Source organism: Oncorhynchus gorbuscha, linkage group LG18 (genome assembly GCF_021184085.1).
Source record: "Oncorhynchus gorbuscha isolate QuinsamMale2020 ecotype Even-year linkage group LG18, OgorEven_v1.0, whole genome shotgun sequence".
NCBI lineage: Eukaryota > Metazoa > Chordata > Actinopteri > Salmoniformes > Salmonidae > Oncorhynchus > Oncorhynchus gorbuscha.
In genome coordinates, this window is record NC_060190.1 from 33558261 (window position 1) to 33611174 (window position 52914).

A 52914-nucleotide genomic window follows, 5' to 3' on the forward strand; every position below is an offset into this window, starting at 1 on the left:
TAGAAGAGTGGAGGCCATCTTTACAAGGATAAGGGTGGGACACAGACAGTTGAATAAGACATTAAATGTGATAGGAAATCATCCAACAGAAAGGTTGATTACTACCAGGAAAGAGACAGTGCATGTGCTGATACAGGAATTGAGTTGAAAGAGCATACTGAGTAGGACACTAGATACAGTCTCAAATAGTGTATATTTTTAAGAAAAACGGGCCTGGCATGTACTGTATGATTTACTTCCACCCTGTCTGTGGCCCACACTCCAGTGCAATAGGTGGCGGTAATGCTGCACCATAACGTTGGATGCCTAGTGCCAAAAAACTAAACAACAGTAGAAAAGTGCGCATGAACGGTTGTGTAGTTGTCTGACGACACGAACCTCTACCGTTTGGCAGTTAGCTGAATTCTGGCTAAATAGCTACATTTCTTGGACGCAAGTTACAACCTCGCTCCCAAAATGGCAAGTGCATTGTATATTATGTGAATACCTTGACATTCGTGTCATTTACATGCTTTTTATAGTTCATATCTTATAACGCTAAGTATTTAGCTAGCTATATAGGCTACATGATGCTGGGCGTTGCCATAGCTAGTTAGCTTGGCTTCGACGCTGGTGGCAAAAAAATGATTTTCGTAGAATAGCAGAAGGCAAATGCCGCGTTCAAAACAACTATGAACTTGTGCAAAATTAACTCCGAAATGGGAGAAGGTTTTGAACGGTCAACAATTTCGGAATTCCAAGTCGGAAACTCGTATTTTTCAATAGCTCCGACTTTTTTTTATTTGAAAACTGACGTCGTGATTTGGCCTCTCTTCAAATTCACAATCTGACAACGCTCTGAATCTTATATCATTCAGAGCGCACTCTGGCACGACAGCTTGAATTTACAAACACACTCATAATATTCCCTCATCTCAATACCTTTGTTGCTGTAGAGGGCTTGTTACATAGCTGCAGTGTTTGTCACCTCCGTAGGCTGGACATATGACATTAACTACATTTTTTTCTAATAAGTTGTTCATTGCATCCGTCATGGAGCCCAGTTCCATTTATATTACCATGTCTCAGCTGCCTGCCGTAGTTTTGAAGTAATCGCGAAAAGCTGGTGGTTCCTTTTAAAACACGGGTCTTCAATATTCCTAGGTAAGACGTTTTAGGTTGTAGTTATTATAGGACTGTTTCTCTCTCTACCATTTGTATTTCATATCTTTGACTATTGGATGTTTTTAATGGGTACTTTAGTATTGCCAGCCTAATCTCGGGAGTTGATATGCTTGAAGTCATAAACAGTTCAATGCTTGAAGCACAGCGAAGAGCTGCTGGCAAATTCAGGAAAGTGGTTTTTGAATGAATGCTTACGAGCCTGCTGCTGCCTAGAGCAGTCTGACTGAGCGGTGCTATCAAATCATAGACCTAATTATTATATAATAACACAGAAATACGAGCCTTAGGTCAATTAATATAGTCCGGAAACTATCATTTCGAAAACAAAACGTTTTATTCTTTCAGTGAAATACGGAACCGTTCCGTATGTTATCTAACAGGTGGCAACCCTAATTCTAAATATTGCTGTTCCATTGCACAACCTTTAAATGTTATGTCATAATTATGTAAAATTCTAGAAAATTAGTTCGCAACGAGCCAGGCGGCCCAAACTGTTTCATATACCCTGACTCTGTGTGCAAGATAAGTGACACAATTTCCCTAGTGAAAATAAATTAATGTTAGCAGACAATATTAACTAAATATGCAGGTTTAAAAATATATACTTGTGTATTGATTTTAAGAAAGGCTTTGATGTTTATGATTAGGTACACTGGTGCAACGACAGTGCTTTTTTTCCGTGAATGCGCTTGTTAAATCACCTGTTTGGCGAAGTAGGCTGTGATTCAATGATAAATTAAAAGGCACCGGAATCAATTGTATGCAACGCAGGACAAGCTAGATAAACTAGTAATATCATCGACCATGTATAGTTAAGATTGTTTTTTTATAAGATAAGTTTAATGCTAGCTAGCACCTTACCTTGGCTGCACTCGCATAACAGGTAGTCAGCCTGCCAAGCAGTCTCCTCGTGGAGTGCAATGTAATCGGCCATAATCGGTGTCCAAAAATGCCGATTACCAATTGTTCTGAACTTGAAATTGGGCCTAATTAATCGGTCGACCTCTAATTTATGTAGTCAAGCTACCCCATGCAAGTGTCTGCAAAACACATGACCCTATGTATGTATGTATGTATGTATGTATGTATGTATGTATGTATGTATGTATGTATGTATGTATGTATGTATGTATGTATGTATGTGTGTGTGTGTGAGGGGAGACAACTGGGTGAAAAGGTTGCCTCAGTCTGTCACAATTGAGTGAGGACAATAGGGTCCAGAATGACAGGAAGTTACTCCAATCAATCAAATGTATTTATAAAGCACTTTTTACTCCAGACATACTTCCTCAAAAGTTGAGCAAGTGCCTTTGACTGTCGGCCCAGATGATGTAAAAAGCTACATGGAGAGAGAGAGAGAGAGAGAGAGAGAGAGAGAGAGAGAGAGAGAGCGGAGAGGGATGACTCAAGTGTTGGGGCGGCAGGGTAGTCTAGTGGTTAGCAGTGGACTAGTAACCGGAAGGTTGCAAGTTCAAACCCCCGAGCTGACAAGGTACAAATCTGTCGTTCTGCCCCTGAACAGGCAGTTAACCCACTGTTCTTAGGCCCTCATTGACAATAAGAATTTGTTCTTAACTGACTTGCCTAGTTAAATAAAGGTAAAAAAAGTAGCGAAGTAAACTATAAAAATGGACATTAAACACGCCGTATCACATTTAACAAACCAAACATTCAAATGCTGTTATAGAAGGTAAAGTCAAAACCCAAACTGGTCCACGCATCAATACTGGTATTAGAGGTCAACCGATTAATCGGCATGGCCAATTAATTAGGTCTGTTTTCATAACAATTGTTCATCTGTGTTTTTGGACGCCGATTACATTGCACTCCACGAGGAGACTGTGTGGTAGGCTAACCACCTGTTACGCGAGTGCAGCAAGGAGCCAATGTAAGTTTAATGCTAGTTAGCAACTATCTTAACATAATCACTAGTTAACTACACATGGTTGATATTAATAGTTTAACTAGCTTGTCCTGCGTTGAATATAATCAATGCGGTGCCTGTTAATTTATCATCGAATCACAGCCTACGCGTGATGATTTAACAAGCGCATTAGTGAAAAAAGCACTGTCGTTGCACCAATGTACCTAACCATAAACATCAATGCCTTCCTTAAAATCAATACACAAGTATATATTTTTTTAAACCTGCATATTTAGTTTAAAAAAAATCATGTTAGCAGGCAATATTAACCAGGGAAATTGTGTCACTTCTCTTGCATTCTGTGCAAGCAGAGTCAGGGTATATGCAGCAGTTTGGACCAGCTGGCTCGTTGCAAACTGTGTGAAGACCATTTCTTTCTAACAAAGACCGTAATTAATTTGCCATTAATTGTAACAGCAATATTTAGATTTAGGGATGCCATCTGTTCTATAAAATACGGAACAGTTCCGTATTTCACTGAAAGAATAAATGTTTTGTTTCCGGATTTGACCATATTATGTATGTCCTAACAGGCTGACTACACCGCTTGCGTCGCATGCACGAGCGTTGCAAAATGAATTTAGAAATCAAGTCCTGCCTCTCCCATCTCCTCATTGATTTATAGAAGCAGGTACCCATGTGCCATCTCATTGGTTATACCCACGTGAGTGACTGAAAGACGAACGATGTCAGTGGCGGTAATGCCCCTAATTTATGAAAGTTGCCAATCACAATATAAAGTCGAGAAGAAAAGGCCTGGAAGGAAGAGGGATGACTAGAAACGATTTGGTTGACCGTTTTCATGTGTGGATTAATTGGCGGAGTAGAGGACCTTGTGCATTTCAGGTAAAATAACAACTCAATGTTTATATCCCAGGAAAAATTATCTAGCGACAGCAAGCTAGCTAAATAGGATAAATTAGCTAGCAAGTGCAAGCTAGCTAGCTAAATTGCCATAAGTGTTTAATGCTTTTTGACCTGTCCCCAAATGAATATAATTGGTTCAGAGTTTGTTTTGATATTTTAACCTGCTTGTCATGATCGCATTTGGTGTTGGGGGGACAAAATAAATGTATGCATGATGGCGCACGCACGCACACAGCTGGTTTGGGTTCTGTGTAAGGCTCGTATTTCTCTGTGTTTATTATATTATAATTGTCTGTGATAGAGCAGTCTGAGCGGTGGTAGGCAGCAGCAGGCTCGTAAGCATTCATTCAAACAGCACTTTCTTGTGTTTGCCAGCAGCTCTTCGCAATGCTTGAAGCACAGTGCTGTTTATGACTTCAAGCCTATCAACTCCTGAGATTAGGCTGGTAATACTATAGTGCCTATAAGAACATCCAATAGTCAAAGGTAAATTAAATACAAATGGTATAGAGAGAAATAGTCCTATAATTCCTAAAACTTATTAACTGGGAATATTGAAGATGTTAATAAAAGGAACCACCAGCTTTCATATGTTCTGAGCAAGGAACTTAAACGTAAACTTTTTTACATGGCACATATGGTACTTTTACTTCTCCAACGCAGTGTTTTTGCATTATTTAAACCAAATTGAACATTCATTTCATTATTCGAGACTAAATTGATTTTATTTATGTATTCTATTAAGTTAAAATAAGTGTTAATTTAGTATTGTTGTAATTGTCATTATTACAAATATATAATATATCGGTATCTGCTTTTTTTTGGTCCTTTTTTGGTCCTGTATCGGCGTTGAAAAATCATAATCGGTCGACCTCTAGTATGTGTGTATTAAATCCTGTAATATTCATCTGTATGCCGACGATACGGTTATATATGCCATTGCAAGGACTGTTGACCAAGCTATGTTAGCTGCAATCTGATTTTGTTACATTACAGAAAGGCCTTGTTGAATTAAAACGTAAATATGTTCTCTAATTCACGGCAAAATGTCTGATGGGCTACATATTCACTCATTGAATGGTTCTCGGGTCGAGTATACACCTATACATATCTGGGCATTTTGATTGATAAATAATGTTTAAAAACATACTGATCTACTTAAAAAGCAAAGATTTAAAATGGGCTTATGTTTTTATTTTTTTATTATTGATCTTGCCTCCACGAACAGCAGGAATCAGATTGCACAGTCAACTTTTCCTGCCAGTTCTTGGCCATTGTGACACAATTTAGCTGAATGCAGCAGCCACTACTCTTAAACCTTTGGATGCCTTCTACCATTGGGTCCTTTGCTTTATTGTAGGTGACAGTTTTAATACTCATCACTGCATCCTGTATAAGAAGGTTGGCTGGACCTTACTAAAGTCCCGTAGATCACTTCATAGGACAATTATAAGCACCCAACAAATGTGTTATTATTATTGTTGAAAGGAAATTTTGCAGGCCGCTGGCTAGCCAAGTTAGCTAACAACATTCTGGTTTGGTTCGATTTCATGAAGGGAAATCATTTTAACTTAGCTAACTAACCCTACAAACAGTAGATTAACTGCTTAGCAACCACTCCAGTCTAATAATTTGTCACTTTGAAGTTGTTGTTCTGCTAACATTAGCCAACTAGTCACTGGCTAGCTAGCTACTGTTTTTTTATTTTTTAAATTCTCTTCCTTCCTGTCTTGTTGCAATATTGATGATACTGCTTTTAACTTAAGGGAAGTGTGATTTTTAAATTCTATTTAAAATAACTGCTGTCTTTTAGGCTGAAGTAGAGGAAACCCTCAAGCGAATTCAGGGTCAAAAAGGGGTGCAAGGAATCATCATTGTCAATGCTGAAGGTAAGCCTAATGCAATGATTACCATAGTTTAAACTGGTTTGCTATTCCATTAACAATATCCTTTATTATGGTAAATCATGGCACAATTAAGTTTCTTTCAAATGTATTTAAGTCCGCAATGATCTCCCACAGACTCAATGCACAATGGTTCCCTCTGCATTCCCCTCTGACATTCTCCAGGCATCCCTATCAAGACCACCCTTGACAACTCCAGCACAGTGCAGTATGCTGGACTCATTCACCAGTTAGTGATGAAGGCACGTAGCACAGTTAGGGACATTGACCCCCAGAATGACCTCACCTTCCTCAGGGTCCGCTCCAAGAAGAATGAGATTATGATTGCTCCAGGTAACTTACAATGATTGTCACATATAGCATGGCTTTTGCACATCGGTGTCCCCTGTAGATGCATTACCCCCACATTTAGCTTGGATGTTGAATTTTGTCAAATGCAATGTTGCAGTAGTAGTAATTTGTTGTAGAGGACACTGACACTATATACATGATTAGAATCTGTAGAAAGTTAAGATTAGGGTTTTCAAATCAACTTTTATTTGTCACGTGCACAGGACACAGCAGGTGTAAACATTTACATTTAAGTCATTTAGCAGACGCTCTTATCTAGAGCGACTTACAAATTGGTGCATTCACCTTATGACATCCAGTGGAACAGCCACTTTACAATAGTGCATCTAAATATTTTAAGGGGGGGGGAGAAGGATTACTTTATCCTATCCTAGCTATTCCTTAAAGAGGTGGGGTTTCAGGTGTCTCCGGAAGGTGGTGATTGACTCTGCTGTCCTGGCGTCGTGAGGGAGTTTGTTCCACCATTGGGGAGCCAGAGCAGCGAACAGTTTTGACTGGGCTGAGCGGGAACTGTACTTCCTCAGTGGTAGGGAGGCGAGCAGGCCAGAGGTGGATGAACGCAGTGCCCTTATTTGGGTGTAGGGCCTGATCAGAGCCTGGAGGTACTGAGGTGCCGTTCCCCCTCACAGCTCCGTAGGCAAGCACCATGGTCTTGTAGCGGATGCGAGCTTCAACTGGAAGCCAGTGGAGAGAGCGGAGGAGCGGGGTGACGTGAGAGAACTTGGGAAGGTTGAACACCAGACTGGCTGCAGCGTTCTGGATGAGTTGTAGGGGTTTAATGGCACAGGCAGGGAGCCCAGCCAACAGCGAGTTGCAGTAATCCAGACGGGAGATGACAAGTGCCTGGATTAGGACCTGCGCCGCTTCCTGTGTGAGGCAGGGTCGTACTCTGCGGATGTTGTAGAGCATGAACCTACAGGAACGGGCCACCGCCTTGATGTTAGTTGAGAACGACAGGGTGTTGTCCAGGATCACGCCAAGGTTCTTAGCGCTCTGGGAGGAGGACACAATGGAGTTGTCAACCGTGATGGCGAGATCATGGAACGGGCAGTCCTTCCCCGGGAGGAAGAGCAGCTCCGTCTTGCCGAAGTTCAGCTTGAGGTGGTGATCCGTCATCCACACTGATATGTCTGCCAGACATGCAGAGATGCGATTCGCCACCTGGTCATCAGAAGGGGGAAAGGACAAGATTAATTGTGTGTCGTCTGCATAGCAATGATAGGAGAGACCATGTGAGGTTATGACAGAGCCAAGTGACTTGGTGTATAGCGAGAATAGGAGAGGGCCTAGAACAGAGCCCTGGGGGACACCAGTGGTGAGAGCGCGTGGTGAGGAGACAGATTCTCGCCACGCCACCTGGTAGGAGCGACCTGTCAGGTAGGACGCAATCCAAGCGTGGGCCGCGCCGGAGATGCCCAACTCGGAGAGGGTGGAGAGGAGAATCTGATGGTTCACAGTATCGAAGGCAGCCGATAGGTCTAGAAGGATGAGAGCAGAGGAGAGAGAGTTAGCTTTAGCGGTGCGGAGCGCCTCCGTGATACAGAGAAGAGCAGTCTCAGTTGAATGACTACTAGTCTTGAAACCTGACTGATTTGGATCAAGAAGGTCATTCTGAGAGAGATAGCGGGAGAGCTGACCAAGGACGGCACGTTCAAGAGTTTTGGAGAGAAAAGAAAGAAGGGATACTGGTCTGTAGTTATTGACATCGGAGGGATCGAGTGTAGGTTTTTTCAGAAGGGGTGCAACTCTCGCTCTCTTGAAGACGGAAGGGACGTAGCCAGCGGTCAGGGATAAGTTGATGAGCGAGGTGAGGTAAGGGAGAAGGTCTCCGGAAATGGTCTGGAGAAGAGAGGAGGGGATAGGGTCGAGCGGGCAGGTTGTTGGGCGGCCAGCCGTCACAAGACGCGAGATTTCATCTGGAGAGAGAGGGGAGAAAGAGGTCAGAGCACAGGGTAGGGCAGTGTGAGCAGAACCAGCGGTGTCGTTTGACTTAGCAAACGAGGATCGGATGTCGTCGACCTTCTTTTCAAAATGGTTGACGAAGTCATCTGCAGAGAGGGAGGAGGGGGGGGGGAGGATTCAGGAGGGAGGAGAAGGTGGCAAAGAGCTTCCTAGGGTTAGAGGCAGATGCTTGGAATTTAGTGGTAGAAAGTGGCTTTAGCAGCAGAGACAGAGGAGGAAAATGTAGAGAGGAGGGAGTGAAAGGATGCCAGGTCCGCAGGGAGGCGAGTTTTCCTACATTTCCGCTCGGCTGCCCGGAGCCCTGTTCTGTGAGCTCGCAATGAGTCGTCAAGCCACGGAGCGGGAGGGGAGGACCGAGCCGGCCTGGAAGATAGGAGACATAGAGAGTCAAAGGATGCAGAAAGGGAGGAGAGGAGAGGAGGGTTGAGGAGGCAGAATCAGGAGATAGGTTGGAGAAGGTTTGAGCAGAGGGAAGAGATGATAGGATGGAAGAGGAGAGAGTAGCGGGGGAGAGAGAGCGAAGGTTGGGACGGCGCGATACTATCAGAGTAGGGGAAGTGTTGGATGAGAGTGAGAGTGAAAAGGATACAAGGTAGTGGTCGGCGACTTGGAGGGGAGTTGCAATGAGGTTAGTGTACAGTACAGTGAAATTCTTACTTGCAAGCTCTTCCACAACAGTGCAGTGTCAATATCAAAATTGGAAAAAAGGGTTGATTATAAAATAATAATTAAAGATTTTTCTGAATTACAGATTATATAGGGAAATCAGTCAATTGAAATATATGGGAATACAGATAGTATGTTGGTCACAGAATACAGTAACTACAGTAACAGAATACAGTAACTTTAAAGGTAGTTGCATGGATCAGAACCAGTAAGTGTCTGGTGTGACCACCATTTGCCTCATGCAGTGCGACACCTCTCCTTCGCAAGGAGTTGATCAAACATTTGATTGTGGCCTGTGGAATGTTGTCCCACTCAACGGCTGTGCGAAGTTGCTGCATATCTGTATTCTCAGTCATGTGAAATCCATAGATTAGGGCCTTATTTATTTAAATTGACTTATTTACTTATGAACTTTAAGTCAGTAAAATCTTTGAAATTGTTGCATATTGCGTTTTCTATTTTTGTTCAGTGTATATTTGTTTAGAATAATACTCCTTTTGCTTTCCCCTACAGATAAAGACTATTTCCTCATTGTCATTCAGAACCCTTCAGACTGAGAGGATCACCTACACCATCTCTTTGCTGTATTAGTTTTTTCTATTTAATGGCCAAATGTTTATTCTATTGTTTTAGCAAGATGATAAGTTGTACAATAAGCTTTTGGGAGCTTGATTCATATCATCATGGGTGGGTTGATATATGTATGTTCATGTTTGATCATCATTGCAATTCAATCTCCCCTGTCTGAAACACTCTTTATTGGCACATAACCTTATTGAAGGATCGTTGACTAATTTTGGGGCGAAGTCCTTAAACCATTTGAAACTTTCACTTATTTATTTTTTGAATCCAATAGCTTTTAACAATATTCTTTGTAAACATTGAGCATCTGCTTCATCATTTCATGTTGGTACCTTGTAAGGATAAGATCTATACAATAAACATGTATCATACAAAAGAGCCTAAACTCTGTGACATTTCAAATGTTTTTTCAGCAAAAATGTACAGCTGAATAAATCAATGCAGTGTCCACTTATATCCTGAGCTCTTGTAACGGATGTGAAACGGCTAGCTTAGTTAGCGGTGCGCGCTAGCTAGCGTTTCAATCGGTTACGTCACTTGCTCTGAGACCTTGAAGTAGTAGTTCCCCACGGCTTTTGTGGAGCGATAGGTAACGATGGGTGACTGTTGTTGATGTGTGCAGAAGGTCCCTGGTTCGCGCCCGGGTATGGGCGAGGGGACGGTTTAAAATTATACTGTTACACTCTCACCCCCTCCCTTCCACAAAGATGTACTTTTCATCACCCAGGATTTCTTCGTTCTCCTCCGTGCATATCACAGGACTTCTTATCAGTCTAGAGGCCTTGAATTATTGGGAGTACACATTCCTGCAGGCCACTAAATAATTGTATTTCTCATACACTAAGAACTTCCGCAATGCATAATTAAATGCAAAAATCAACCAATCAGCGCATATTATGCGAGAGCTCGCAATTTTGACTAATCGAATAAAAGGGTCCAATCGAAAGCGGGTTCGTAATTTTGACCAATTACTGCACTGTTACCGTGGAAAATGGCCCAATCTAACCTCACGTCAAGAAAGTGTTTCCCCCCTGCCCTGTCAGTGTATTCACGTGCGAAGATGGGTGATAGTTTATGGCTGGACAGGCAGTACAATGAACAGAAATCACTCATTCAACAAAAATGACGGCTAACGACTGCGAAACAATTTCCAAATGTTTTTCGAAACTAGAGAAAGTCGACAATCAACTGTCCCTTCGAATCAGCAAATCATATGAAAGTGTCTGAACAGTTCCCACAGCAACGGAAAATCACGATGACTGAAGTGGTAGCAGGGTGGACTGGCAAGCGCTGAAAGAATCAAGGTGAGTGGCGTTTTACTCAAACTTTTACTCGGCTAACCTTGGCCTTAGAGCAGAGTGCCGACCACCCTACTAACTATGGAGAGCGCTGCTCAAAGCACTGAGTGCAACTTTGCCTTTTAAACTCTAAAACTTAATACGGATCACGAAAGCACAGGATTTTTTTTTAAAGAAATGGAATAGTACATAACCACAATACTCAAAGACCCTTTCAGATTTTGGGGGGGGGAGAGCTGCATCTCGTGTTGATAGCAAGCCCCAAGCCTGATGGAGAGGTCTTGAGTGGATTATGACAGTTTTTTGTTAAGGAAAATAAACAACATTGGGCACTTTTAGATGTTTCTAAAAAAAATTTTTTGTATTCTGTTTAAAATCGTCTTAACTGAGAACATTACTTTTGATTGCTTTATGAAATTAACGGGGGGGAAGCATTTTTGGCCGCAGAAATAACAAAAAATGTCGAAATCCAGGAGGGACTGCTGATGGGATATAATGATGTAATTTACAATCAGGCCTATACAAGTAAAAGCTAGTGCTGAGCGAGTAGGGATTTTTTAGGTCGTTTCGGTTAAAAAAAAAAAAAAAAGTATCTCTCTCTAGTCACCCCCAAAACCAATTCTTTCTTTGACCGCCTCTCCTTCCAGTTCTCTGTTGCCAATGACTGGAACGAACTACAAAAATCTCTGAAACTGGAAACACTTATCTCCCTCACTAGCTTTAAGCACCAACTGTCAGAGCAGCTCACAGATTACTGCACCTGTACATAGCCCACCTATAATTTAGCCCAAACATCTACCTCTTTCCCAACTGTATTTAATTAATTAAATAATTTTGCTCCTTTGCACCCCATTATTTTTCTCTACTTTGCACATTCTTCCATTGCAAAACTACCATTCCAGTGTTTTACTTGCTATATTGTATTTATTTTGCAACCATGGCCTTTTTTGCCTTTACCTCATTTGCTCACATTGTATATAGACTTGTTTATACTGTATTATTGACTGTAATGTTTGTTTTACTACATGTGTAACTCTGTGTCGTTGTATCTGTCGAACTGCTTTGCTTTATCTTGGCCAGGTCGCAATTGTAAACTTGCCTACCTGGTTAAATAAAGGTGAAATAAAAAAATAAATCTCATCTCTAGTCGGGCTGTAGCAGCCACCAGACAATGTTATCTCTGTGCTCCCCATACGGTCTTGTCATCCTGTGTTGATGCCATTCTATGTTGTCTTTTATGTAGTGTCGTGGTGTCTCGTCGTGATGTTTTTTGTTGTTGTCCTATGTTACATTTTTTCCACCATTTTTAATCCCTTTTGTGTTTTGGTAGGCCGTCATTGTAAATAAGAATTTGTTCTTAACTGACTTGCCTAGTTAAATAAAGGTACAAAAATATATATATTCTATTTAGCTAGCCTGGGTAAGCATGCTGCAGAGCTGTCAGTAAATCATTTGACTAGTTCTTCAAGGGAGATAGGGCATAATTACACGAATTTGCCATATTCATCTCATGTGTTGTGTACATTCCTCGCCTATGCCGTCAGTGTGTATCTAGCCTAAAATGTAGCAGGTGTAAAAGCACAGACAAGGGGAATCCCAAACACGTCACGGGGGCTGTGAACCTGAAGATACTTCGAGCCTACACGTTTTGTGCTCTTGTAGCAAGCAGTAACTCCCTATTGCTGACCTATACTCATAACTGGGCAAATTTGCTAACTAGCAAAGAATATCACATGGCAAATTTGAGAAAAAGGCTACCTAAATTCTATCAGCATATTGTAGTACTCGTGCTGGCAAAACGCTGGATCACTGCTACTCTGCGACGCATACAAGGTCCTCCCCCGCCCTCCCTTTGGCAAATCCAACCATGACTCAATTTTACCCCTCCCTTCCTATAGGCAGAAACTCAAACAGGATGTACCCGTGACAAGGACATTTCAACGCTGATCTGACCTGTCGGAATCCATGCTTCAACATTGTTTTGATCATGAGGATAGACTATTCCGAGGCTACCCGGAACATATATTCATTTTATACGCCGATTCGGTGACTGAGTTTATGGAAGTGCATAGAATATGTTGTACCCACTGACTATTAAAACCTATCCTAACCAGAAACCATGGATAGATGGCGGCATTTGCGCAACACTGAAAGCTCAAACCAACGCATTTAACCATGTAAAGTTGACTGGGAATATGGCAGAATACAAAGTGTAGTTATTCCCTCCAAGGCAATCAAACGAGCGAAATGTTAGTATAGAGCGCAGTTCAACGGCTCAGACAGACCCTGCCACATATCTACAATCACCGACTACAAAAAGAAAACCAGCCACATCACACACCATCTTGCTTCCAGACAAACACACCCACTTGGGAGCCAAATGAGAGAAGCTTTTTGTGCGTATGAAACATGAGACCAGCACTTTAGGTGTTGAGTTTTATATTTTTGTTCAGTGTGTCTGCTTTATGCTTGCTTCAGAATACAAACCCTGCAACACCTCCAGTTGGTTAAATTTAAAAGATGGGTCATATTCAGGCACTGGATGTACTACCTGAACATTGTTAATTTTCAGTTAAAATGTTTTACTATTGTGCCCTAATGAATGCAAATATGGTGTAGTGACCAGCCCTGACCCCCCCCTGTATACCCATACAGGCACAGCTCAACCTCACGCAGGCCACCTTCCTCCTGGTCAACCAGCACAGCATGGTGAGTGTCTCCACACTCAGAGATCTACGTGCAGGAGTGCGACGAGGATGGCTTTCTCTACTGGTCTACGCCTCAGACCTTCGGCTGCTAGGGAGAGAGGGAAGTCTCGGCAGAGGAAGGGGTGAGCAAGAGGGAGGTGAGGTAGGTCTTGCCCCTCTCCATGGATGGTTTGAGTTCCACTTAAGGGTAATCAAACAGACACCATAACTGCATCTTTTCATGACACTAGTAAACAGGAATGCATGTGCAACATCACCCTTCCCCTTCTAATTAAAACTTAAGTTTGTCTTAAATTAAGGTTAGCGGTGTGGTGGCTGTGCCAGCTAGTGACCACTGCAGAGCTGCATCCAGTAAGAGTTCTTAGCAGACTTGCCTAATTAAAGGTTAATAGAAATCAATAAGGACAAACTAAATATTTAATTTTTACTCACATAGTTACTGCCTAAAACAATAGTGATCTTGAGTGTTCCTCTATTGATACAGCTTATGGACATTTAATTAAATTGCACTGTTGGCAAACTACACAAGGAATGTTACCATAGGCTAATCGAGCAATGGCTGTTTAGGTTCTTCCCTCTATTGTAAAAGTACTGTTTTAAACCAAAATAATTGAAAGCTTATTCAGTAGTGTGTCACCTTTTGAATCACAAGTCTGGGGTAGCTGACTGGTTCCATGGGCAAGATGAACATCCTTAACAGCCAGCATCAGTCGGCCATGACTGAGAGTCCCATAGGGTGGCGCAAATAAGACTTGCCTAGTTAAATTGTAATAGATAGCTTGTTTCCACTCCTAAATACTAGCCAAGCACAAATGTATACAAGATGAAGCGTTGTATTTAACAATGACTGTCTCCATATGCCTTTGGTAAATTGACTTTTGACTTGACACAATAGATAACGTGAAGTTTATTTAAATGTTAATTGTTTGAAACTGTGGGTAAAATCATAAATTGTGTATAAATTCAAGCAGCATCCCTACAAATAAACCTTTTGCTAATAGATTCCTTGAGCCATGAATGCAATTTGGTTTACAGGTGTCACGTAAATACAAAGTAGGTATGAACAATTTGATGATTAGAAACAGATTGTGACAAATGCAACGTGTTAAAGGGTAATCCATTTATTGTACATTCCAAAAATCCCCACATCAACAGTTTGCCATGCGTGGCTTTACTGTAATGTACATATCCTGCTTTACATATGAAACATTAAAACTAACATGGTCACTGTTTACAGTAAACTCTTGATTTAATATTGCCAGAACATAAGTAGATTTAAGGAATTATGAAGTCTAGCATTGATATACCATACAAAATTCCAATAAACATTGAAGGTTTAACCATATCGGGAGAAATGTCCAGCTTCTTGCATTCTGCAGCAGTTTGTACCTCCTTTCAAGGTAGAATGGCATCTTATGCAAGGCTGGAAAATAAAATGAAATATTATAAAATGGGCCCACAGTATTGTATGTCAAAGGCTCCAGTAAATCTCCATGAACATCTTAATGTGTTGAAAAACTAACTATAAATACAGTAATGTTGAGCAAAATAGCTTCAGACTTTTCTGCGCATTCAAAAAAATAACCCCAAAAGAAAGGCTTTACAAAGGTGATTTGCTATGTCATTGGCCGTAACTTCTGTAGGACAGGGGTTTGTTCCCACAGGGGTTCCCAAACTTTAGGCTCAAGACCATGTGAAAAAAGTGATGTAATAAACTGCCAATGTTTATTCAATTTGGGTCTATTAGTCTTTCATATAATCACTCAACAGTATTTCATAGGGTTGGGCAGTTTCCAGATTTTTATACCGTCCTCCCATTTATGGGATTACCAGTTTAGTATACAAGGGGGCGCCAAAATGTGAAGACCACTGGGCACCTTACCAGAATGCTAATAAAATTAGCACAAGTAAAAGCAAATTTCCAGTGAGGCTGCTAGTTAAATATACTAATGGGCACAAATGAAAATAAATGAATTGCTAAGATATACAACTGAGCTGGATTGCCTATGTAGGAGCTACCAAATGTAACTTTTGTTGAGTTTAGATCATTTACAAGCGAATGGAACAAGAGTTGACGTGCTTGTCTGCTCTGAAGCAGCATGTGTACAACGCTCGGGCAACAGGCCTGTATGCTCTGAGAGGAGGAAGGAGCAGTCGGCAGAGAATGGAGAAACCTTACGAGACCCCATCACCTTACGAGACCCCATCACCTTACGAGACCCCATCACCTTACGAGACCCCATCACCTTACGAGACCCCATCACCTTACGAGACCCCATCACCTTACGAGACCCCATCACCTTACGAGACCCCATCACCTTACGAGACCCCATCACCTTACGAGACCCCATCACCTTACGAGACCCCATCACCTTACGAGACCCCATCACCTTACTCATCCAGTTAGACTAATTTTGTGCTTCTCCACTTTGATGAGAATTGACAAACATAAATTCTATCAGCAGCCAGTGCTATGACTGATGTAGCTTTTTTTCTCAGAGGTAAAATTTAAGATTAACTTAAGCAAAACATTAGGAAATGTAGCTGGCTACATTTTTTTCTATTGATAAACAAATGGCCATGCATCGTTTTTTCAAAAAACACCTTGCAAGCTCATCTACTGTGTCTGTTAGCCAATAGCTTTGCACCTTTCATCTGATAAATTATTATTTTATTTACCGGGAGAAGAAGTTAAGGCACCTCCTGGACGGAGCCTATAATAACTGAGTTCCATGTTGTCAGAAGTGATCACTCACCTGTCAATTAGAGAGTCTCTCATTGTGGTAGCGATGGTGCTAGGCTGAGACTCGCTCAGTCTGAACACACTCTCGATGACAGACAGCTCTGTGCTGGTGGTGTCCAGCCCAGTGAAGGCACACCAGTCGTTTACCACCATCCCCGCAGCGATGACCTCGCTACCACGGTTCACCGTTCCTGCCTGTGGAGTACGGAGAGTTGGGAATTACTCAAGCACTTATCACCAACTTGATGCAATGTGCACTTCAGTAGATCTGAGAATAACCAATCAGGGGGCAAGGTAGCTGTATTACTACATTGCTTATATGTATCAGATGTATTTAGATCTACTTAAATATTATGGGATAGAGACTAAGTAGAAATGAGCTTAAGCAGCACCATGAACACTAACCACCAGAGGCACTTGGAGTAGGGAGGAGAGCTCATCCTGGTCTTCTATGGAGGTCTTGGGGTGTACCAGTCCCCCCTGATTGCTGAAGGCACAGTAGCTCCCCACTAGAACTTGCTCCGCTACCGTCTGACGAAACACCTCCACCTTCAGACTGTCTGCCAGGATCTCCTCTGTCTCCTAAACCAAGATGGGAAATGCGTTAACATCCCCTACATCAGACAATGTCCTAGGGATGGGCATTTGAAATCATTTCGGTTTGAGTAATCATGAAAATTATTACGGTCTCTAATGTTAAGGTTTTAAATGTGGCTGGATAAGGCAACGTTTGCAGTATTCTCCATTATTTTTGTATAAATTTAACCTGCTATATTTGCTTTTGAAAGTGAAGTGCTCATTGTAATCAAATACAAACAAGGGAAATAACTGATGAATTAAGGTATATAGCAGCTAGTCAGACTGGTTATCCACTCATAACTTTTATTAGCCCAAAACAATATTTAGACAGTCTCATTGTTGCCCCTCACCCTGTCCAGATCAGGATGCACCAGAGCCACATAGTCATTACAGGCAATGACATTCCCCAGTGCTGAGAGCCTCTCCTCTACCCTCTGGATCTTCACTGCGTCTGGGAGACAATTCCTAATGTGCTGCAGCTCTTGGTCCGTGGTGTTGTTGGGCACCAGGAGCCCATGACGATTCCCTGGTGAGCAAAGTTACAAGGTAAACGTAGTCGTTAGCTGTACATTAATTTATCACAAGTCATTTACCTAAATCATTTATAAAATATCAAGTACAGTATTAATCTATTAAATAAAGCATAATTAACGCTTTCACGCGTACGGTCACATATTTGTGATCATTGTTAAGTGGTCCCTGCAGCGTACCATGGCAAATATGTGATTGGAACGTATGAAGCAACATTCACACCTGAAAAGCATCTAAACAATGTTCTGAGGTCCTCAACAACTTTATTCCTCAATTTCACCTTTTATTGTAAAAAAAAGTTAAATTCATCATCCACTCACACTGAACCACACACTCTCGGAGCTCAGATGCAATAACTTAACCTAATAACCAAAGTCAAGTCAGACAAGCTATATGAAGACCGCTTGTCTGTCGAAACATTGGTTATTAAATTATTACATCTGAGCACCTAGAGTGTGAGGCTCTTCATTTTTCAAACCACCCCACAGATCATCACCCCAAATACAAGCCTACTGCCGAGCCATAGCGCGAAAGATAAAACAGGGATGAAACCATTTCAGGAGGGTTTAAGTACATGGAGGAAGGTATCGTGGGGATATGATGCAGGAAATATAACTACGATGGGGGGAATTAACAAAAAAATGTGGGTCAAAGAAGTTTATACGCTAAAGAAAAGGGGCTGAGCTGGCAACCCTGAGATACCAGTTGCAATCTGATGCTGCGTTCAAAACTGTCAACTCGGAAATCTCGGACTTCCAACTTCAGTGCGTTCAAAACGACTGGGAACTCATACCGAGCTCCAACTGGGGAAAAAACTTTTTGAACGGTTATCCAACTCGGGCCTTTCTGACCTGAAGATCACTGACATGATTGCACCTCGTATTTTTCAAAGTTCCCAGGTGTCTTGAATAAGTCAGTCAAGTGAACTATCCCATAAGCTCATTTGGTCTGACAGATGCTTACGTGACAACCAGAACGCATTGTATGATGTCAAACATGCGCCACACAGCTTAGTTTGTCATAGTCAGTACAGCCTTCTAAAAAGTATCACACTATTACAATCTATACAAGAATTGGAATGCATGATTTGTCACCAGTACTTACTGGTAAACAGTAAATACATTATGGTCCATACATACAGTATACAACAGTAGATAAGACAACACGATATACTGAAAATTTTGATAGGAACACAAGCATAACCATACGTTATTTGTAAAGAAAACCATGCAGCAGAGGGAAAAGTTTGGAAGGCCTGTTCTGACTAGAGATGTGCAATGTCTTCATACTTGATCCAGGGAAACTGGGTAAGTGCATGGGCTCTTGTCAAAGAGAGAATTAGTCTCAAACAAATTGTCCGCAACAGTGAAATGGGCTACTTCTTTTACGTGAATTAATGAGGCAGAACACACCTCAACTCAAAAAGTTAATATTTGAAATTGAAACAGCCTATAGATAATTAGCAGGCAGTGTGCCTTGTTTTGAGGGCAGCACAGGTTAACTGTCCTACTGCGTAACAATCACATTTTGGAACAGTTGAGTGCATTGTCATCACAAGCAGAAAAAAAACCCTCACGCTTGTGCGACCGTTCCAGATATTTGGAACTCACACGTGAATTAAGTATTCCATTCTCCTGTTGAACCGATGAAGTTTCTTTGTGCACTTGCAGAGGATAGCTGTTTGACGTACAATGTTGATCAATTACAGAGCCATACTCACCCACACACATTCTTCCAATTATCCGACATCCTGCTATTGAGGCATGTACAACTGGGATGGTTTCGGACAACTCGCCTTCGAAGACACTAATCATAAATTGCATGTTACCATGACAACAATGCTGATTTAAAAAAAACTCCCCAGAGAAGGCTGACATTACTGTATGTAAGCTTTCAATACAACTTTACTTGTCCATTAATGGAAATTACTCATATTCTCTGTTTTCAGTCCCCAATTAGACAGACAGTGAGAAGAATACTGGGTTAGACACAGTGCAACTATTTATGGGGTTTAAGTGCCTTACTCAAGGGCACAATGGTAGACAATAGCACCTGGGATCTGACATCAGCAGCCCTCTAGTTGCCAGTACAGTCCCCACTTTGTTAGTGTCATACAATCACACCAGGAACACTTGTGGCATTACATAACTTCAGTCCTCCATTTTACTTGTCATCATAAATATGCTCAAAATGTAGTCTCGATTAGCCTCAATGCCTGGTAGACCATTATTAGTTTCCCATTGCTGAACGCTATATCCCCATTTAAATAAAGGTTATATAAAATACACACCAGCCCACTGGTTTACCGGTTTCAAAAAATCGTTTCCCGTCAAAAGCATGTGCATAATCCGGAATGCTTTCCCAGTCAGTAGAGGTTAAATGTGTGAACCACTAAAATGAACAAACATTGAAATACAACTTTTCCAGAGATCAACGAACTCCATACTGCATCACCATCTCGGATCACGCGGTAATCCCGTTTGGCAACTACCACCGAGAGTATCTACTAGGGAGTGAGCTTTGGAAAATGTAGATATACACGTTTATTTGTAGTGGTTCACAATTTTACAACCCGTATTGGGAGGTAAAAGCTTTCCGGATTCGGTGACAGGAAGCTTTTTTCGGAAACACGTATTCACTACATCTTGTAACTGAAACTGTTTTAAGAACCAAACCGAGAGGGGCCTATCTGAATCGGTCCAATATAAAACTAGTTTTCGTTGCAAAACGTTAAAGGCCTGGTAACGAGGTACTGGAATATAGCGTTCCGCGACGGGATACCAACGTAGCTAACGTTCATGGTCGACCGCACGTAGATGCTCGTCTCGATAAGATATCTTACCTGTAGAAGTTCTCTGACCCGCCAATTGCAACTAGGCAGTATGTGTTTGTTAATTTGGCGAAGCAGCCTATTTCGTTGTTCTTCTCGAAAGATGCCCTGACAGCCATGTTGAAGTTTTACAGTTGAGGCAGTCCGTTTCTTAAACAAAATACAATGGATGTGAAGATTACGCACTTAACAAGTTACTGCTAGTCAAGCCTAGCTATTAGTACTAGCCAAGCGAGCTAGGCATCAGTTAGCCCAGACTGACAAATTATATTCTTATAAGATTGTGGCTTTCGATGGCTGTATCACTACAATGGCACATACAAACATGACAACTACCATGTTTCCTTGCAATATATTACGAAGCGATACATTCGTTTAGCTAGCTAGCCGAGGGGCTAGCTGGAAGTTGACTCAAATTGAGTAACGTTTGCTAACTAACGTTTTAAGAAAATCCAGTATCACTGGCTAGTACCCATACAAACGATAGCTATATACCTACGTTTAAATAGCCACCAGATCTTTTCGACATATCGGATAATGTAAATAACAAGAACTTTACCTACTTACGTGTGACCACTCCGCAAGCGTGGATCCCTTCCTTTCCCCACACGTGTTCACTTAAACGTTTATGTTTACGTCTTCTTCTATGATATCATGGCGGTCTGCAAACAAAGTGCATGCCGCCACCTACTGTGCTGGAATGTACGATCAATCATGATCAGCCCATTTCTGTACTTCCATGAAAATACAATTCAAAACCAAATAAATCCCAAACTTTTCCTGGCAAGACTTTCTCAAACTTCTGCATCACTGATAAGCTTTCACTTGTTTAACCCTCTTTACTACTGATCAACCTTTTGGCCTCAAACACTCACTCTCCCTCCCATCACATTTTCTTTAATATCATCTGTGGACATAGATATTGGGACCCCAGTGATGACTCCCCTCAATCTAGCATAAGCACCGGGGACATGGCTTTTAATCGTCTTCCCATTAAGCTTTTCCATTTTTAGAAATCTTATCTTGCTGAGCCTGGCTACCACACAATATTAACACTCTACCATTTCACTTCACCTACCTCTTTCTCTACTGTATTAGTTAGTCGGATAGGGTGTGGTCTCATCCAACACTATCACCACTTTCCACTCCAAATACTCTTGCATCCTACTTTGACTTTCTTTACTAGACACTTTCTGTATCATGATCTCTCTTCTTCCTACGTCTTTCCACTACCGAACATTCCGGTCCTTGACCCTCAATTCCATTATTTTGTCATTTTCCAACATTGTTGCCATTTGTACCTCTGATTTGCCTACCCCGTTACTTGTAACAAAAACCAAGCTATGAAGATTAAATGACTGATTTAGATTTTTTAAATATATTATATGGTAATTATAGGTGTTCTGTCCAGTGTAGGCTATACATCCGGTGTACTATATATTTTATCCATCATGGTGCATCTAAACAAACATAGTTTTTTTTTATACATCAGTAGCTAGGCTTCCATCCAGTTGGCGACAGACTTTCATACAAATATATTTTTAAAAAAATCACATTTTCCCACCACAGATGTGTTTCCATCAAATTAACTTGTTTCAGATAAATCAAATAAAATGTTATTGTGGGTGTAGCAAAATGGGTGTAGCAAAATGCTAATTTATATGTTATGTAGACCATTTCTCCATATCTCCAGACCATTTCCGGAGACCTTCTCCCTTACCTCTCACCTCGCTCATCAACTTATCCCTGACCGCTGGCTACGTCCCTTCCGTCTTCAAGAGAGCGAGAGTTGCACCCCTTCTGAAAAAACCTACACTCGATCCCTCCGATGTCAACAACTACAGACCAGTATCCCTTCTTTCTTTTCTCTCCAAAACTCTTGAATGTGCCGTCCTTGGTCAGCTCTCCCGCTATCTCTCTCAGAATGACCTTCTTGATCCAAATCAGTCAGGTTTCAAGACTAGTAGTCATTCAACTGAGACTGCTCTTCTCTGTATCACGGAGGCGCTCTGCACCGCTAAAGCTAACTCTCTCTCCTCTGCTCTCATCCTTCTAGACCTATCGGCTGCCTTCAATACTGTGAACCATCAGATCCTCCTCTCCACCCTCTCCGAGTTGGGCATCTCCGGCGCGGCCCACGCTTGGATTGCGTCCTACCTGACAGGTCGCTCCTACCAGGTGGCGTGGCGAGAATCTGTCTCCTCACCACGCGCTCTCACCACTGGTGTCCCCCAGGGCTCTATTCTAGGCCCTCTCCTATTCTCGCTATACACCAAGTCACTTGGCTCTGTCATAACCTCACATGGTCTCTCCTATCATTGCTATGCAGACGACACACAATTAATCTTCTCCTTTCCCCCTTCTGATGACCAGGTGGCAAATCGCATCTCTGCATGTCTGGCAGACATATCAGTGTGGATGATGGATCACCACCTCAAGCTGAACTTCGGCAAGACGGAGCTGCTCTTCCTCCCGGGGAAGGACTGCCCGTTCCATGATCTCGCCATCACGGTTGACAATTCCATTGTGTCCTCCTCCCAGAGCGCTAAGAACCTTGGCGTGATCCTGGACAACACCCTGTCGTTCTCAACTAACATCAAGGCGGTGGCCCGTTCCTGTAGGTTCATGCTCTACAACATCCGCAGAGTACGACCCTGCCTCACACAGGAAGCGGCGCAGGTCCTAATCCAGGCACTTGTCATCTCCCGTCTGGATTACTGCAACTCGCTGTTGGCTGGGCTCCCTGCCTGTGCCATTAAACCCCTACAACTCATCCAGAACGCCGCAGCCCGTCTAGTGTTCAACCTTCCCAAGTTCTCTCACGTCACCCTGCTCCTCCGCTCTCTCCACTGGCTTCCAGTTGAAGCTCGCATCCGCTACAAGACCATGGTGCTTGCCTACGGAGCTGTGAGGGGAACGGCACCTCAGTACCTCCAGGCTCTGATCAGGCCCTACACCCAAATAAGGGCACTGCGTTCATCCACCTCTGGCCTGCTCGCCTCCCTACCACTGAGGAAGTACAGTTCCCGCTCAGCCCAGTCAAAACTGTTCGCTGCTCTGGCTCCCCAATGGTGGAACAAACTCCCTCACGACGCCAGGACAGCGGAGTCAATCACCAACTTCCGGAGACACCTGAAACCCCACCTCTTTAAGGAATACCTAGGATAGGATAAAGTAATCCTTCTCACCCCCCTTAAAATATTTAGATGCACTATTGTAAAGTGGCTGTTCCACTGGATGTCATAAGGTGAATGCACCAATTTGTAAGTCGCTCTGGATAAGAGCGTCTGCTAAATGACTTAAATGTAATGTAAATGTAATGTATCACTAGATTTGATTTATTACAAGATTAAAGGTGTATTACAAGATTCTCTCCTGTGGGTTGTCACTCTGGCCTTGGCCTAACACACCCGAAACCAATAATAAATGCTTCATTAAGATCCTAAAGCTGAGTGGGGTGCTGTAGGGTGGTGGACACCAAGATACAGTACGGGGAAACCCAGCTGTATTGTGTGCAAGTTAAAACAGCTCTACAGTACTATTAGTCCTATGAGATTAATTATATGGAGGATTTGCTGTTTCTGTGTGTTAATGTATATTTGAGGTGTAAGTTAATCAAATTTATTCATAAAGCCCTTTTTACATCAGCCGATGTCACAAAGTGCTGTACAGAAACCCAGCCTAAAACCCCAAACAGCAAGCAATGCAGATATAGAAGCACGGTGGCTAGGAAAAACTCCCTAGAAAGGCCAAAACCTAGGAAGAAACCTAGAGAGGAACCAGGCTCGGAGGGGTGGCCAGTCCTCTTCTGGCTGTGCCGGGTGGAGACTATAACAGAACATGGGACCAAGATGTTCAAACGTTCATAGATAACCTGCCGGGTCAGATAATAATAATCACAGTGGTTGTAGAGGGTGCAGCAGGTCAGCACCTTAGGAGTAAATGTAAGTTGGCTTTTCATAGCCAATCATTCAGCGTTAGAGACAGCAGGTGCGGTAGAGAGGGTCCAAAACAGCAGGACTGGGACAAGGTAGCACATCCAGTGAACAGGTCTGTGGGATTTTGTTTTTGTTTCCAAACCTTTCCCTTGGGAATGACTTTTTTAAAGGTGTGAACTGGGAAGGAAATTGTGTTGGGTGAGTTGAGTTATTGACAAGATTGGTGGGGGTCGGGAGGGCAGGCAGGCAGTTCAGGATGGCTGAAATTTGATTTAGAGGATGTCTTAATAAAGACAATCAAAAGTCTATGTATACTTCTTAATTTCTCAAAGGAAAAACATCAACCAATTTCTAAAGACTTTTGATCTCCAGTGGAAGTGATAGGAACTGTAAGCAACTGCCTTAGAATTCTAGATTCCCATTGAAAACCCATTGAAAAGAGAGTGACCTCAAAAAAAAGAAAATCCTGGTTGGTTTGTCCTCTGGGTTTCGCCTGCCAAATAAGTTCTGTTATACTCACAGACATCATTCAAACAGTTTTAGAAACTTCAGTGTTTTCTATCCAAATCTACCAATAATATGCATATCCTAGCTTCTGGGCCTGAATAGCAGGCAGTTTACTTTGGGCACGCTTTTCATCCGGATGTGAAAATACCAGCCCTAGCCTAGAGAGGTTAAGAGTTAAGGAGAGTATGGTTAGTGTTTTCCCTTGTTGGTAATGCTGGTGTGATTAACACTGAGGCTCAGGGGAAGTGAGATGGGTCTCAATTAGGTTCTCTGAAAGTCAAAGTGAAGCAGCTATGGCTAACTGTGCCCCTCCAGTGAGTGCTTAGGGCTGAAACAAAGAGGTGTTAGTGGAAAATGGATTGTGTTCCATGTGAGTGTGCTGAGGTTGTGGTCGATATTCACTTGTCCCTGGTGGTGGTTGCTCCAAGTCTCACATTGTTGCTTACATATCAGATGGAGCTTGTTGCTTGTGACCATGGGCCTAGTGAAGGAAGTCAGGCTCTTTGTTTAGAATCAGAGGGGTTACAGGTTGTCCCTTGGTTTGTTCAAGTCAGAGACTTTTGGCAGGAACAAATGACCTGAGTGTAGAATTTGATGGTTTTGGTTTTTCAGAATGGCTTTATGTCAGAGTTGAGTGTTTCTGTAGTCAGGTTGTGTAACTGCAGCGCTAGTGTTTATTAGTGATTGGAAACCAAGGCTTTCTGAGGGTTTCAGTGCTGTCACCAAATTCTGCCAAAAAACGGTTCATTACTCAGAGCTTCATTATCTGCTGGTAAGCAATAATTGATCAGATAAGACATTTTTTTCTCTCCACTTTTTCAGCAAAACTCCATGGCGCAGCGGTAAGTTGTTGGCTTTAGTAGCCTATAATCAGTTGGAATACCAGGTTTGCATCTTACATCATTCTTCCCTTTTTTGCCTTGAAGTTGACTATTTAAAAAAAACTGAATATATGGCATTATTTAGAAAGTGGTTTCATGTCAAGCTAAAGTGTACTGTTAGCTAGCATTAGCTGGCTGGCTCCCTAGCTAACGTTAGGTGGCGTGACGTGATGTGTGCGATCTTACATGTTGTTTACCTAGCTAGGTTTATTGTTTATCTAGGTAGCTAGCTACATGTCTTAAGCTAAAGTGTACAACACCCGTTGAATATGGCCGGTGTCAGTAAAAGTCTGCAAAAAAGCAAAATGAAATTGTTGCCAGCAGAGCTGTTTTCATGTTTTCCAGAGGTAAACAAATCATCGGCCAGAGTCAAGTGTGTGCTCTGAATGCAAGGAGATGGGTGGTGCTAAAGCTTAAGAGGGTGTGAACAATGTTGAACGGGTGTAGACAAAGAAGTGCTCTCTCACCGAAACACTAAATTGCCATTTTCTCAAAAGTGATTTTACAAGTTTATCAACTTTCAAAGCAGAATAACGTTCCCACTGTACCTCAAATGCAGTGTATGATATACCATTTTGTAGCTCTGAGTCTCTACTTTTATCCAATGTAAAAAACTGAAATTCTAATTTCGCTACGTAAGACCGAATCCATGTGGTGAGTCACATATTTGTAAGTACGGTGTCCAGTAGAGGTCGGTGTTTGAAAGCAGCTTGGAATCGAAGAAAGCACCATAACCAGTGGGATCTCGCACGATTTGAAAAAGCACGCTACTTCAATGTTTTGATGCATGCCTTGGAGCTCCAGTATCAAAAGTAACATCACTAGTGCTTATAGTGTCCATATCTTGTCTCTTCAGTTAAGGACGTTTTATGGAAAAGAAATAGGGGGGAAAATATAAATGTTAGGAAAATTCAAGAAAGTAGATAGTGGTGAATATGAGTTTTTGATGTTCGTGTTAAGACACTATCCAGGATACACTTCCACACTCTATCCCCAGATGGCAGCAACTGGATCTAGGTGCTGAGCTTAGCCTTTATAAGCACATCAGCTGCAGCCGATTAGGGTGATCATCAGTCCCAGCTGGAATAGCTGTTGGTTTTGTTTGGGCATGCCCTTTTCTACATATTTATGTTTCGTCATCATCTGAACAAATAATAGTCCGCTTGAAAGTCAAAGTCTCTTGGCTTACCAAGAGATCAACAAGGAGCTGGCCCTGGACATAAGGTAGGGTGGCTGTTTCCTGGATACATACAGTGCATTCAGAAAGGATTCAGACCCCTTGACGTTTTACCACATTGTTACGTTAGCCTTATTCTTCTAAAATGTATTAAATAAGTCTTCAATCTACACATATAATGACAAAGCGAAAACGGGTCTAGACATTTTTGCAAATTCCATAAAAAATAAAGAGCATACTATATTTACATAAGTATTCAGACCCTTTGCTATGAGACTCGAAATTGAGCTCTGGTGCAACCTGTTTCCAATGATCCTCCTTGATGTTCCTACAACTTGATTGGAGTCCACCAGTGGTAAATTAAATTAATTGGACATGATTTGGAAAGTTACACAGCAGGAACCACCAAGGCTCTGGTGACCAAGAACCGGATGGTCACTGACAGAGCTCTAGAGTTCCTCTGTGGACATGGGGAGAACCTTCCAGAAGGACAACCACCAATCAGGCCTTTATGGTAGAGTGGCCAGACAGCACCCACTCAGTAAAAAGCACATTACAGCCCGCTTGGAGTTTGCGGAAAGGCACCTAAAGACTGACCATGAGAAACAAGATTCTCTGGTCTTATGAAACCAACTTTTTGACCTGAATGCCAAGCATCACGTCTGGAGGAAACCTGGCACCATCCCTACGGTGAAGCACGGTGGTGGCAGGATCATGCTGTGGGGATGTTTTTCAGTGGCAAGGACTGGGAGACCAGAGCCCGGAATGGAACCCATCTCTGGAGAGAACTGAAAATAGATGTGCAGCAATGCTCCCCATACAACCTGACAAAGCATTCACAAGAAGACTCGATGCTATAATCGATACCAAAAGTGCTTCAAAGTACTGAGTAAAAGGTTGGAATTATTATGTAAATGTAATAGTTTCTTTTTAATAAATTAGCAAAAAATTCAAACACTTTTTTCCTTTGCTATTATGGGGTATTGTGTGTAGATTGAGGGGGGTGGGAGGGAGAAACAATTGAATCATTTTTTAAAATAAGGCTGTAACAAAATGTGGGAAAATTCAAGGGGTCTGAATACTTTCCGAAGGCACTTTAAATGATCAGTATTTTATTTGGATGGGCAAGGAGATACAGTAGGGCGGGCCAGGCCCCCTAAGGCCTGCCAATAACGGCCCTGCCCGTAGGAATATATCATAGGGAGTGAGCGACTCATCACTGGTTCATACACACAGGATAGAGCCTAGTTAATACAACACTATAGAGATAGAAATGGCGTCTTTTTGGAGGCTCTAACTCCACTCTATGGGGAAATTAATGGCGTTTTTGTATAAATGCAGAAAATAAGTTTGGTGGTAAACACAGGCTTAGGAAATCTTATGTTTTGTTATGATAATCTTTCAGCCAACATCACTGTGAATATTGAGGCATTTATGTAATTATAAGAAGCACAAAGGCTTCAATTCATAAAGGTGATGACTGATCGATTATCTCATAGAACAAAATGTATAAGATCTCCTAAACCTGTGTTGACCTCAGACCTTATTTTTGGCATTTACCCCAAAACCCTATTCTTTCCCCACAGGAATGGCTGAACAAACCAGAGGTAACTCATTTCCATTTTTTAGGACTACAAGCTGGTGAGTTCAACACCATGCTTAAGTGCCCATGGGAAGATTCATTAAGTTGTAATGATTTCAATGAAAGATACAACTTCAGTTTCACAGACAACATTGTCAATAAATGTAGTGTATAACAAGCGGTATTGTGTTATAGGTTTGATTATGATAATGCCCTCTTACCTATCCAGCTTGAGTCTGGGTCCGCTCCTGATTTCTGGGCCACAGAAGCAAACTGGGTTGGTATTGCCTGAGAGGGTACAGTCTGCCCTTGGATCTTCCTGAAGGTCAAATCTGTTTCTTCATTAGACAGTTGATTCATCAGTGAGAGCAGCTCCTTGGTCTCCTCATCCTGAGGAAAAGAAACACTGAACACATCCTTCTGTGTCCTACACAGGACTCATAACAAGGCAGTTATAGCCTACTGTAGGGGTGCGCCTCAACAGTCTCCAGTGGCTTCCTCCATCTTCTCCTTTCATTTGCACTGATCTGAACAGCAGATAGGTGAAAGCATTATGGTATTTGTTTTCACCTGTCCATTCAGATCAGTATGAGCAGAGAACAGAATAGTGACAGTGAGCTACCTCAGACTATTGAGATGCACCTAAAACCTTGGGTAAGGTGCCACACTGTACCTTGAATTTGAGCTTAGCTCTGTTGATGTCCATGCAGGAGCGGAGACACTCCCCCACCACCATGTCCCTCACACACTATGCTGCTGTCCAGGCGACTCTGCATCCCTCCCAGCATGAACTGCAGAAGCTCTGACAGGAGAAAGGACACGAGGGTTGTGATTATTAAGCACCAAAACAGAAGAAAACTGACTTCAACAAGGCGGGACTACATGGACACTTCCTTTAACAAAACGCTCAGTATTCATAGGCTTTTTTTTTGGTGGGGGGGGAGGGTTATGAATACAACCCAGAGGCGGACAGGTCAAAGTAGTATGAACAGCTCATCGTGTGACAATACTGTACCTGAGCGTAGCGCTGCATCACTCAGCCACACACCGCAGCAGAGCACAGCGGCCCGGGCCTGGCACAGCGACAGCAGCACCTAGACACATGCATAAATAAATGCACATATCATCACAACACTAAAGACTTTGTTGTACACTCACCTGTATACGTAGTGGACTCTCCCTGTCTGAGCCAGGTAGAATAATCCTCAAAACATCCTCAAAACATGAGTCTGGGAATGAAGTTGAAGACTTCAAACACTAACCCTGCAGAAAGAGACAATTATGTAACTCTCTGATGAATGGAAAAGTGTTGCAGTTGACAATCAATGCAGGACAACACACGTTGAACACAGCCTTAATGACCACTGTGTCCCTGAACAAGCCTTCCCCAGGGCATGGGCCACAAATGTCAAGGAGCAGTCTTTTCCATCAGGTAACAGTGTATTTACACTGAGTGACATACAATACATGTTTGAAGACGAGTTAAAGTTAACCATAAATAGACCTGTAATCAGAATGTACTATACTGCATTCAATAATTTATATCTTCTGCATGGATGTAAACCTCAGCCTGACAGGTTCTCTCCAGCGCTGTCAAGAATGTTTATAAAATACAATTAAGTACTTTCTCCCCAACAATCAAACAAGTATAATGGCAACGTTTAGAGCTTGTCAGTGAAATATACAGTGCCTTCGGAAAGTATTCAGACCCCTTTTCCCAAATTTGTTAAGTTTAGGCCTTATTCTTATCCCCCCGGGGTCTGAATACTTTCCGGCCCCCCCATCAACCCCATATTGACTGAGCAAAAACAGGTTTTTATAAAATGTCTGCTAATTCATTACAAATAAACTGAAATACCACACTACACAAGTATTCAGACACTTTATGGGTTCCTCGTCACCTCCCTGACCAAGACCCTTCTCCCTCGATTTCTCAGTTTGGCTGGGCGGCTGGCTCTAGGAACAGTCTTGATGGTTCCAAACTTCTTCCATTTAATAATGATGGAGCCCACTGTTCTTTGGGACCTTCAATGCTGCATACATTTTTTGGTGCCCTTCCCCAGATCAGTGCCTCGAAACAATCCTCTCTTGGTGCTCTACAGACAATTCCTTCGACCTCATGGCTTGGTTTTTGTTCTGACATGCACTGTCAACTATGGGACCTTTATATAGACAGGTGTGTACCTTTCCAAATCATGTCGAATCAATTGAATTTACCCCAGGTGGACTCCAGTCAAGTTGTAGAAACATCAAGGATGATCAATCAAACAGGATGCACCGGAGCTCAATTTCGAGTCTCATAGTAAAGGGTCTGAATACTTATGCAAGTAAGGTATGTTTTATTTTTAATACATTTTAAACATTTATAAAAACCTGTTTGCGCATTGTCATTATTGGAGATTGTATGTAGATTGCTGAGTAAAAAACCATATTTAATTAATTTTAGAATAGAGCTGTAATGTAACAAAGTAGAAAAAGGTCTGAATGCTTTCTGAAGGCACTGTAACCAAATTGAATAATTCCCCCCTGTATGAACACTTATCGTTCTTGTATCTTATCTACATAAATATCAGATCATCCTGAAAGGGAAAGACCCCCGCCAAAAATATAGCTTTTTGGAATTCAAAAAAAGCTATGCAAAACCCAATTGTGACAACTTGTTTAACAGTTCACCAACACCATGCTGATCTGTGGAGGGGGAGAAAACAAAGGAAAAATAAGCATGGCAATATATAAAAACTGTTCTGTTGACATTATCCTACCATGAAAGTTAAGTTATGCCACTGGTAGGACTATCACTAGCTAGTTATTACGGCTGTCACTCAGCAATAACAAAACTCTGGTAAGAAGAACGCACAGCTCTAGTTTAACTTTGTCACTGAGGGTGCTCAGACACATGCACACAGAGGGGGTGAAAGATTAAACAATTGTGGACCCAATTAATAATTTTGCTTGCTTAAAACATGCTTGACTGACTATCTAATACAAATGGTGCAGTAATCAAATGTATCATTTCAGAAAAGTGCGTGACAACAGTAGGTACATTTAGCTAGCCAACCACATTCCCCTTCAGCACCATATTAAGCCCTTCTTATTTGGCTGGACACATGTAATTTTTAACATTTTTTTCTGTTAACTAGTTCATTGCATTCGCTGTGTAGCCCCGTTTCACAATATTACCACATGTCCCAGCTGCTTGCCGCAGTTTGAAGTAATCACGAAAAAAACAGGCCTTATGTTCGGGCATTTTTCTTATGTCGAGCTTCTTAAGCTCTGACAGGGCACGTAATTGCTCAGACAAATGTCCCCCTCCTTTCCCACGACGATTTAACCCCCCCAGGCAAAAAAAAGTAGGTATCATACAGCGTAACATTCAAGAGTACAAATACAAAATAGCACGACTCTTAAGTGCATGTTAATTGATAAAAAGACGCCCTCACTTCTACATGTGAACAAAATGTAGTTTATGCTCTTAAATTATTAACTCACGACGACCAGCTCCGGTTACCTCAAATCGCTCTCCATTTAGGTTATGGGCGATAACGTTCATTGATTTTGTTGCCATGACACCCATACCAACGAAACACAAAGAGGATCAAATGAAAAAAAAGTAGTTTTCCTGCTGGTAGACAGAGATCCTTAGCGGAATGAGAATGTGTTTCTCAGCTGGCAGATTTGGAATCATATGCAGGCGATGCGATTCAAGATCAATAAATGGATTCACATTAAACACATTAAAACAATAGTAATGAAATGCATTACAAATTATTTCAATGTTTTTATTCCCTATTTTTAAAATGTCATTCATGCTGCAGTAGACACATTTTCATGGTGCAGTGGATGGTGCAATATTTACCTGATATGAGAAGCTGACACCCTAAGCAGGTCAGTGTATCCAAATGGTAGTTTGGAAAAAAATACCCGAATTCAAATTGTTATAAATTCAGTTATGCACCCAATAGGCCGTTTTCAGGAATATTCTGCCTATGTCTGACATCTGACAAGTTAAATGTCAACAAAAAATATAGATATTGTGGACATTTCCATGAAGTCCCCTTAATTTAATCAATATAGGCTATGCAATATATGGTTATTTTCATTACATTACATTTACATTACATTTAAGTCATTTAGCAGACGCTCTTATCCAGAGCGACTTACAAATTGGTGCATTCACCTTATGACATACATTTTCGTGTATCTCATGTTTTCAATACAGCAAGCTAGAGGTCAGGCTGATCTTTGGACTAAAGTTTGGACTAAACACATGGAATGTCTATTTTTGGGGGGCGAAATAGTATGGAACGGCGATTCTTTTACGTGTCAAAGATTCAGAGCTTTAAATTTGACACGTCAAATAATACAATTATATTATAGAATTGGATTGTATTTGCACGTGCAAGCCAAGCGCCACCATTACGATCACTGTCAAAGCTGTACAATACTGCATTGGCAATAAGGCATTATTTGTTTGACCACATGGGAAATGTTTGTCAGCATTTGCAATTAGATCAGGATCAAATTTTTGAAGTTGCTACTAACATATGTCTCTAGCTAGCTTTAGCTTGGTACATTGCTAGCACCAATGCAAACCCGCCTGAAAACAATGACCAGTAAAAATGGCAGTCATTTTCAATATTCTTAACAATGATTGAGGAATCAATGTGAGTAAGTATTAGCTAGATAGCCACTTGCTTGTTCTCCTGTTGAAATTACAAGCTAGCCAGCTACTTAACCCTGTTACCCAAAACTAACCTTATAAGCAGCCAGCTAGCTTCATCTGGCTAGTATGGCTTGACCGGAACAGGTTATGTGCTGTGAAACTAGCCACAATAGCAGAAATTGCATGTTGCCTTCAAAATAAGTCACTCTTTGAAATTGATACAGAAGGTTACAATTGGTGGAATCATGCCATAGACTAGATAATGTTAAACAAGGTAATACCCACAGAACACAACTGTGTAGAGTTTACGCAAATATTAGCTTTTATTTACAACCTGAAAAAAAAAAAAAAAAAAAAAAAAAAGCCCAACAACCTGCCCGCTCGACCCTATCCCCTCCTCTCTTCTCCAGACCATTTCCGGAGACCTTCTCCCTTACCTCACCTCGCTCATCAACTTATCCCTGACCGCTGGCTACGTCCCTTCCGTCTTCAAGAGAGCGAGAGTTGCACCCCTTCTGAAAAAACCTACACTCGATCCCTCCGATGTCAACAACTACAGACCAGTATCCCTTCTTTCTTTTCTCTCCAAAACTCTTGAACGTGCCGTCCTTGGTCAGCTCTCCCGCTATCTCTCTCAGAATGACCTTCTTGATCCAAATCAGTCAGGTTTCAAGACTAGTCATTCAACTGAGACTGCTCTTCTCTGTATCACGGAGGCGCTCCGCACCGCTAAAGCTAACTCTCTCTCCTCTGCTCTCATCCTTCTAGACCTATCGGCTGCCTTCGATACTGTGAACCATCAGATCCTCCTCTCCACCCTCTCCGAGTTGGGCATCTCCGGCGCGGCCCACGCTTGGATTGCGTCCTACCTGACAGGTCGCTCCTACCAGGTGGCGTGGCGAGAATCTGTCTCCTCACCACGCGCTCTCACCACTGGTGTCCCCCAGGGCTCTGTTCTAGGCCCTCTCCTATTCTCGCTATACACCAAGTCACTTGGCTCTGTCATAACCTCACATGGTCTCTCCTATCATTGCTATGCAGACGACACACAATTAATCTTCCCTTTCCCCTTCTGATGACCAGGTGGCGAATCGCATCTCTGCATGTCTGGCAGACATATCAGTGTGGATGACGGATCACCACCTCAAGCTGAACTTCGGCAAGACGGAGCTGCTCTTCCTCCCGGGAAGGACTGCCCGTTCCATGATCTCGCCATCACGGTTGACAACTCCATTGTGTCCTCCTCCCAGAGCGCTAAGAACCTTGGCGTGATCCTGGACAACAAACTGTCGTTCTCAACTAACATCAAGGCTTGGCCCGTTCCTGTAGGTTCATGCTCTACAACATCCGCAGAGTACGACCCTGCCTCACACAGGAAGCGGCGCAGGTCCTAATCCAGGCACTTGTCATCTCCCGTCTGGATTACTGCAACTCGCTGTTGGCTGGGCTCCCTGCCTGTGCCATTAAACCCCTACAACTCATCCAGAACGCCGCAGCCCATCTAGTGTTCAACCTTCCCAAGTTCTCTCACGTCACCCCGCTCCTCCGCTCTCTCCACTGGCTTCCAGTTGAAGCTCGCATCCGCTACAAGACCATGGTGCTTGCCTACGGAGCTGTGAGGGGAACGGCACCTCAGTACCTCCAGGCTCTGATCAGGCCCTACACCCAAATAAGGGCACTGCGTTCATCCACCTCTGGCCTGCTCGCCTCCCTACCACTGAGGAAGTACAGTTCCCGCTCAGCTCAGTCAAAACTGTTCGCTGCTCTGGCTCCCCAATGGTGGAACAAACTCCCTCACGACGCCAGGACAGCGGAGTCAATCACCACCTTCCGGAGACACCTGAAACCCCACCTCTTTAAGGAATACCTAGGATAGGATAAAGTAGTCCTTCTCACCCCCCTTAAAATACTTAGATGCACTATTGTAAAGTGGTTGTTCCACTGGATGTCATAAGGTGAATGCACCAATTTGTAAGTCGCTCTGGATAAGAGCATCTGCTAAATGACTTAAATGTAAATGTAAATGTAAATTTACAAGCATTTTGCTACACCGGCAATAACATCTGCAAAATATGTGTATGTGACCATTACAATTTGATTATTGTGGGACTTTGACTGTGGGAAATCACTTCCCTAAAGTCAGCCTATTGTGCATATTGACATTCACATTCCACTGTACAGCCTTACCTAAGGATTGGGGATCAATTAAAATGGGGTATCAGTCTACTCAGTACCCAAGTGCTTTTTTCCCAATGGCCTCAGAGCTTTCAGGCTGTATTGTTTTCCCTCTGCAATAGTGTTCAATACATGTATATAGTAGGTTGACTGGAACAATAAATGTGACTAAATTCAGCGTTTTTCAGAGTCCCGTAATAAGAGCTACGACGCTACTATTCTCTGGGTGTCACTGAGTAGATTGATACCCCTTGTCATTGATCCACAATCCATAGGTAAGGCTGTACAGTGAAATAAGTATGCCCCACAACGCAATTCTAAAGTCTAATAAATCCAGTGTGATTTCAGATATTTTTTTAAATGAATAAATTATTGTATTTTGTTGAATTTATAAGAACATTCCATCCTTGTTTAGCATGATCTATTCCATTCTGTCATGATTCAACTATTTGTATTCATTGGCATCACTTTCATTGAGAGACGTTTACTTTGAAGGCGAACAGCAAATTCCACTTGTCTAAGCCTTTATTGTGGCTAGCTTCACATAGGTGGGTCCCGACCACCATTAATCAAATAACAACTGTCTTATAAATTAGTGGTATTTTAGATGACACCAAGCTAGCTAATTATAGCTACGGAAACAGATTGTCGTTTTTGGGGAAGAACATTGTCTGCACCCATCAGCTCGCTAGCGTTTTTATGACCAGCACTTTCCAGAGCTTGGGGAAGTGTGTCTGCGCTCGTGCGGCAGGTGCGTGAGACAACTTCATCAGCGTCATAGCATTGGTATCAGCGAATCGTTAGTGGCAAAGACAGACCTGATATCGCCCAAAATTCAACGTTCATGGACGTCACGTGGTGAGTGGGCTTCATCAAAAACTGCATCACCGTCGATCACATGGTTTTTGTGAAGTTCATGCATCCGATATGCAGGCGCAAGTCAAGAGAGTTTTATCCTCATAATGCACATACTTGGAAAGGCAGACAAAATGTATCACCTCGAACGTACCCATTTCCATTCAATAAACCCGCATAGCAACTGCGATTTCAGAGCCAATCACTTTGGGGCTCCGTGTGACGTCTTGTTTGTTGACACGTGTATTAGCTAGCCACCTGTGAAACGTCATTGCAGCAGGGAAACATCACTCCTTGGACTGTCAACCAGCTTTTTCTGCCTAGAAACACACAACTAACGGGAACATGGACACAGAGTATCTCGTGGGGGTCGCTTGCATGGGGTAAAAGTTTTTTTTTATAGGCATCTAGTGTACACCTTTATCATGTAGCATAGTGTTCATGAAGCATACTCCTGAATGCATAGATCTGCTCGCTTTCAACCTTAAAGACTATTTGCTACTGTGCTGTAAGGTTAGCTAGGATATTTATCGTAAATTAGGTTACTCTAAATGGCTTTCAAGTTGGCTATAGTGCAGCCACAAATGTTCAACTATAAACACATTGATTTCACCCGCTTCCTTATAATGAGCATAATATACAGTCTAGGGAAAGGTCTTCTTTAGCCTTATGTTTTGATTAGTTGTGAGGGTGAGTTGCTTTGAGGAGAAATTTGGTCCACCAATTGTCTTTCACAAGAGGGCAGCATAGAGAGCAGCAGGGGTTGTCAAAAGCCACAGATTGCATTCTATATAGCAACATGCAGTGACTTATTCTGATGCTGCATGACTTTGTTATGATATTTTATCTGAATAATTTGCTGTAGACCTAAGAGTTCTCAAAAGAGACAGGGTAGCCTAGTGGTTAGAGCGTTGGACTAGTAACCGGATGGTTGCAAGTTCAAATCCCCGAGCTGACAAGGTACAAATCTGTCGTTCTGCCCCTGAACAGGCAGTTAACCCACTGTTCCTAGACCGTCATTGAAAATAAGAATTTGTTCTTAACTGACTTGCCTAGTTAAATAAAGGTAAATAAAATGAGGTTTAGAACTCTTGTCATAGGACCTAACTAGACTGTCAGAGTTAAGGTTGTGGGGTCAAGTCCCACAATCTTTAGGGATTTCATATCCCGACGGGGCGTCGTAGTAAAATCTGACTCTATCAAAAGGTTGGATCCCTTTGGGTTGGACTGACAAACAACTGCACCCTAAAAAAAAATGTATGTCCAGTCACAAACTCTGACGTGACTGGCTGAGTTTGAATCTAATGTCTGCCTCAAGACTTGTAGCTCGCAGAGGTAAAGCTTAGGCATTCACTCGAGGAGCAAACGCACGTCTTCAGGTCTCAAAGCATGGTTCCTAATGTCTTAAACTCAATTTAAACCTGGTTTTAACATGTTTCCTTTGTCCTGATTTTGTCCCCATTCTGATTGTGCCCACATTTTCAGACATGCATCTACACATAAAATAGGTTGCTTATTCGTCCACTGTGTCTAGATTGTGACCAGTTTTCCTGGTACCTCCCTGTATGCAAATTATGAGATTCTTTGAAACGTATATTTGTTTACTTACTTTAAGCGACATATTGCATCAATAAGTCAATAGGACAGTGGCACAGAGGTCTAAGGCTTCTCCTGGTTCAAAGTGGAAGAGATTGACTTCATCACTACTTGTTTTTGTAAGAAGTGTTAACAAGCCGAATGTACAAAGAGGTCTGTTTTAAACTACTAGCACACAGCTCGGAGACCCATACCCCACAAGACATGCCACCAGAGGTCTCTTCACAGTCCCCAAGTCCAGAACTGACTATGGGAGGTGCACCCTACTACAAGAGCCATGACTGCATGGAACTGTATTCCACATCAGGTAACTGATGCAAGCAGTAGAATCAGATTTGGTAAAAATACACCTGGAACAGCGGGGACTGTGTGAATAGACACACACACATTGTAATATTGTTGTATTACAATCCCTCCAGAATTGATTTTTTTTGGTGATTTCTGCTTGATTGTGGTAGCTTTTCTGAACATCTGCAATTGTTTTACCTTTATTTAACTAGGCAAGTCAGTTAAGAACAAATTCTTATTTTCAATGATGGCCTAGGAACAGTGGGTTAACTGCCTGTTCAGGGGCAGAACAACAGAAAAAACCTTGTCAGCTGGGGGATTTGAACTGGCAACCTTTCAGTTACTAGTCCAACACTCTAACCACTAGGCTACCCTGCCGCCCCAATGTAGCAATACTTTTTGCGATTGTTTTTTTTCTCACAATGCAATGTCACATGTGCTCTGTTTTAAGAGAATTTGAAACCTAATACAAAAACAATTAGAAACATCTAAAGTGCTCAATTTTGTTTATTTTCCTGAACAAACAGGTCTCTCATAATCCAACACACACACACACTCTATCAGACTTGGGGCTTGCTATCAACACGAGATGCACTTCCCATTCCTACTCACACTCTTTCTCACTTCCTCTAAAAAACAAAGGATTCAAACCTGATCAATCGCTTTCAATTTGAGGATCGGTATTTCTTTCTAATAAGTTGTCTTCAAAATACTTGATTGTGATGTATTTTCTGAAAGGGTCTTATAAGGAGATAAAGCATAGAAAACGTTAAAAAAATAGATTTGTGTTTGACGTACTATTCCATTTCTAAAAAAATCCTGAAAGATTGTGCTTTGAAATCAAATTTTATTAGTCACATGGGCCAATACAAAAGGGGTAGAGCTTACAGTGAATTGCTTACTTACGAGCCCCCAACCAACAGTGCAGTTTCAAAAATGTTCAGGAGTCTTATGGCTTGGGAATAGAAGCTGTTTGGAAGCCTCTTGGACCTAGACTTGGCGCTCCTGTACTGCTAGCCACGCGGTAGCAGAGGGAACAGTCAGGGTGGCTGGAGTCTGACAATTTTTAGGGCCTTCCTCTGACACTGCCTGGTATAGAGGTCCTGGATGGCAGGATGCTTGGCCCCAGTGATGTACTGGGCCGTTCACACTACCCTCTGTAAGTGCATTGCAGTCAGAGCAGTTGCCATACAAGGCAGTGATGCAACCAGTGCTCTCGACGGAGCAGCTGTAGATCCTTTTAAGGATCTGAGGACCCATGCCAAATATTTTCATTCTCCCGAGGGGGAATAGGCATTGTCGTGCCCTCTTCACAGCTGTGTGCTTGGACCACAATAGTTTGTTGGTGATGTGGACACCAAGCAACTTGAAGCTCTCAACCTGTTCCACTGCTGCCCTGTTGATGAGAATGGGGGCATGCTCAGTCCTCTCTTTCCTATAGTCCACAATCCTCTCCTTTGTCTTGATCACGTTGAGGGAGAGGTTGTTGTCCCGGCACCACACGGCCAGGTCTTTGACCACCTCCTTATAGGCTGTCTTGTTGTTGTTGGTGATCAGGCCTACCACTGTTGTGTCATCGACAAATGTATGATGGAGTTGGAGTCGTGCCTGGCCATGCAGTGATGAGTGAACAGGGAGTACAGGAGGGGGTTAAGCACACACCCCTGAGGGGCCCATGTGTTGAGAATCAGTGTGGCAGATGTGTTCTTACCTACCGTTAGCACCTGGGGGTGGCCCGTCAGGAAGTCCAGGATGCAGTTGCAGAGGGAGTTGTTTAGTCCCAGGGTCTTTAGCTTATTGATGAGCTGAGGGCACTACAGCCCCCCCAGCTGTAGTCAATGAATAGATTTGTCACATAGGTGTTCCTTTTGTCCAGGTGGGAAAGGGCAGTGTGGAGTGCAATAGAGACTGCATCATATGTAGATCTGAGGTATGGAAATTGGAGTGGGTCTAGGGTTTCTGGGATGATGGTGTGACTGTGCACCATGACCAGCCTTTCAAAGCACTTCATGGCTACAGACATGAGTGCTACGGGTCGGTAGTCATTTAGGCAGGTTACCTTAGTGTTCTTGGACACAGGTACTATGGTGGTCTGCTTAAAACATGTAGGTATTACAGACTTTGACAGGGACAGGTTGAAAATGTCAGTGAGGACACTTGCCAGTTGGTCAGCGCATGCTCGCAGTACACGTCCTGGTTATCCGTCTGGCCCTGCGGCCTTGTGAATGTTGACCTGTCCTAAGGTCTTACTCACATCGGCTGCAGAGAGCGTGATCAGTCTTCTGGTACAGCTGGTGCTCTCATGCATGTTTCAGTGTTATTTGCCTCAATGCGAGCATAGAAGTAGTTTAGCTCATCCGGCAGGCTCGTGTCATTGGGCAGCTCTCGGCTGTGCTTCCCTTTGTAGGCTGTAATGGTTTGCAGACCCTGCCACATCTGATGAGTGTCAGAGCCGGTGTAGTACGATTTGATCTTAGTCCTTTATTGACGCTTTGCCTGTTTGATGGTTCGTCGGAGGGCATAGCGGGATTTCTTAACTTCCGGGTCAGAGTCCCGTTCCTTGGAAGCAGCAGCTCTAGCCTTTAGCTCAGTGCGGCTGCTGCCTGCAATCCACGGCTTCTGGTTTGGGTATGTACATACGGTCCCTGTGGGGACGACGTCATCGATGCACTTATTGATGAAGCCCATGGCTGCAGCATAAATACTGGAGGCTGTGACAGGAGGCGTCGGGGGACACTGGGGCCTCGTCCGACAGGGCCAAACAGGCAGGATATAACCCCACCCACTTTGCCAAAGCACAGCCCCCACACCACTAGAGGAATATCTTCAACCACCAACTTACCTTCCTGAGACAAGGCCGAGTATAGCCCACAAAGATCTCCGCAACGGCACAACCCAAGGGGGGAGCGCCAACCCAGACAGTAAGATCATGTCAGTGACTCAACCCACTCAAGTGACGCACCCCTCCTAGGGACACCCCACCCCTCCTAGGGACAGCATGGAAGAGCACCAGTAAGCCAGTAATAGGGTTAGAGGCAGAGAATCCCAGTGGAGAGAGAGGAACCAGCCAGGCAGAGACAACAAGGGCGGTTCGAAGCTCCATTGCCTTTCCGTTCAACTTCACACTCCTGGGCCAGACTACACTCAATCATAGGACCTACTGAAGAGATGAGTCTTCAATAAAGACTTAAAAGTTGAGAGCGAGTCTGCGTCTCTCACATGGGTAGGCAGACCATTGAGACCATGGAGCTCTATAGGAGAAAGCCCTGCCTCTAGCTGTTTGCTTAGAAATTCTAGGGACAGTTAGGAGGCCTGCGTCTTGTGACCGTAGCGTACGTGTAGGTATGTACGGCAGGACCGAATTGGAAAGATAGGTAGGAGCAAGCCCATGTAAAGCTTTGTAGGTTAGCAGTAAAACCTTAATCAGCCTTAGCCTTAACAGGAAGCCAGTGTAGAGAGGCTAGCACTGGAGTTTTATGATCACATTTTTTGGTTCTAGTCAAGATTCTAGCAGTTTATTTAGTGCTTTATCCGGGTAGCCGGATAGTAGACCATTTCAGTAGTCTAATCTAGAAGTGACAAAAGCATGAATTAATATTTCTGCATTATTTTTGGACAGAAAGTTTCTGATTTTTGCAATGTTACGTAGATGGAAAAAAGCAGTCCTTGAAACAGTCTTGATATGTTTGTCAATAGAGAGATCAGGGTCCCGAGTAATGCTGAGATCTTTCAGCTTTATTTGAGACGACTGTGCAACCATCAAGATTAATTGTCAGATTCAACAGAAGATATCTTTGTTTCTTGGGACCTAGAACTAGCATCTCTGTTTTGTCCGAGTTTAAAAGTAGAACATTTGCAGCCATCCACTTCCTTATGTTTGAAATACACGCTGCTGATTGGTTGATATTTTTTTGTTTTTAAATGAAATGAAATCCTAAACATATTTAAAATCAGTCCAATCACTCAGAATCCAATGGTATAAAAAGATGAGGTGAAAATAAATCAATTTATACAGAAAATGTTTTGAAAGTAATTCTCATTTGAAAGTTATTTAACAAATCAGTGTTTTTACAGGTTGATCCAAATTCACAAGTAATATATGTATCACGGAATCCTGGAGGGACTGGTATTGTACATGTTCTATTGTAGATATCTAGTGGTGTAATGATGTGCTGTTGTTATCTTTTGTTTTATGTGTAATGTAAGTGCCTTATTGTGTTTGGACCCCAGAAACAGTTGCAGCAGCTAATGGGGATTTCTAATAAATACAAATACTACTCTGCCCCTCAGTGACTGCCCCTCAGCTCTGCCTCCATGGGCGCATAGGCCATGCCAACATTGCCTGGATTGTTTTGCCAGATATATGCTATGAGGGGGAACTGCATAAATTATAACAGCACAACGTAAATGGACCGTCCTGGGGTGCTCAAATGTACGTTCAGTCAGAACTTCTGGGTCTGCTCTCGTCTCCCTCCCAATATGTATCTAGTGCCAGGCTTGCTTACTTTCTTGAGATTAGATCTGCTCGATCAGGTACAGATGGTGCTAATTGTAATTAACTTGTAAATAAATAATAAAGGTCATGGGACCTGATAAACCGGACATCTACATCCAACTGTAGTCGAAGGACAGAGGGATACACCAGCTAGAACCTTGTGAATCTGGTAGGAGAGAACCATGACGTTGGCTTCTTGTTTCCCCACCATGTTGTTAATTAATCAGCTTCTACTGTAGGTGTCAGGGCGACATGTTGTATACTAAAACAAATAATTAGGTACATTTTTGTGTCAAATAATTTGTTGTTGGTCAAATTAACTACCAGTTATCTAACTTAAGCAGATTGCTTGCTAGTTAGTTCCCATGCCAATTTCAAGTCTTTCTAAACAAATATCTGACTAACTCAAATATGAAATTATTTCAGAATGACTGGCTAGCTAACAATGTCAAAAGCATTTATGCAAATGCTTTTGACATTGTTAGCTAGCTATTCCCAGTTAGATAATGTGTTTACTTATCGCATCTGCATGCTTGTTGCATTCTCCCTGGTGCACTCGTTCATACGCGAGCTGGCTGCTCGTTCTACAGAGTATAATCTGTTCAAAGCAGTGGCAACATGTGCAACAGTGGCCATTCGGTTTTGGCATGCAAAGTGAAATGGTTGTATTTATGCTGTTGTTCAAATGCACATATCGCTTTATCTATCTTCTCAAAGAAACTACCGGTTGTTCAAGAACTTGGCATCATATTTCTTTCATGCTGCATGGATGACAACTTCAACCACTTCACGCTCTGGGTATTCAGCAAATTTAAGGGCCGCCACTGACTTAGCCTTAGCTCACACAGTTAAAACAGAAACCTGTTAAATTACCGAGTATGCTACAAAGTGCATCTTCAAATTGTGCAACACATTTATACAAACAGGTCTGGATAGGGTTGATCTTTACACATGGATGTTTGCATATGTTGGGGGGGGGGGACTTTGCTGGTGACATTCAGTGATTTTATTTAGAATTCAGGGCACACTTAACCGGCATGGTTACCACAGCATTCTGCACCGATATGCCATCTGGTTTGCGCTTAGTGGGACCATCAGTTGTCTTTCAACAGGACAATGAACCAACACCTCCAGGCTGTGTAAGGGCTATTTGACCAATGAGAGTGACGGAGTGCTGTATCAGATGACCTGGCCTCCATAATCACCCTAGCTCAACCCAATTGAGATGGTTTGTGACGAGTTGGACCGCAGAGTGAAGGAAAAGCAGCCAACAAGTCCTTTCAAGACTGTTGGAAAAGCATTCCAGGTGAAGCTGGCTGAGAGGATGCCAAGAGTGTGCAAAGCTGTCAAGGCAACGGGTGGCTACTTTTGAAGGATTTAGATCTAACACTTTTTTTGGTTACTACATGATTCCATATGTGTTATTTCATAGTTTTGATGTCTTCACTATTATTATACAATGTAGAAAATAGTAAAAATAAAGAAGAACCCTTGAATGAGTAGGTGTCCAAACAGAATGGTATTGTATGCCTGTGTGCTTAGTTTTTTATATACAATCTCCATATACGATCTCCACATTAGCAGTGGAATGGCCTTACTGAAGAGCTGTGACTATCAACGAGGCACCATCATAGGATTCCACCTTTCCAACAAGTCCGTTTGTCACATTTCTGCCCTGCTAGACCTTCCCCGGTCATCTGTAAGTGCTGTTATTGTGAAGTGGAAACGACTAGGAGAAATAACGCCTCAGCCGCGAAGTGGTAGGCCACACAAACTCACAGAACGGGATCGCCGACGCGAGAAGCGCGTTAAAGTGCTCAGTTGCAACACTCACTACTGAGTTCCAAACTGCCTGTGGAAACATCGTCAGCAAAATAACTGTTCTTCAGGAGCTTCATGAAATGGGTTTCCATGGCCAAGCAGCAACACGCTAGCCTAGAATCCCCATGGGCAATTCCAAGCGTTGGCTGGAGTGGTGTAAAGCTCGCCGCCATTGGACTCTGGAGCAGTGGAAACGCATTCTCTGATGGGATGAATCGCACTTCACCATCTGGCAATCCAACGGACAACTCTGGGTTTGCCGGATGCCAGGAGAACTCTACCTGCCCAAATGCATGGTGCCAGCTGTAAAAGTTTTTGTGGAGGAATAATAGTGTGGGGGCTGTTTTTCATGTTTGGGTTAAACTCATTCGTTCCAGTGAAGGGAAATCTTAACACTACAGCATACAATGACATTCTACAATGACATGATTATTCTGTACTTGCAACTTTGTGGCAACAGTTTGGGGAATGCCCTTTCCTGCTTCAGTATGACAATTCACCTGTGCACAATAGCGAGGTCCGTACAGAAATGGTTTGTTGATATCGGTGTGGAAGAACTTGACTGGCCTGCTCAGAACCTATCCTCATCGAACACCTTTGGCATGAATTGGAATGTAGACTGCGAGCCAGGCCTAATCCCAACATCTATGCACGACCTCATTGTCCCTAGAATTTCCAAGCAAACTCCTGGAGACAGGGCTTTCCCCTATAGAGCACCAAGTCTTTACTGAAGACTCATCTCTTCAGTAGGTCCTAGTGTAGTCTGGCACAGGTGCGAAGGTGAATGGCAAGGCAATGGAGTGATGAACCACCCTTGCTGTCTCTGCCTCTGACCCTATTATGGGGGCTGAGTCACTGGCTTACTAGTGCATGCCGTCCCTAGGAGGGGTGTGTCACGTCGTGCCATGCTTTTCCTCCGCTATATGTGACTTGAGTGGGTTGAGTCACAAACATGATATTCCTCTCTGGTTTTGCACCCCCTCTGGCTTGTGAGGTGGAGGAGATCTTCGTGGGCTGTACTCAGCATTGTCTCAGGGAAGTAAGTTGGTGGTCTGATATCCCTCTAGTGGTGTGGGGGCTGTGCTGTGGCAAAGTGGGTGTGGTTATATTGCCCCACCGTTCATCAGATGTGCTACCTTGTCCCCAACCTGCTGTTTTCGACCCTCTCCCTCTCTACCGCACCTGCTGTATCGACCTCTGAATGATCGGCTATGAAAAGCCAACTGACATTTACTCTTGAGGTGCTGACCTGCTGCACCCTCTACAACCACTGTGATTATTATTTGACCCTGCTGGACATCTAAGAACATTTGAACGATCTGGCCTTAATAGCCATGTACTCTTATCTCCACCCGGCACAGCCAGAATAGGACTGGCCTCCCCACAGAGCTTGGTCCCTTTCTAGGTCGCTTCCTAGGTTCCTGCCTTTCTAGGGAGTTTTTCCTAGCCACCTGCTTTCAAAATACAGAAATCATCCCTGTATGATGCATCATAGAGGGATGATATCTGTATTTTGAAAGTAACATATCTTGACAACTTGATTGCTGAAAAGCCAAACATTATTTTTGTCAACAATAGACTAATAGTTTTGGGGTGGAGATTTCCTTTAAGGGGGTGGCTCTCCCATAGGCACTAATGCTATAGCAGCTGGTCGGGTCTACTTATTGACTAACATTGAAACAGAAAAATGAGTGAGTGGGATGTCTCGCTTCCTCTTCTATGATCTTAATTCAAGTGTCCAGTTTATTTTTTTTTTGAGATGGTGGGACAACCGTGACGTCTGCAAAATTTCTACGCTTTCGTTGTCTGGATTAGTTTACGCTTCAAGGATATCCATACAGGATGTGCCTTCAACTACCTCCGGAGGTGGTCAGGAAGAGCTAATCACAATCAGATCACAATGATGCGGCGGCAGGGTAGCCTAGTGGTTAGAGCGTTGGACTAGTAACCGAAAGTTTGCAAGTTCGAATCACTGAGCTGACAATGTACACATCTGTTGTTCTGCCCCTGAACAGGCAGTTAACCCACTGTTCCTAAGCCATCATTGAAAATAAGAATTTGTTCTTAACTGACTTGCCTAGTAAAATAAAGGTATATAAAAAAGAATGCTTCTTTTGATCCTCCACACCTGTCAATGTGGGCACAACAGAATGTGTACCAGCTCAGGACAATGGATGCATGGGGCTAGTTATGCCACCTATCAATAACCCCATTTTATAAGCTACCTGGTGCTAACATGCAGCCTCCGGAGGTAGTCGGGTACCCGTTTTGTGTCTGGATATCTTACAAGTGTAGACGGATCTGGATGGTCAAACCATTTTAAATCATTATAATGGCCTCTAAAATCATTGACAGGACGGGATCGTGATTTAAATGTTTTACTGTCCAGATCGGTGGAAGATATCCAGACTCAATGCATGCCTGACTACCTCCGAAGATGGGCAGGATGCGTCTTTTTAATCGTCTGAAAATGTGGCCACAATTAGAATGTGGACAAGATCAGGACAAAGGAAGCAAGTTAGCACCAGGAATAGAGGGACTTTAGCCCTTTTTTAAACTTGGCAATAATGTGTCCCATGATTACATTGTGGTTCCAGCCAGTGACATTGGTCATGAATATTTGGCTTTGATTATAATATAATAATAATATATGCCATTTAGCAGACGCTTTTATCCAAAGCGTCTTACAGTCATGTGTGCATACATTCTACGTATGGGTGGTCCCGGGGATCGAACCCACTACCCTGGCGTTACAAGCGCCATGCTCTACCAACTGAGCTACAGAAGGACCATTATGACCAGATAATCTAAAACAAATTGTGTCAGTGTTGTTCAGTCCAAATAAACTTGATACCAGGTGTAGACACACTGACTGCTATTGGAGTACATGAGGATAATTAGTGATTGAATTTTAAATATTATTTTACCAGGTATGCATGGGATCTGACACTGTAGTGGTCTGACATCAAGCAATTGGGGGAGGGCAGAGCTATTAGAAGACCACATAGCATGTAGACCGTGAGATCACTTTGAGCCAACCTAAGGAGTCCCCCACCAAGCCCTCCTCCAGAACAATCGGTACAGTCCCCCGACCAGAGCTTCCCCAGTGTCAGATGGCATCAGGTGAGTGGATGACCAACTGGTAATGACAGAAGACAATTGCACACAAGAAGGCTTGTTTTCACTTTCTTTTATTGACATGTCTGATTTAATAGAGCATGGTGATATTGTTAAATAAAATATTTTTTTATCTACAGTGGGGCAAAAAGGTATTTAGTCAGCCACCAATTGTGCAAGTTCTCCTACTTAAAAAGATGAGAGGCCTGTAATTTTCATCATACACTTCAACTAATGACAGGCAAAATGAGAAAAAAAATCCCGAAAATCACATTGTAGGATTTTTAATGAATTTATTTGCAAATTATGGTGGAAAATAAGTATTTGGTCAATAACAAAAGTTTATCTCAATACTTTGTTATATACCCTTTGTTGGAAATGACAGAGGTCAAACGTTTTCTGTAAGTCTTCAAGGTTTTCACACACTGTTGCTGGTATTTTGGCCCATTCCTCCATGCAGATCTCCTCTAGAGCAGTGATGTTTTGGGGCTGTTGCTGGGCAACACAGACTTTCAACTCCATCCAAAGATTTTCTATGGGGTTGAGATCTGGAGACTGGCTAGGCCACTCCAGGACCTTGAAGTGCTTCTTACGAAGCCACTCCGTCGTTGCCCGGGCGGTGTGTTTGGGATCATTGTCATGCTGAAAGACCCAGCCACGTTTCATCTTCAATGCCCTTGCTGATGGAAGGAGGTTTTCACTCAAAATTTCACGATACATGGCCCCATTCATTCGTTCCTTTACACAGATCAGTCGCCCTGGTCCCTTTGCAGAAAAACAACCCCAAAGCATGATGTTTCCACACACATGCTTCACAGTAAGTATGGTGTTCTTTGGATGCAACTCAGCATTCTTTGTCCTCCAAACACGATGAGTTGAGTTTTTTTCATCTGACCATATGACATTCTCCCAATCTTCTTCTGGATCATCCAAATGCTCTCTAGCAAACTTCAGACGGGCCTGAACATGTACTGGCTTAAGCAGGGGGACACGTCTGGCCCTGCAGGATTTGAGTTCCTGGCGGCGTAGTGTGTTACTGATGGTAGGCTTTGTTACTTTGGTCCCAGCTCTCTGCAGGTCATTCACTAGGTCCCCCCGTGTGGTTCTGGGATTTTTGCTCACCGTTCTTGTGATCTTTTTGACCCCACGGGGTGAGATCTTGCGTGGAGCCCCAGATCGAGGGAGATTATCAGTGGTCTTGTATGTCTTCCATTTCCTAATAATTACTCCCACAGTTGATTTCTTCAAACCAAGCTGCTTACCTATTGCCGATTCAGTCTTCCCAGCCTGGTGCAGGTCTACAATTTTGTTTCTGGTGTCCTTTGACAGCTCTTTGGTGTTGGCCGTAGTGGAGTCTGGAGTGTGACTGTTTGAGGTTGTGGACAGGTGTTTTTTATACTGATAACAAGTTCAAACAGGTGCCATTTAATACAGGTAACGAGTGGAGGACAGAGGAGCCTCTTAAAGAAGAAGTTATAGGTCTGTTAGAGCCAGAAATCTTCCTTGTTTGTAGGTGGCCAAATGCTTATTTTCCACCATAATTTGCAAATAAATTCATACAATCCTACAATGTGATTTTCTGGATTTTTTTTCTCATTTTGTCTGTCATAGTTGAAGTATACCTATGATGAAAATGACAGGCTTTTCTCATCTTTTTAAGTGGGAGAACTTGCACAATTGGTGGCTGATTAAATACTTTTTTGCCCCACTGTAATCTGTTAAATTAAAATGAGTGTTTTTTAAATAAAACTTCAATATCTTTAGACATTAACTAAACCTATTTCATTTAAGCATCTTATTGAAAATGGTAATCGATTTTGTGCAAAAACTAAGCTTTGAGAAAGACAAATACAAAATCTTAAAAAGCTTTAAGCTATCTGTATATTTACATGAATTGATACACTACATGACCAAAAGTATGTGGACACCTGCTCATCAAACATCTCATTCCAAAATCATGGGCATGAATATGGAGTTGGTCCCCCTTTTGCTGCTATAACAGCCTCCACTCTTCTGGGAAGGCTTTCCACTAGATGTTGGAACATAGCTGCGGGAACTTGCTTCCATTCAGCTATGAATATTAGTGAGGTCGTGTACTTATGTTGGGATTAGGCCTGGCTTACAGTCAGCGTTCCAATTCATCCCAAAGGTGTTTTATGGGGTTGAGCATAGGCTCTGTGCAGGCCAGTCAAGTTCTTCCACACCGATCTCGACAAACCGTTTCTGTATGGAACTCGGTAGTGAATGTTGCAACTGAGGACAAACTATTTTTACACGCTTCAGCAATCGGCGCCCCTTTCTGAGCTTGTGTGGCTTCCTATGATGGAGCCACGTTGAAAGTCACTGAGCTCTTCAGTAAGGCCATTCTACTGCCAGTGCTTGTCTATGGAGATTGCATGGCGGTGTGCTCGATTTGATACCCGTCACCAACGGGTATGGCTGAAATGGCCAAATCCACTAATTTGAAGGGGTGTCCACATACTTGTGTGTATTTGATTGTAAATTACATAAGGTTCCACCACAAAATATTGCAATTTACCAAGTTGTTTTACCAAATGAATTAAATCGACAAACTAATCAAAGTGTATGTACAGAAAATGTTATAAGAAACACCACCAAATTCATTTTCTCTTAAAGCTGTATCTGATAAAATCTCCCTTGATCAGTAGTATCCAAAGATTTTCAATGTCATCATTTTAAACATCTGGACCTTTTTGATTTAACCTCCATTATTATTTTATGAAAAAGAACATTAGAAACAAAAGGCAACAGGCAAGTGAAAGGCAACTCACTGTTGTCTAAAGCCACCAGCATATCCTTAACAGAGGCCCACTGAAGAGGACTCGTCGCCCCACCCCCTAGAATAGTAGAAACCGTTACAATGAATAAGAGAGAAAGAAAAGTGGAAAGGCATGGGGCACCTTAGAATAAAAGTTGTCTTCATGTGTTCAATAAACAATTGAACGTGATGGTCATTATAATGAATCTCGAGTACCCCTACATCTTCTCAAACACAACCATGCCGATACATATGTTGTGGTTTATTAGTACTCTTTTGGACATGTCAGATCGGATTTTACGTTTCAGTAAATATATATATACATTACACAGTTTTGCCTTGATTACTCTGTAGGTACACTCAATCATTGTGATGAAATCAATGAACAAATTAAATTGACTTTGGAACAATTGCATGTAACCTCCAATATGATATGTCCTTTTTGTAGCGTGAAGCATATGGTGAATGAGATTGATTTAGCTCCCCCTTCCACAATAGGATTTAACAACGTGATAACCATGCAGATTGAAAATGGCTTTGCCTAGAAAATGTTCATCTAATGAACAATGCCTGGCTAATACCCTGTATCTTTCCCATTCATCTGCCATCATCTTTAGCTGAGATGTGAGTTGAGTAATACCAAGAACATAGTCTTCTAAGATAAGCATGATTGTAACTCCTGGGTTTCCTACTCATATGAGCATGTTCCATATACACTGAGTGGTTGTTTTAATGGGTTATTTTGTCATAATCAGATTTTTTGTCATCTGCATCAAATACTCAATCGCCAATTGATCCAGTTGCTATCAATTAAGGTGTTGGTTTCAGATCCCGCCCATAACACCAGCTAATAAACCTTGTTTTGTTGGATACTTCACTCCATACAATGTTTGCCTATAAAGACATACAGGGCTTAAGTTAGAAGTTATGTTGTGACGGTGAGGGAGAAATTGAATATCGCTATTTCGCTATTCCTTTTGTGGCTCTCTGTAGCCTGAAAATAGATGCAGAAAGCCACTCCAAAAATGTTCCCAAAATTCTGCCCAATGATTTATCTAGAGATCGTGAAATTGAGTTATTAAAATATGGGCAAACACACTAAGTCTGCTCTGATTCAGTGCCATGTCTCTGCCACTCGCTAAACTGCTCAGAATGAAAACGACAGAATAAGAAAAGATAATAGAGCGAAGAAAATCCATGAACTGAGTGCATTTTCGTAGTGTGAGAAATATTGGAGAAAAATACACCTTTGAAAACAAATGATACAAAAAAACATAAAAATGTTAACTCTGATGTTATCGTTGAAAGAATCCTTAGAGGTATATGTTCGTCAACTAAAAAAGCACATCAATTGAGCGCGCCACTGCAAAGTCTGACAAGGCACAACTTCCAGAAGTACCAGCAGAGGCTATTAAGGCAGACACTGACACGGTCAGACATATACACCATTTCAGTAAAGATCTCATGGTGGAGATTATTTTGGAAGACCTAGAGCAGATTAGGGCTGTAGAATAAAGTAGGATAGCCTTACAGTAAATTACATATTTTCAAGTTGCAGATTTCTCACATAACAAAAGTATCTTTGCCTACTGGAGATTTTAAGTCCTCCAAAACGGAGCCAAAGACCAGACTGGGAGGGCTGTTGTGCGTCTTACTACATATTGCTCACACATTCAGTGCGACACAGAACTAGAGAGCTCTTGACTAGGAGCATAAAGGATACAGAGAGGGGATCAATGGTGGCAGAACTGAATAGATAGTATAGACCCATTCTCAGAGACCTTGGGGATGTTACACAAAAGCCACATAACGGATGGTTTTGTTCAGCTGATGGTTTTGCTGATGAATGATTGGGATATGCTTTGAAATGGATGATGGCAGGAGAGAAAGTGATTTGGCACTTTGTCAACGCAGCCATATCTACAGTATATAAGCTCTCCCCAACTTAGTTACGAATAAAACCATAGATGTAATTGCTTTGTTAGTAGTACTACATTATGACAAGGAGTGAGCAGTGTTATAGAGGTAACATCAGAGTGCACATCTGAGATTATTTTTTAAAAAGTGGATAATGACTAAATATTTGTCAAATCTATGCAGTTACTTTCAATGTAATTTCATAGTACATGTTATCAGAATTCTGATAGGGATTCCAGTGGTTGTGAAAACCCACAAGGCAAACATGTAAAAACAAGAGAAACTAATCTTCCAGAAAACTGTCAATTTCAAATTCTCACCATAATAAATCCACTTCAGATAGCTTTATACAAAACATCAAGCCATTTAACTATTCAACTCCACTTATCAATGTGTAATATCCAAATGTTTACATGGTGTGTGTGTGTGTGTGTGTGTGTGTGTGTGTGTGTGTGTGTGTGTGTGTGTGTGTGTGTGTGTGTGTGTGTGTGTGTGTGTGTGTGTGTGTGTGTGTGTGTGTGTGTGTGTGTGTGTGTGTGTGTGTGTGTGTGTGTGTGTGTGTGTGTGTGTGTGAGGAACGGGGTCACAACTGAGAAGAATCTCACAAGAGTTACCATGACGTAGCAACATCGCAGATAAACTAAGAAAAGTACTTCAAAGGCATGATTAAAAAAGCATGTCAAATTATTAGGAAAAGAACATTAACAGTTTAAATATACTATTCTTAAGATTGTAACAACACTTTGCCAGTGATTATCACACTATTAAGACCCATTAGAAGTGGAAGTCCCACTCTGGTTGCAGGAAGCCTTGCAGTTAGAGAGGTGAGCCAGCAACAGGAGGGTTGCCATTTGGAATCCAAAATCTGTTGTGCAGGGAACCGGAGGGTTGCTGGTATCAAATCCTAGATGCCATTGACTTACGTCATGTCCTTATGCAAGGCACTTAATTTCTCACAACAACAGCTCCCTAGGCCCCCAGTGTGGCAGCCCACCACACCTCTCCAAAACCTTT

The 52914-nt window shown here is 42.4% G+C and overlaps 2 protein-coding genes and 1 long non-coding RNA gene across 6 annotated transcripts; 1 reads left to right on the forward strand and 2 right to left on the reverse strand.

The window, feature by feature from the left end:
- Positions 1-272: 272 nt before the first annotated feature.
- Positions 273-9798, forward strand: dynlrb1 (dynein, light chain, roadblock-type 1). Its single transcript, XM_046312679.1, has 4 exons — positions 273-459; positions 5769-5844; positions 6025-6192; positions 9352-9798. The coding sequence occupies exons 1-4, from the start codon at positions 457-459 to the stop codon at positions 9393-9395; spliced, it is 291 nt and encodes a 96-aa protein (XP_046168635.1). The 5' UTR covers positions 273-456; the 3' UTR covers positions 9396-9798.
- A 4733-nt stretch (positions 9799-14531) lies between these two features.
- On the reverse strand, positions 14532-20827 carry LOC124003185 (eukaryotic translation initiation factor 6-like). 3 transcript variants are annotated; one of them, XM_046311258.1, is made up of 7 exons: positions 20677-20827; positions 20122-20259; positions 19000-19085; positions 17099-17274; positions 16575-16751; positions 16183-16364; positions 14532-14849 (listed from the first exon to the last, which is right to left on the reverse strand). In XM_046311258.1, the coding sequence occupies exons 2-7, from the start codon at positions 20226-20228 to the stop codon at positions 14840-14842; spliced, it is 738 nt and encodes a 245-aa protein (XP_046167214.1). In that variant the 5' UTR covers positions 20229-20259; positions 20677-20827; the 3' UTR covers positions 14532-14839. The 3 variants fall into 3 exon arrangements, with proteins under 3 accessions (XP_046167214.1, XP_046167212.1, XP_046167213.1); XM_046311256.1 differs by having other exon boundaries at positions 20669-20789; XM_046311257.1 differs by having other exon boundaries at positions 20673-20779.
- A 6837-nt stretch (positions 20828-27664) lies between these two features.
- On the reverse strand, positions 27665-36008 carry LOC124004065. 2 transcript variants are annotated; one of them, XR_006833306.1, is made up of 5 exons: positions 35851-36008; positions 29353-29457; positions 29210-29288; positions 28868-28996; positions 27665-28584 (listed from the first exon to the last, which is right to left on the reverse strand). It is a non-coding gene; the product is annotated as an uncharacterized LOC124004065 (long non-coding RNA). The 2 variants fall into 2 exon arrangements; XR_006833305.1 differs by lacking the exon at positions 35851-36008 and adding an exon at positions 32950-33008.
- Between the last annotated feature and the right edge of the window lie 16906 nt (positions 36009-52914).

Coding starts and splice junctions, on each gene's coding strand:
- LOC124003185 (XM_046311258.1), bottom strand. CDS start 20,228: ATGGCTGTCAGGGCATCTTTCGAGAAGAACAACGAAATAGGCTGCTTC. Junction 16,752..17,098: donor TGCATCCTGATCTGGACAGG/GTGAGGGGCAAC, acceptor ATCTTGGTTTAG/GAGACAGAGGAGATCCTGGC. Junction 16,365..16,574: donor TACTCCAAGTGCCTCTGGTG/GTTAGTGTTCAT, acceptor CGTACTCCACAG/GCAGGAACGGTGAACCGTGG.
- dynlrb1 (XM_046312679.1), top strand. Junction 5,845..6,024: donor CATCATTGTCAATGCTGAAG/GTAAGCCTAATG, acceptor GACATTCTCCAG/GCATCCCTATCAAGACCACC. Junction 6,193..9,351: donor TGAGATTATGATTGCTCCAG/GTAACTTACAAT, acceptor TTTCCCCTACAG/ATAAAGACTATTTCCTCATT.